General features: G+C 38.1%; 1 pseudogene; it reads right to left on the bottom strand.

Moving 5' to 3' along the window:
• Window positions 1-31053: 31053 nt before the first annotated feature.
• Window positions 31054-48374, bottom strand: LOC110743101 (annotated as a pseudogene).
• Window positions 48375-72089: the final 23715 nt, after the last annotated feature.

Here is a 72089-nt window from a genome sequence, read left to right as displayed (position 1 = left end):
ATCCTGGATACTTTGTATCATTTTTTTAACTTAGTAAGTGTATCATGGAATTAATATTTGCCTATATAATTTAAAGCTTACCATTGAGAAAACTTTAATAAAATTGTATTAAACCTTGAAAACCTCTCTCCCACCCCAAAAAGCCATCATTTAAAAATGGAATGAAAAACACATCTGGTAATGTGTCTTTCAGAGCCTGTTGTTCTTGTACTGACCATTTGTAAAGCCAGTTCATTAAGCCATTATTCTGGGCTATGTTCTAAGCTAATATAGCAAATTTAAGGCATCTAAAACAATAATAATGCAGAGCCAGTGAACTGTGCACTGGGTAGGGGTTCATTGACTATGAGTTATTATGGGTTATCCCCACCACTGGTTTCTCATGCCATTGGATTCTTATGATAGTACCTGGGCAGACAATTTTCATTCTTTGTTTTCTTTTAAACAGCCAAATCAGAGATGCATTTGTGATGTATTTAACAAATGCACACTACAAAATTCATAAACTGATCATTCCTTAGAACCATAATATTAATGAAAGTAAACAAAACAAAAACAAATCCTAACTGCTTTGGTAAAAAGAAAAAGTAGGAATTAGTGATGGATGGGATGGCTTGGCATGAAATTGCTACTCAATAAATACCAATGGGTATTGAAGGAGTAGAGAAATAAATACTTAACTACCAATAACTTAAGCAGCTTTTACAAATGGCCCTATGATTACTACATATTTTAGGCCCAAAGGGGTTAACCAGGCACCCATCCCATGAAAAGCTGTAATATCTACTCTAGGAGATAGTAAAATGGATAAAGCATAATATAAAACATAATAGTAACTGAATTATCAAAATATGTGCATAATTACTAGTGAAAAGTGGAATGAAAATGCTATGAAAGAGATCCAGATAAAGTGTAAAGATAATTGTTAGTTATAATTCATTGTGGCCAATCAATATCTCCCAAAGAATAATTTTTTTTTTTTTTTTTTTTGAGACAGGGTCTTGCTCTGTCACCCAGGCTGGGGTGCAATAGCTCAGTCTCAGCTCACTGCAACCTCCACCTCCCAGGTTCAAGCGATTCTCCCACCTCAGCCTCCTAAGTAACTGGGACCACAGGTGTGCACCACCACACCCAGCTAATTTTTGTATTTATAGTAGAGACAGAGTTTCACCATGTTAGCCAGGCTGGTCTACAACTCCTGACCTCAGGTGATCCACCTGTCTCAGCCCTCCGAAGTGTTGGGATTACAGGCGTGAGCCACCGCGTCCAGCCGAGAATAACTACTAACACACTCTCGTAATAAAACTACTGCTTATTTACTACCACCATGGACTGCCTTCCAGATGCCTGGCATTTTGCTTCTATTACTTTTGATTTATTAATACACAATAAACCAGCAAAGAAAGTATTATTATTCTCATTTTATACATGAGAAAATGGAGGCACAGAAACGTGAAGAAGGTAATTTTCTCAAAATCACATGGCTAATCAGCTCCAGATCCGGGATTTCAAACTGTATCTCTACTGTCTGTGTTCCATTGTCTCACACTCTTGCAAGAGACAAACCTAGTAAGTCCCTGCCTCTGCTTTTCTCTTCTTTTAACAGCCATGGCCCCCTTCATTTGACTCTCAAGAGTTCATTATGCTCTCTCCAATCTCACTCAATCCCCCTCTCTAGAAAGGAGAGATTTTTTTTTTCTTTTCCAACTTTTTAGGTTTGCCAGTACGGTGCACATTTGGTACATGGGTAAATTGCATGTTACTGGGGTTTGGTGTACAAATGATTTCATCACCCAGGTGGTGAGAACAGTACCCAATAGGTAGGTTTTTTTAGCCTTACCCTCCTCCTACTGTCCCCCCTCAAGTAGGCCCTAGTATTTATTGTTTCCTTCTTTGTGTCTATGTGTACTCAGTGTTTAGCTCCCACTTATAAGTGAGAGCAGGCGGTATTTGGTTTTCTGTCCTCTATTCATTCATTTAGGATAATGGCCTCTAGCTCCATGCATGCTGCTACAAAGGACGTAATTTCATTCTTTTTTTATATATGCATAGCATTCTATGGGGTATATGTATGACATTTTCTTTGTTCAGTCCACCATTGATGAGTATCTAGATTGATTCCATGTCTTTGCTATTGTCAATCATGCTGCAATGAACATACAGGTGTATGTGTCTTTTTGGCAAAATTATTTATATTCCTTTGGGAATATACCAAGTAATGGAATTGCTGGGTTGAATGGTAGTTCTATTTTAAGTTTTTTGGGAAATCTCAAACTGCTTTCCACAGTGACTGAACTAATTTACATCCCCCAGCAGTGTATAAGAATTCCCTTTTTTCTGCACCTCACCAACATCTGTCATTTTTTGACTTTTTCATAATAGCCATTCTGACTGGTGTGAGCTGGTATCTCATTGTGGCTTTGATTTGCATTGCTCTGGTGATTAGTGATGTTGAGCTTTTTTATATATGCTTGTTGGTCACGTGTATGTCTTTTGAGAAGTGTCTCTTCACATCCCAGAAAGGAGAGATTTAAGAAACTAGCTTGCCGGGCGCGGTGGCTCACGCCTGTAATCCCAGCACTTTGGGAGGCTGGGGCAGGTGGACCACAAGGTCAGGAGATCAAGACCAGCTTAGCCAAAATGGTGAAACCCCGTCTCCACTAAATATACAAAAATTAGCTGGGCGTGGTGGCAGGCGCCTGTAATCCCAGCTACTCGGGAGGCTGAGACAGGAGAATGGCTTGAACCCAGGAGGCGGAGGTTACAGTGAGCCGATATCATGCCAGTGCACTCCAACTTGGGTGACAGAGTGAGACTCCATCTTAAAAAAAAAAAAAAAGAGAGAAGAAACTAGCTCAGCACTATGAAACTCCAAGTGCTTGTCTGGGAGAAGTGGGTGAGATCTGAGCTTCTTTTTATTCTTCATGGTTTTACTCTCTTGTTCAGAGTGCCCACGTTTCTGCCTGGAAAGCCTAGTAATCTAGGCCTTCTAGGACTGGGTCCCTGACTTGGTCCAGTTATCCCTTTCTCTAGACTGAAATTCTTCTCTTGAATTCCAACCAGGGTTCTGAGGCACTCCAGCTGATGACAGTTCATTCCCTTTGTGGACACCCTGGCATAGCCTGCATCGATCTCTTGTTGCTGCAGATTCTCTAAGATGAGGCTTCTGATGATGGGACTCCTGTACACCTCCCCATCCTCACCTTCATCACTCCCTACCTATGTCATATTGAACTATTTGCAAATCTCTAAATTTGGCCTGCCATGTTTTTCTGAAGAATTTGGCATAAACTGCTCCCTCTTCCTGGATGCTTTTTCTCACTCTTCTTCCCCTGTTTTCTATGTCTGCCCTTATTTAGGGCTCAACTCAGCTTAGATATCACCTCCTCCAGGAAGTTGTCCCATGTTTTCCCAAGGCATTTGGGTTTACATCTCAGTTTCCTTACTAGGCTAAGAGCAACTTGAGATTGTCATTATTGTATCTCCAGAAACTAAGCCAGTGCCTGACACATTATAGATACTTCACAAGTATTTTTTTTTTCATTGATATAAAACTGCTTACAAGGCAACTTACAAGGACCATAAATATCAAACAAGCAATACTTGGATGATACCGATCTCCAGTTCCTTATTCCTTGATACAGTAATTTCCCCCTTGATGCAATATTCTAATAGACTAGCTGACTCACATGAATCTTTTAGGCAACCATGAGTATTTTAGTTCCAGTACATAAGAATTCTAAGACCTGTTGAGAGAATTATTTCGACTTGTAGTTATTGCAAGGACTAGCAGGGTACGTTTGTATGACTTACAGATGAGGAAACTGGGACCTAGACAAGTGTCAGATCTGATGCCTCAGATAATGGGAGATTTGAAATTATGTTCAGGTAATGATTCTACTGAGGTAGAATGTCAACATTTGGGACGTGTTTCTTATTAATATTATTCTTTTTTTTTTTTTTTTTTTTTTTTTTTTTTTTGAGACGGAGTCTCGCTCTGTCACCCAGGCTGGAGTGCAGTGGCCGGATCTCAGCTCACTGCAAGCTCCTCCTCTCGGGTTCACGCCATTCTCCTGCCTCAGCCTCCCGAGTAGCTGGGACTACAGGCAACCGCCACTTCGCCCGGCTAGTTTTTTGTATTTTTTAGTAGAGACGGGGTTTCACCGTGTTAGCCAGGATGGTCTCGATCTCCTGACCTCGTGATCCGCCCGTCTCGGCCTCCCAAAGTGCTGGGATTACAGGCTTGAGCCACCGCGCCCGGCATTAATATTATTCTTTGTCTATGAGTCATATGAAAGACAAAGCATTTCTCCCTGGGAATTTTAAAAATTACTTTGGTAGATATGGTCCCAGTGTGGGGTGAGGGAATCTATCTTCCACATATTGGAATTAATAAACACCACTTAATTACATTATTGAATAATCTGGAAAGTAGCAGATTTATAGTGCCACTGTCTCCAGGTCACCTGCCACCACTCGACGTCCATAGTGTAGGCTCTTGGTTAGCCATATATCTAGCAGTGCTATTCTGAGAAGGGAGAGGATCTTTGTCTGGGAGTGGTGATGACATATCCAGAAGGCATAATGAGTATCTCATGTGGAATGGGGACATTACATAGGCCTAGAGCATGGAGTCTGAAACATGGCAGGAGTTTCCTGGCCACATTCTCAAATGATTAGGAACATAGTGTCCTTTTATACTCTGTGGAAATCTACTGTATAGTTACCATTCTTTAAGCAAAGTTGTCTTCTTTTAATGGAAAGAAAGGATTTCTCTGTGACATTTTGAATTTGTATTCCTTTAGGCTAAACTTGGATATACAAAACATTTTTTAATTAGACAATTTATGATTGTGTTATTGGAATAAAAAAGAAGAGAAAGGTCAAGCTTTCTGGTCCATCTAGTCTGACACTAACGTTTATCTCACGTTCACTCCTTCAGCAAGCTCTTAGAAATCTAGATTACGCCACGCACTGTGCTGGGCACTGAAGTATTAAAGATGACTATAGTTAGCAATGAGCAAGGCACTGTCACTGCTTCCAAAGGGCCTTAGAGCCCTGGGAAGGGGAGTGGAGGGGATTGGTTGCTGTTAACCAGGGTGACTTTTTCTTTTCACCCAGTCTTCCTTTCTGGATTCAGAAAGCAAAAATGGCCCTTCAAGAACAATGAAAGGAACAAAATCCTTTCTTTCACCTAGCTCTCTAATTTTCTTCTTAAATACACTGAAAACTCTCAGCTGGAATCTGCAGCTTCCTAACCATTGGTGAGGGAAGATTAATAAATTGCCACCCTGCCAGGGAAACTTGGGCACGTGTGAGTACTTCCCACTCTGTTTGCATTCTCCGTGAGACCTCGGGGCTTGTATGAATTCATGTATAGAAGAGACAGACATTTTATTCTTGGATGAACTTGGAAAAGGTGAATTAGCCTCCCCATTTTAGGTATTTAAATTATTCCTTAGTCTTCTTTAAACTATGAAGTGAAATACATTTTATCCCATGCAAATACATATCCAACCTTTTTTATTTAATTGAGTTCATGAGTCAGTCTCCTGTTCTATTTTTATTTACTTATTTGGTAGTTTTGAGGAAATTTTCTCTATTTTACTAACCACCTTAAAATCCTTCCTCAGATTAAGATCAACATCTGAGGCTAGAATTTAAACCCCAGAAAAGGTAGTGAGTAAAGAATCTTTAATTTATGAAACTGAACAAGTTGACTTATCCAAACATCTCTAGGGCTTTAATGGAGGATATCTATAATTCTCTGAATTGTATTCCTTTCACAGTGATATTTTGTAATTCCATTCTATTACCCTTGCTTAACATTAATGAGATAAAAAGATCACATTATGGCGATTGATGTTCTTCAAATTGAATGCACGTTTCCATGTACAAAGCTGTCTGCTAATTTAAAAAACATAGCATGTAACATAGAATCATGACCATGGTCATCACTCAGCTGGGACCAGATAGCATTTTTTATCTATTCATTGGATTTAACAAGGCATGAGATGGAAGCAGAATACAAAGTGTGGGTAGATTATCCTGTATCCCTCCTTTTGGCCAATTCTTGGCAATCTCAGCAAGGAAACTGAGGCTTCATGTTTCCATGGAAATAAACCTCAAGGTCAAAGGGGCATATGGAAGGTCAGACAATGACAAAGGAACATCTGAGAGGCCATCTGGATGAGTGACCTGACATAATTAGTCATTAATCCCACTCTGGGGAACAATAGAGCTGGCAGAGAGTGTGTTTGGGCTTTGATCGTGGTCTGGGTGATCTCATGGGGAAGAGGGAAAAAAGCCCCACTTGGTAACTAAGCAGATTACCCCGGCATGCTGTTAACTAAAGACGGGGTGGCCGCGGAGGCCAGTGGGATATGCATTTTACATATTAGACTACATTTCCCTTTACTTACTACAGGCCCCTCTAGGGCCATGTGGCTTTCGGATTAGCTTCTGGGTAGCATTTTTTACAGTTTACAATGGAAAGAGAGCAAGAGTCCCAAAATACATTGCTTAAAATTCTCAGGCAACAGATGGGAAGATTGCTGAAGAGCCAATGGCATTAGCCAGCTTGGTGTACAGGTGTCAATATTTACTAAGCAAAGTTTGCCAGGGTGCCTTTTGGGAAAAAGCAGAGAGAATAGTTAATCAGTAAAACAATAGCAATCAGTCCATTGTCTGTTTTTAGCAGAATGGTTAGAATTATAAGTTGTCTTAAATGGTAAAAAGTACTCATCAGCATCTGTCTTTCTCTTCAGCTCTTCTTTTTCACGTTTATTAGTCTCAGCTGACTTTGATCAGCTACCCCTCACATATAGTTAGAATCCTTCTATTTGAGGGCTGGTGATGTTTTGGGATTGGTTCTGTGCATTTTTGTAGGATGTAAAAATGCTAGCAGTCTTTATAAATGCATGTATTTCAGCAACTGCTGAAATCACCCTCTGCCCCCTGGAGATAACTGATTATACTTGCTGTGTAAAGAATGGTGACCAGATGAGGTAGTAAATATATTGGACCAAAGTCTCTTTATTAGAACAGCTTTCTGAATAATGAAATTTAAAAGTCATTGTGAGCTTTTAAATTTTGAAACCAGAATCTGATTAGTCATTTGGGTGTTATGTTATGGAAAACTACACGTGACACAGTAGAAAGGGTATACTGGGCTGAGAGTCAGGAGATGAGACATGTTCTTGTCTTAACTCTGCAACTAATTTGCTGTGCAGTCATTTTTGAGCATTTCTTTATCTTTAAAATTATAAATTATACTATATCAAGAATAGAAACTATATTTTCTCTTGTAATGCCAATACAACATGATAGGTTAGTGGCTGCCTGGACATCCACTGATAATTGTGAAAGACTCAGAGGGGCATCTAGGCTTAGTGCTAAAGAGTGGTTAGTAATGTCTGCATTGGTGTGGGAAGAGAAGTGCCAGCATGAGCACTTAATATGTATACCTCCAGATTTATTATTTTTATATCACCCCCAGTTCTAATTTTAAGAAACTTGGGGAGAAATTATTTATTTAAATACTTTTAAAAACTTTTTAAAGTTGTGGGACACATCATTATTAGTAGTAGTAGCAATAGAAGCAGCAGCAACGGCATAGGACTCTTGAAGTAGGTAAGATCTGGAAGTTATAATGCATGCAAAAATCAGATTAGCTTGGTTGACAAAATTTAATTATAGTTCCTCAGGCAGAATGTGAGCATCCAAGTCATAGGGACCACTAATGAAATCAAAATGATAAATCAATGCTGAATGTAACCAATGACAGAAAATATCCCTTAAATAGTGTTATAGACTATTTCCACATGGCCTTGCTTTTACTGTCCATTAGAAGGTGGATTTTGGAAGTACATCTCAAACTGGTGATGCAGAATTGTGTCCCTCCTCTTTATCCATTGAATCTGTTATATCAGAGTCTGCTTCTCTTCTGTGACATGTTAATTCACAGGAGTGATTTGTTCAAGCATTCTCATTGATGCAAAAGATCTTTTATTTCTCTTCTACGATAAAAGGTACCTTAAATCAGCATACAATATAACTTGAGTAATCATAATAACTTGAGTTATTTATGGTAATATACTAACACCTTTTGTTTATGGAATGTCTACCTGTGAGAATTTTACAAATGGAGTTTCAAGTGTTTTGAAAATTTTAATACTCAATTTCCACTAAAACCATGAGTCCCCCAACCACATTCACCTTTGAGTCCATGAGTTCTAGGAAACCAAGTTGTCTGAAGACAGCCACTTTTAGGGAAGAGCTGTCTTTTGCTTCTTTGACTTAAACTTCCTCTAGCTGCTTCAGCTCACTAACGTGCCCAGCATTCTTGACACTCAGAGGGGATCATTTATGAACATCCTTTCCTCATTACAACATAATTATTTTCAGAATAATTAAGAAATAAACAGTAACTCATGGCCAGAAAATAAACACAGACAATGAAGAGAATTTTGTTCTCAAAATTTTATTCTCTTTTTTTATGAAATAGTAAATGGAATATTTCACAATTTTTGTGAGCCAATCAAGAAAGGATTTTAAAGCTTGGTTTTCACTGCTCATCGTTCAAGACTAACGTGTGTGTGTGTGTGTGTGTGTGTGTGTGTGAGGTTAACCTCATTTGTAATGAAAAAAATATCAGAGAAGAAAAAATCCACACAGCTATCCCTGTTTAGTTCATATCTAGTATTTAAATGAAAGACTTCATAGTATCTTAGGGGTTGCAGACATAAGTTACACAGGCTCGAATAATTTTAACCTGTTACAAACAACTTTCTAAATGAACATGTACAGATGAGTCTGTGTGTGTGTTTCAGTAAAGCTGTAAAACTGGGAACTCTGTGTTAACTTCCATGTTAAAAATAATGCCTATTAAAAGATAAGTAACAAAAAATATGATCATTTATAGCTTTCACATTAGAACTCAAACAGCAATCACAATAATTGCTTGGAACTTAAAGAACATATTTTGGGAAGAAGTGTTTTATCACTGACACGGGTAAGAATTGTGCACTCATGGTGATAACAAAAAGTGAACTAATTTTTGGCCAGCTTTATTATTTTTTAAAAAATTATCTACAATGCAGCTTCTTCCTGCCTGTGTTAAAGGCTGTTTTGCCTTTTACCCTTGGTACTCCACTTAGTGTGGTAAAACACTGCCTGAATCCATCACAGGGAGTTTTATGCCACCACCTTCTTACACAAGTGTAATCGATCCTGAGCGTTCTTAGCCTGATTTGAGAAGATTATGGGGATTTTAAAATGATGAGATGCAAATTGTTTCCCAAGTTATCAGGATATAATTTGTATCAATATCCCCACATCTTCTATTAACATTTTGTTCTAAAAGCCTCACATGTGATTGAAGAGTAAAGCCAGACATCCCATTTATGTACAGTTCCCACAGTCAACCTTGTCTCTTTCCTAGTACTGTACAGCACAGGTCCTCTTTCCCACCTCATAAAACTTCTTCCCGAGACCACTCCCCTTCAGTTCTTAATTTCTACAGGTCTCTTTAACGTATTTTCTATTCAGTATTTACAATTTATGATCATTCCTTAGTACGTCACCAAAGAAATCCAGATTTCTTCTCTACTTTTCAGAGAAGACTTCTCAGACCCTTAACAGAATTAATTTCTTCCTTCACTGAGATCCTAAACACTTTGCTCAAACCTCTATTCTTATTATACATATCATAATTATTTATTTATATAAATGTTGAACTTCCTCCTTAGAATGTGAACTCTTAAAGAGTAAAAATTTGTTTTTTCTCTCTAGTATCTTCCACAGCTGAGCAATAGTCAATAATCAATAAATTATTGTAAAAATAGTGAATGATTGAATGAAAATTTAAATTGGTGTTCTCTGACACTAACTCACTGCAATCTTCTTGTCCTGTAGATTTTGTCTAAGCATACTTCTATTTTTTTCCTGAAAAAACCATGACTTGAGTTTTATAAGATTTATTTTTATATGCAAGTAATATTTTTATTTAATGATCTGTCTTGCTCTTTGCTGTGCCTCTAGTACCTAATACAGTGTCTAGCACCAAGCACATGCTCAAAAACAATTATTGAATAGTTGCAAATATGGAGACCAAAAAAGCAAAATAATGCAAATTACATATGCTATCAATGTTTCCTTCAGTTAGACAAACATTTCTATGTTTCTTAGGGAAAACAAAAGGCAAAATTGGTGATTGAGGGAAGATTACAGAGTTGGGAATGTGCTGTCAAGCTCCAGTGCCCGTGCCCACTGCTTTTCAGTTCTTGCCTTCTCCAGTGGAAGCAGGACTCCTGGAACGATCTGTGTGAACCCAGGGAGATTCAACATGAAGTTTTTGCTCCAGCTCCACTTGGACAGGCCCCACTCTCCAATTCCTATTACAAACACCCCTTCTGCCAGGCTCCACTGCACTCCCAGGTCCCTTCAGAGCAGAGGGGCTCTGGGAAGCTAACACTTAAGCAGGGCTCACTTTTAAAGGTGATGCTATCTTGCTGTGTATGTGTGTGTGACCCTCTTTTGAGGTTATGTGTTTTTTTGTGCCCCAATGACTAACAGGTTTTTTAAAAAACATCTTATTTAGGACTTGTCTCCTTTCTTCTGATTGGACCATTGATCATTTTTTTCTGTCTCTCTCATCAAACATAATCTTCCACTAAAACCTGATTCTATCTCTTATAGCATATCTTTCACAAGAGTCTCAAAGATTTATTCTTTCTGCTGGTCCTACATATCTTTTGCTACTAATCATGTTTCAGATCTGGGAGTGCAAACCGTGTCATTCATCCAGAATACTTATTTTGTTTGAGTCTGAGGGGCTTAATACCTATGTGATGGATTGATAGGTGCAGCAAACCACCATGGCACGCGTTTACCTACGTAACAAACCTGCACATATATCCCAGAACTTAAAATAAATTTAAAAGAAAACTTTTAATTATTGAGAAAATTCCCAGAAATCTGTAGACTTTCAGTTTCTTCTTAAAATCAGTTGGAAATTCTGAAAAGAACTAGCTGAGGATCTGTCATTACTATCATGCAGGATGGGCACGCTCCACTTCGTCCCCTGCCCCACCTCTCTGCCTCAGCTTGTGTTGATCATTTATTGTCTAAACCAAGGCATTGGAGAAAGAGTCAACTAAGGATGTACAGGTCATCTTCCCGTTCACCTTACTACTAACATCTACTCACTTTTAAAGATCTAGATAAAGAATCTCTTACTCAATGACATTACCCTTCTCTCCTCCAAGCAGAATGTATTCATTCATTCTCAAGCATTTGACCTACTAGGTGCTAGGCAATGGGGATTCAGCCGCAAAAACTTCAGAAGACAAGACAGAACTAGAGATATCACTTTGGTAGTCACTGGCATCAGATGGTGTTTCAGGCACAGGATAGTGTACTGTCACCAAGAAGTAGAGGTACACGGAGAAGAAAAGAGGAGAAAGGTTTATGCCATCTCTGCTTATAATTACTGCCTTTCTCATGCCATTTTCATGGTGTATGGGAATTATTTTTTTTACAATCATTTATTTTTTTCCCCAAGGATTTATTTCAAAATAATTTCAGAAGTGTGGAATGTGACCAAATAGTATGTTGGATATACTCTTCACCTAGATTCACATAGTTTGCTATGTTTGCTTTCTCTTTCCCTCCATCTCCTCTTTTTCTCTCTCCACCATTTGAAAGTTATTTGTAAATATCACTCTATTTCACCCCTAGATACTTCAGAGTGCATCTCTTAATAACAAGGACATTTTCCTTCACAGCCACATTCAGAATATTTAATATTGAAACAAAACTATTATCTAATATACTTGCTCCTATTTAAATATTCCTCCATTGCCCAATACTTTCTTTTAAAACTGTTTTTGGATTCAGGATACAATCAGTAGTCACTTGCTGTATTTTGTTGGTATATATCTTTTGTCTTATTTGATCTAGAACAGTTTCATAGCCTTTTGGGAGGGGTCATAATGGTAGTGTGATATGGTTTGGATATTTCTCCCCTCCAAATCTCATCTTGAAAGGTGATTCCAAATGTTGGAGGTGGGACCTGGTGGGAAGTGTTTGGACCATGGAGGTAGATCCCTCATGAATAGCTTGGTGCCCTCCCCATAGTAATGAGTGAGTTCTCACTTAGTTCACACGAGATTTGTTTGTTTAAAAGAGTCTAGGAGCTTCCCTTTCTCTTTCTTGTTCCCTTTTTGCCTTGTGATATGCCTGCTTCCCTTCGCCTTCTGCCATGATTGTAAGCTTCCTGAGGTCTCACCAGAAGCTGAGCAGATGTTGGTGCCATGCTTTTACAGTCTGCAGAACCTTGAGCCAAAATATATCTCTTTTCTTTATAAACCACTCAGTCTCAGGTATTCCTTTATAGTAATTCAAATGGACTGACACAGAGTAGGTTTTGTGGTGTTGACAGTTTTAAAGAATTCTGGGCAGTTGTTTACAGAATGTGCTTCCATTTGAATTTATCTGACTTGAATGTTTCTTTATGGTTAATTTAGGTTAAACATTTTTGGCAAGAATATACATAGATGATATTTTATACTCTTTATCACATCACATCAAAGGTACATAATGTCAGTTTTTTCCCATTACTGTTGATGTTAAATTTAGTAATTTAATAATGGAGTGTCCTTCAACTCAATTTTTCCATATACTGCTCTCAACATTTTCATCCCATAATTAGAGCATCTAATGATGATTCCTAACTGAATCAATTATTGTTATGATGCTAGATGCTATTAAATGAATTGCTTCCTGTTTCTTTAATTCCCTCTACATTTATTAGTTGACTTTTTACAAGAATAAAGAAAACTTTTCCTTTTCTCCCTCCTTAAAAACAAAGGAAAAGAAAAAACCCTTTATAAGTATCAATGTGGACTCATGGAATATCTTTTTCTTTCTTTCTTTAGACAGGGTTTCACTCTGTCGCCCAGGCTAGAGTACAGTGGCATGCTCTAGATTCACTGCAGCCTTGACTTCCCGGGCTCAGGTGCTCCTCCCGCCTCAGCTTCCTGAATATGTGGGACCACAGGCACGTGCCTCCAAGCCCAACTAATTTTTTGTATTTTTAGTAGAGATGAGGTTTTGCCTTGTTGCCCAGGGTGGTCTCGAACTCTTGGGCTCAAGCGATCAGCCTGCTTCGGCCTCCCAAAGTGCCGGTATTACAGGCATGAGCCACCATGCCCAATGACTCATGGAATTTTTTAAAACATTGATTGTGTTAAAGTTTATTCCTATCACTCTTCATTTTGATGTTCAGAGGAAATTACTTATTTATAGCTGTGTTCCCATTAGCCTATGAGCCTCTTGAATGTGAGTCTTGGAGTATGTCTTGTAGATTTTTTTCCCATTACCTAACACACGTATGGAACCTATATATATTTATCAAATGATTGAGTTAATATAACTACCAAGTTGTCTATCAAATTTGTTCATACTTTTAGCAATTAAAATAATAAGATACTATTTATCATTTTTATTTGACAAATATGAAAATATGCTAATACTCACTCTTTATATTAACTTTTTTAGGTTTAAAAGGCCACTCAGAATAGTCTACTGGAGGATAATTAACATCTACTTAAAGTCTTTAAAATATACATTTTCTTTGACTCAACAATTTCACTTCTAATGATATAAGGGATGCCATTTTTGAGATATCAAACCAATGTGTTTTGTGATAATTCCCTTTTAGAGTTGTTTGGCAGCTGCCCTACCGAATGGATCAGATGAATTCATTGCCATGTGTAAGTGGGTGGAGGACTGCCAAGAATAAGGGAATCATTGCTTGACTTTAAGTTTCAAAACAGAGGTTATTAATCCATAGAGAGTTAGTAACTTAAAAGCAAATACTTTTGATTTTCAAAAGCCATGCTTTAATGAGAAATGGGAAAAATTGCACGTTTCAATGAGTCAGAGCTTAAAGGACTGACCACAGAGTAGATGATAAAGCAGAAAAAAATCCGGAAAATTATGTAAGACTTTCCTGGGGCCAGAGAGGAGGACCCAGAGACGAAGGGAGGGGTGGCAAGGAGTCAAATGTGAATGTCCTTTTTTCTGCCCTTATGGGTTGAACACCACAGAAAGAGCACATTTTTGAATGGGAAGCCAAAACCATGTGCTTTGATTCTCATTTGCTACCCCTTCAGGAGAATTGCAGAGTGTCCTGCACCAGGAGGAGAGTAGAAATGGCAACATGGCTAGCTTAAAGCATAGAGGGGTCAGGGCTGCATAGGCTGTATGTGGTTGACAAAGAGTCAGAGATTGTCACAGGCCCAGGGAAGAACAGTGGGCACAACTGAGAATTAAAGTCTTAATTTTAAAGACTTTGTGTCTTCAAAGGAGTAGAGGTGATACCAGGCAAACAGGCAGCCCAAAGCTGGACTCAGAGGGAAGCATCAGTGTGCCAAGGGTAGGGCATCATCAAGCCACAAGAGCTACCCCTGGGAGTGGCCCATGCCAGAAAATAGATCAAGGGTTTATCATCTGCAGACTTGGCAAGTGAGGATGCATGACTTCAAACTTGTACAAGAGACCAGAGAGATGGTCTCTATGGATTGTAGAACTATCTGAATACATTAGCTACCCCTGTACTCAGACACCATCTTATAAAGAAGGGAAAGTTTAATATTTGTTGACAGGCTATGGACTGAAGGAAAAAAATTAAATTACAAAAATGTTTATAGTGGCATCTTATTTTTGTTAAGAAAAACTACATTTATAAGTGTGAGTGGAAAAAAGTCTTTATGCACATATATATACATATATACGTATATGTGTATATATACACACATATGTATAAACACACACATACATATACACATGTTAATAGTTACTACAGGATGGTGGAAATACAGGTGATCTGAATTTATTTCTTTAAATTTATTTGTATCTCCTAATTTTCTACAATGAATAGGAATTTGTTATGTAATACTTTTTGAAAATAGTATTTTTAGGTTTCTAGTGAATTGCAAATACTTTGAGCATGAATAGTAAACAATTTGGTTTTAAAAATGTGTTTTTGTATACATTATTTTAAAAATATGGGACATTTAGTGTTAAGTTTTACATATATCCTTTACCAAAAACATATTCAATGATTCGATTCTAAACGTGGAGTCTTTAAATATTTGGCAATCATATTCTTTATTTTTTAAAAAGATTCAACTTTCTTGCTGAATCTTTGTCCCCGTATTTGTTTCTTTGCCCAAGTTCACTTACAGGCCAAACTATAAGATGATTTTTCTATTGGCAAGCTGGTCACAAGAAGATTATTAAATTTTAGGGTTGCTTAGGACAATCTACTCTGAAGTTCCATACGGAGTGAAATAAATACTTCCTTCCTACTTTGTTCCTACATGGAACAAAGTAAAAAAAAAAAAAAAAAAAAAAAAAAAGTATAGTTAAAAAAAAAAGAACTCTGCTTTTATTACATATGTGGGAAAATTTCAATTTGTCTCCCTGTCAAAAATTTCTTAGTCTTATTGTTAATGGTCCAAGATCAAGGCAAGGTCTGAGAGTAGGCGTTCTGGAGTTGTTTGGGGTTAGGTCAGTTGTAGCAGCTGTTTGCATTTAAAGTTAAGTTTCTGTTCCATGTCCTACCCATCCAATCATAAAAGGGTAAATGAGATGAGATTGGCCAGCAATTTATATCTGGGTCAAAACTTAGAGGATTGTCAATGTGCATGGCTCTGGAGCCAGAATATTGTCTCCTTTTGAGGTACAGTGCATTTTCATCATGCTATTGAATGGCTTTTGTTTTTGTTGATTTTTGTTTGTTTGGTTGGTTATTTGTTTTTTAGGCTTTGATGCTGTTGTTGTTGTTAAAGTAGATGTGCCTTTAAGCTTTGTTTACTCTTGACAATAATAGATCTTTTTGCTTGAAGGAAACAAAGCTTATAAAAAAATTTTACAAGGCATTTTGGACATCAAATGGCTCTTACAAATGATTTAATTATAAGTCAATCAGGAACATGTGGATTATATTTCTCTTCCTAAATACTCATTGGTTTAACATTGCAAGCAAGCTCCTAGAGTGCTTCAGAATATTTGTTGTTACTCGGCTTTCCAAATAGTAATGAAGTGATGGAGAAAATAAAAATTCGGGCCAGGCACTGTGGCTCACACCTGTAATCCCAGCACTTTGGGAGGCCGAGGCGGGAGGATCACTGAGGTCAGTAGATCAAGACCATCCTGGCCAACATGGTGAAACCCCGGCTCTACTAAAAATACAAAAATTAGCTGGACGTGGTGGTGTATGCCTGTAATCCTAGCTACTTGGGAGGCTGAGGCAGGAGAATCACTTGAACCAGGGAGTCAGAGGTTGCAGTGATCCGGGATCACACCACTGCACTCCAGCCTGGCAACAGAGACAGACTCCGTCTTAAAAAAAAAAAAAAAAAAAAATTCAAAATTTGGATCCCTTTCCCCAATCACCAAACTGTTGGAAGAGCAGCTTTTGTATAAGCAGTCATTCATAGGCAGAAGTAGTAGTTAATGGAACAAAATTTGCCCAATGACATGCTCTATTTAAAAACATTCTTTTTGTTAGAGTAGTCAAAACTGTGACTTATTCCTTTGTGAAGATAGCTTAACCTAGGGCTTTCTTGGTTAGGGTACATCATGGCATTGCACATTGGCACATGTTTTTCAGTGATACTGACATGCATTGCGTAAATGAATGAAAATTTTTACTGTATGTGACACATTTTGTAGAAACTATACTTTCTTATACCAATTCATAGACTGATGCATGTAACCTTGCTCTTGAAAAATGAAATTATATTATCTTTTGGCCCTATGTATTGAAAAAGGATATAATTTTATTTCTATTTTTTCTTGCTCTTTTTTTTTTTTAATAGGAACATCAGCTGACCTGTGCCTGAAACTCTTTCTATATACATTTTATAAGAAATGCTAAGGTGTGGCAATTGCTAAGGTGGACAATTGCTTAGATGTGGGATTAGCTCCATCCATGCATTGATATGTAAACCTATTGGCAAATTCTGTTTTCAGATTACTTAGTCATATAATCATATTGATTCAGCGGATATGGTTATTCTTTCACACTACTGCTAACCAGAAATCAAATTTCCTGCTATGGCCTCCTAAGCCCTGGTCTGGACTGCTTTGACCTCCTTTTGCACCCTTCTCTGCCTCACTGTTTTCCAGCCACACTAACCTACCTTCTGCTTCTCAAAGGAAAGCAGCAAGCATGCTGCCACCTGCCCTTCCCCAGGCCTCAGCACCAGTGGGCCTCAGAGATGCTTTCCCTGTCCACCTATTCGAAGACACTGCACGTCTACTCCCTTGAAAGTTCTCCTTCCATACTTAATTTCCTACATTGGATATATCACTATTTGGATCACTTTAATACATTTATTTTTTTTCCTACCAGCTTCCCTTCATTAGAAAATAAGCTTTTGGGGAGCTTATTGTCTTGATCAATGATGTGAGAAGGAGTTAGGGACAGAGTAGGTTCTAAATCAACGTTGTATAATGAAGAAATAACGAACAAATCAATGTTACTTTCATATAGCCCTTGCAGAAGACTATATATTTTTTAGGGAGATGGGTTGGCTATTAAAAAAAAGGAAATAATGACTCAAAAAAAGGACTTTAATGCTGGGGCTTTTGCTGGAGACTGGGACCCCTAAGTCAGCTCCATGTTTTCCTCTGGTGCAGAGAATTTCACCTCTGGTTAAAGAAAGAATCTTATCCGCACCAAAGGATAGTGCCCAATGGAGAAGAAGCATCTCTAGAACCATTCCTGGAAAGATGGATTAGCAACGGGAACAATTGGCTATGTGACAGCATAAAGAGAACACTGCTGAAGAGGTGGTGGCCAGGAAAGCCACACTGCATGTTCCTGAAGCTTCTAAGAGATGGAGAGTTGATAATGGGTGAGTGATCTTCATGATCAAATCTACTCAGAAGAAAGGGAAAATAAGAACCGTCTGGAGTTTTGGTGATTTGTCTTGCAGGTCTTGTCAAGAGAGACACTATTATAATTTTAAAAATCAATATTATTATTATGCTACCTCTTAATTGTAGTCCCCAGGCTGTTGTATTCTGGCAAACTTCATTACATATTTTCAAATAAAACCTGCCCCCACGCTGCTTCAAAAAACCAGCACCCCTTGGGTGCCACAGCTATACTCATCTTCATTTGAGCTCAATATCCTGTTTTTATAATATAGTCTCCTTTCTCTCATCATTTGAAAACATTTCAAAAGTAAATTGACTTTTTTGTGCGTGACCTCTTCCTTTCATGTCCCTAGAAGAATTAAAGCTGGGCAGCAAAAATAATATTGCTTACATTTTTACAAAAATCATTTACAAAAATTATTATTTGAAAATAGAAGATTTTCGGTCTATGAATTATAAAGTTTTATTTTGTTCCTAATAATTTTAGTTTGAGAGATTGAATGTATTTGTATAATATGATTTAAGGTTTTCAGCTGGGAACAATAAAGTTAATAATAAACTAATAAATTTCTTGCCCCTCAAATAATGAGCAGAGTAGTGTGTGTGTGTGTTGTCTTTCTTTTGGTTATAGATGAAATAACTTACAGATGGTGACAATAAGTAAAGAACCAGACCTCTCATTCCTCATTCAGTTCAGTTTAATATCAAACAGATAAAATTTAGCCAAATTAAGATTTGGGCATTTGAGAGCCTGCCTATGAAAACAAGTGTTGTGATTTTCACAACCATAGGGCATAATTTGGTGATTAAATATGACGTTATTTGGTGGGCAGGAGGTTTCAGTCCAACATACATCAAGGGAAGAATCTAATTTCAGAATAAAGCCAACTGATAAAAATCAAGATGCCATTTTGACTAATCTAAATTTTTTCAATCACTTTTCTTTGGATTAGAGTGTTCTAATAGGTAGCATTGCACAAAGAGCAAAGTTTTATGGAAGTGAGGAAATAAAAAAATCAGGAAACAACAGGTGCTGGAGAAGATGTGGAGAAATAGGAACACTTTTACACTGTTGGTGGGACGGTAAACTAGTTCAACCATTGTGGAAAACAGTATGGCGATTCCTCAAGGATCTAGAACTAGAAATATCATTTGACCTAGCCATCCCATTACTGGGTATATACTCAAAGGATGTTAAGTCTTGCTGCTATAAAGACACATGCACACGTATGTTTATTGTGGCACTATTCACAATAGCAAAGACTTGGAATCAACCCAAATGTCCATCAGTGACAGACTGGATTAAGAAAATGTGGCACATATACACCATGGAATACTATGCAGCCATAAAAAAGGATGAGTTCGTGTCCTTTGTGGGGACATGGATGCAGCTGGAAACCATCATTCTCGGCAAACTATCACAAGAACAGAAAACCAAACCGCATGTTCTCACTCATTGGTGGGAAATGAACAATGAGATTACTTGGACACAGGAAGGGGAACATCACACACCAGGGCCTATTGCTGGGAGGGCGGAGCGGGGAGGGATAGCATTAGGAGATATACCTAATGTAAATGACACGGCACATATATACATATGTAACAAACCTGCACGTTGTGCACATGTACCCTAGAACTTAAAGTATAATAATAATAATAATAATAATAATAATAATAATAATTTCTTAGGTTGGAGGGCCATGTAAATGAGGGCCAAAAAGAATCATTAGGGTCAATGCTGGCAGTGGGGGAGTGGTGGTCACAGAAATGAATCGTTTAAAGAAAGGGAAGATCTCAAGCCTGCATAGACTAAGGGAATAGCTATTATGTGAGCCAAGCCTCCTTTTTCTGATCTCCAGCTTTCCCTGTTCCATCTTCTTTCCAATTCAAAAATGCTAGAAGAGGCAGCACATGCAGCAGCAGCTCCAACAGATCACAAGCCTGGCACTGCCAGAATCTAGGCCAGTCACAGCTGCAAATCTTCCTTCAGCTTTGGGGTCCCCGGCATTAACTGGCAGCTTTTCTAGGCTCATGGAGCAGCTAATCAACAGCACAATTCACACAGTGGGAAGAGGGAAGAGGGAAGAGGGAAGAGGCTCTCTTCAGGCCACCTCTGTAGGTCTGCAAGTCACACAATGCATTTTTAAACAATAGTATAAACCTGGCATATAGACACTATCTAATTCTGAGATGTGTGATGAGTTAAGTGTATTTAGCTATGACTTTAAACATATTGTTTTGCAGCATCAAATTGTTTTGCAGCAACATCTATTATTTCGAAGTAGATTTCTGAGCTCCAGAAAATGGCATCCTTGTTTCAAATAATGTTTCCCATTATATCTCCCTAGAAAGGCTCCAGAGAGTTTGCTGCAATGAAATTCAAATTACTGACAAGTTTACTACACAGTTCATATGAAAATTCTAGTGAGGAGCATTGTTATGGATGGGGTAGCAAAAGTAACATTATTTATGCATCTAATTTTTAGAAAAATAGTTCTCTTGATCTAATTAGAAAGTCTAATCATTAGAGTAGGACCAAAAGTTACATGTGAATTGGCAAGGCAAGACCGTTTGTAATACATGAAAAGTCCATTGTTATCTTTTATGAGGGAGGGATATATGTAGGCAATGAGAAATAGTCCTCATGTACTCAGTTTGAGACCTGCTTTGGCATATTCACTCTAACTTTCTTCTCTATTTTAAGGTAAATAAAGGATCCTGAAGGTATTGAAGCAAGTACAGAGGAAAAATAAAAAGAAGGAAAAAAATAACTTTCTAGATGATAATGGAGAAATTTGTCCTTATTTATTTATTTATTTATTTATTTAATCTGGAATGGATTCAAGAGTAACAATTTCTGTCTTCGAGTCACGACATTTCTAAAAAGAGTAGCATAAATAAAAGGAGACTCTTTAAATGCAAGGAAAGTTTGGTCAAGGAACACAGAGGGCTCCTCAGGCATTTCTGCCCCATAAGTATGACGGAAGATTGGCTCAGACCCCAATGTTCTCACGAAAATACTTGCTGATTCCAGCAGGGCTCAATCACTCAGGGTCATCTATGGCATTTATGTCCTGCCCATACTGCTTTCTGTTCTCCCACCATACCCTGTCCTTCCTTTACTCTCACCCTTGGCATGGCCCAAACACAATGCAATCTGTTTCATTATTTACACACATACACACAGACACACACACACACACACACACACACACGCCATTAATGAAAGACCCTTTTGGAAGCAGCAGACTTTATAGAAGGTTTGGGGGAGATAATGGTTTATATCAGAAAAACTCAAGCCATGTAAACTTAGCAATTAGATGTCATAAACCCTTTGCCATGCCTCCCAATTCACCCAACTGTTCCTTATTTATACTCTTCTGTTTCTCCCCCACTGTATTTGTTTGTCTTTTCATCACTCCAAATTGCAATTGCATAGCAACTTAATCCCTTTTTTGCTCGCCTTCTGCCAAACCTTGCTGTCATGATTTCACTTTTCACCACAACCAGTTTATCAGGTATTTTTCCAAACAAAAGACAGTTATTTTCTTCAAAGGAATGCTAACACCAACTATTTCAAGGTATTATTATTTTTTTACTTTGCTACAGTTTGAAATAAGATGAACATATTTATATATTAAGACGATTAAGTGTAAAACAGACTGTCAGATGAGGTGATGTACATATCAGTTCTAGTAGAACCCTAGATGAATAGAAATGTATTTATTCATTCAAGAATATTTATGTGCTCAGTTATTTAAAAACTAAAAAGAAGAGAAATTCCTTGCTGTCAGGGAGTTTACATTCCAGTGGAAGAAGACAAGCAAAAATCACATAAATAAATCAATATAGAGAATATGTCAGGTGGTGATATGTGCTATGAAAAAAAAATACGATGGTGCCTACAGAGTAAACAGGATATAGGTATGATATTTTACATAGCGTTCAGCAAAGTCTTGAAGAAAGTAAATCTGTAAGCCATGCCAATATCTGGGGAGAGATTCCAGGAAGTGGAAATAACAGATACAAAGGCTCTGAGTCAGAAGAGTGTGAGGCTGTTTTCAAAGAATAGCCATATCCAAGTGACCAAAGCAGAGTAGGTGAGAGATAAAATCAAACACTGTCCAATGTGATGGAGGGTCCTTTAGGAAATAACTTTAGAGTTTATTCCATGTGAAATAAATAATAAAAAAAAAACCATTGAAAGACTTTGTGCAGAGGAGTGCTGTGACATGACTTAAAAAAAATTGCTGCTATGAAGATACTGAAAGGGATGAAAGTAAGAACAGAAACAGGAGCACCAGTTAAAAGGTTATTGCAATAGTGTAGACAAGATAGATGATATTGGCTTAGACAAGGTCAATAGTAGTGAAATCATGAGATATGATCAAGAGTGATGCCGAGATTTTGGGGTGGATCAATTCAAAGGATGGAGTTACCATTTACTGCAGGAGAAGCAGGTTTAAGGAAGAAAATTAAGAGTTCAGTTTTAGACACGTTATGTTTCAGAAGCCTGGAGCAACAAAGAAGAGGCATAAACTGAATACACACTTCCAGAGTTAAGGAGAGTGGTTGATGATCATATAGATCATCATGTAGATGGTATTTAAAGCCATGGGACTGGATGCAATCACATCAAAGTGTGGTTCCAAGGATCAAACACACAAGAAACTCAGAAGATGTGGCTAGTACTGAGCTAATCACCCTCATCATCCCACTGAATATTACTGAGAGGTAGACTCTTTGAAAGCCCTTTCAGCTTTAACTCTGAATTGCCTTATTTTACAACTGAAGAAATTTATAGCTGAGCCTGAGAAGAACCTCTTAAAGCAGGTGCAGAGTTCATGATTTCTGAAGGCTTCATTTCCTAGGTCACTTGGAAGCATATACGTGATGGGAAAATGGTGACCATGAGTGTGGAGCACCTTCAGTAAGGTTGGCTAAGAAAGGTTAGGGGGGTAGGGCATAGCTAGAGGAGGCTCTTGGGCAGAGGGGCTATTTTTAGGATAATAGGACTTGAAATGCCAAAGAAAAAATCCATTTTAGAGGAAGTGGGCAATTTAAGGAGAAAGGGTATAATTGGTAATGCATGACTTCTGAGAGAGGAGAAAGGGCCAAATCTAAAGCACAAGTGAAGGAACTGGCTTCAGGAGGAAGAACAACTCCTCTACGGCTAGATTTAAATGACAGAATAATATTCCATTGGATAGATACACTACCATTTCTCTATTATTAAATGAATCTTCTTTCCTTCCCTCCCTTTGTTCCTCCCTCCCTCCCTCCCTGCCTCCTTTCCTTCCTTCCTTCCTTCCTTCCTTCTCTCTCTTTCTTTCTCTCTCTCTCTCTCTTTCCCAGTCTCCCTTATTTCTTTCACTATTACAGGTAATTCTTGTATGAATATATCTAGTTATAAGTAGAAAATGAGCATTTAAATCCTATTCCCTAAACACTGATAATAGTTGGGTTTTTACCAATATCATATCACTGTAGTTACGAGTTCTTTTTGTTTAAGATGCTTTTATTTTGACCTTTCTTATAGTAGTATCCTAACTGATAAATCCTAACTAATTTATACCTAACTTTACTGCAGCATTTTCACAATATATTATATTATGTACTACCCTATACAAACTTGTATCCCTACCCCACTGAGAACTGAGTTCCTATCACCCTCTTAGAAATATTATTCTTAGATAACTACTAAATTTTGTCAAAATTAAAATTAGTGAAATAGGGAAATATAATATGAAACAGTTGACTGGGCTTCAAGAAGCATCAAACTGTAGCATTATTATGAAAATTAAATGGCAGAAAATGAACAGCATTGAAGTCCTGAAATGTTTTAATTACTATTTTAACTAAATGCAAAGTTGTAGATTTCCTTCAAAAGCCTTATTTGTTCATTCCTATTTTTTTAAAAAATGATTTTTAATTCATTTAAATGTTATAGAGTCTATTCTGAGTTGGATGTTGTTCTCAGTGCTGGGCACACAAGAATGGATGGTCCCTGCTCTCAGAGTTCAGCTAAAGGAGACTTAACAAGTAAGCTAAGAAGATAACAGTAAAATAATATACAGTGATGAGTACTACAGTACAGATAGATAAAATTAATTGGAACACATCCATTAAGACATTTTTATAATAAAGACCAAAATACAGTAGCTTAAACAAATAGAAGTTTATTCTCTCACTGAACAAGACACCCTGAGGCTGTTAATAACCACTCCACAGTGTGGGTGACTCAGGTTCTTTGAGTCCTACTGCTTTGCCAGCCTCATCTGTTGCTTCTATTTTTGTGGTGTGAGATGGCTGTTTAGCTCCCTCTACAATGACTATAAGCCAGTGAGCAAGAGGGGAGGTGAGGAAGGGGAGGACTAGAGTCATCCTTTAAATGACCTGAAAGTGGTGTACAGCACCTGTGATCACGTACCACTGGCAAGAACTTCGTTACACAGCCATACTGGAGAGGCTGAGCAGTGTCATCTTCAGTGGAGTGGTGACGTGCCCAGCTCAGGATGGTGCTACTAAAGGAGAGGTGAACCTCTACCACCCTGGGCAAAAGAGAGGTCCACGAAGGATTTGCAAGAAAAGTGAGGTTTGGCTTGAGAACTTGTTTTAAGAACAGGGCCTTGGATTTAAATAGTATTTTATTAATAATGAGTGATTTTTCCACAGGTTATTTGATACGATACTAACAATAGCCCCGATGGGTAATCAGAGCCAATGTGACTAATTTTATATCACAAATGAGAAACAGAGACTTAGGTTAAAGTGATTGTTCAAGGTCACTTGTCTAATAAGGGATCCTAAAATAAAACCAATGTTTTCTGACTTCTCTAATCCAATGATCTTGCAGGGAAGACAGCAAAATTTGACTAGTATTGAATTAAATTGGTATTTATTAACTTATACCTTATTTCAAAGGCATTTTCTGTTTAGGGACTCTTTGTTGCTTCAGTAATGTATCATCCAATTTAAGAGTCTGTAAGAGTAAGTGGAATGATGCTAGGAGAAATATAAATTAAGTGCTTATTTTCATAGTTTATCATACTCAGAAAACATCTAGACTTTTCCAAATGGTTTACCTCAGGAGAGGAAGGAAGGAGACCGAGGTCCCTGAGATACTGATGAAGAGTCACAGCCCTTCCTGCCCTGGCTGACTGTTTCTACTCAGTGTGAGTCACTTCATTTGCAAAAGTGACTCGATGCCAACTGCTGCCCTTCAGGGAGACTGTGGCTGAGGGAACTAAAGTCTTAGTTTCGCTTTCACACCTTTCACAAGTAGAGACTCAGTGGCAGCTGCTAGGCCCAGTATAACACTGGCTGTGACTGCGTTCCTTAAACTCTTCGTCTTAGTTGTATCTCGGATCTTAAAACCTTTGCAGCCATCAAGTATGCTCTTATATAGGAAGCTTGAATTGTGGGGTCCTCATTCCCTATTATGCATCCGTGCATGACTGGCTTCCTGTTACTCACACTTAGCGTGCTTTATGGGTATTATTGTTTGTAAAATAAGAGAAAAAAATTTTACCCAGTTTCATAATTAATTTCTTTGCAATAACCAAAAAATAAAAATAAATAAAGCCCTATCGCCGAGTCTATCTTGAGGTGTGCACAGCTCAGCCTCTTCTGGAAAAAATCCACAATAATAGCATTAGTCCTGGAACACAAATTCTCCATGTACCTTTCTTCTTGTGCTTAAGGTTTTACATTTTGGGGTGTTTATAAGATGATGTATATCAGAGACATTTATTCAAATAAACAGATGGATCTATGAAAATTGATTCAAAACATGATAAAATTAGTCAATGCTGTTATTAATTTATGATGGAGAAGTGATGGGGAAGATGACGAGGAGAGAAAGAGAGAGTAGGAGATTGAGTAACAGCCAAAACATCTGCTTCCTCTGACACCTTGTACAGTTAAGGGAGAGAATATTTCTGAAGTGGCTTTTTCTTTTCCTCAGAATAATTTTGGCGTTATGATAATTACCTCTACCACAACTTTCTTCTCCCTGCTTTCTTTTTATTGAGAGGGATATAGTATATTTTCATGGGGGAAGTGAAGAGCTGCCAATGCATCTGTACCTCCCATCCCCAGTACAAAGAATCGTCACAAAAACCCCATGGACATTCCCTAACTTTTGCTCTCTCCAAAGGATGTGATGAGAAGAGAGACAATTCATTGTGGAATAAGTACAGGTCTCCTGTTAAAAGAGCTTGAAATCAAATGAAGGCTTTCCGTCTGCTGCACAGTGCGCCTCATTTCCGTGTGAGTGTTTGTCCTCCCCTTCACTTTGGTGTCACACTCTAGGGACTGCTGTGGTCATTATCACCATCATCATCATTGTGGGACATGCTAGACTTCACAGATCTCTTGATCTTTATACCTTGTCCCCAAGGGAGGATATGGTTTTCCTCCTTTTCCATCACTGGCCAACTCTCCTCCCCATGTAATAAATAAGGTCATGAGGCTGGTCAGCAGCTGCTCTCCCTCTATTTGTCACAACTAGTTGGGCTCTTTCTTCTGCCCCATTTGGCTTGAGACCTTTGCTCACCCCTCACTTCCTTTCTTATCCTAGTTCTCTGCTTCAAACCCTTTTGGCTGATATTAAAATTTCCCCAACTCCTATAGTCTTTTAAAATTTTCCCTAACTCAAAGCTTAGGAAAAAAAAGATTTTTAAATCAAATTTGCTAAAAATAGTGATAATGGAAGTATTTTTCAGAAAAATGAAAAACTTTTGGAACCACATTTTTTTTCATTATCTATTTTCTAATGATTTTAAAAAAATAAACCATAAGGCCAAAATTTTTAAGGCAATTAACCAGTTAGTTACGTCTTGCATCTGGAAATGGGAATATTTAATTTGATTGCCAGATGTCCCCATGCGGACATGTGGATCCACTGAGTGATCATTTACAATGGGGAATTATAAATTGCTAATTTATGAATTTGTTTTATTATCCAGATATAGCTCTTAAGAGTTCTCCTTAGTTAATAGAATGAACTTTGATAGCTTATAGGCTTTTATGCACTTACAGAAACATATCAAATAATTGTAAATGAAACATTTTTCTTTTTATTTAAGGTAGAAATAAAATGTTAATCAAATAAGGTTATTTTACCTCTGTTACTCCCTCAAATCTTATTCTCCTCTATATTTGTCTTAAATTTAACTTATATATTGACTTCTCAGATGAATTGTTTCTCATAGATTTACACACATACACACACACACACTGAGAGAGAGAGAGAGGGAGGGATGAAGAAGGAGAGGGAAAGACAGAGAGAGAGGGAGAGGCAGAGGGAGAGGGAAGGAGAGCAACTGCAAAATTCTCTGCAGGTAAAATAGATTGCTATTTGTGGGGAAGCAGATGTCTGAAGAAGGCAGGTGCTTGATGTTCTCTGCAGCCTGTTTCTCATGCTCTCAGAGAAAATCTTCTCATGGTTGCTTTGTCTTATCGTCTAGGACTCAGCTCAGATAATCACATGTTCGAGAGGCCTTCCCTCTTTTAGATGCACCCATCTAAAAGAGTCCCATCTTCCCCTGCCCTCAAATGCTCTTTGAAATCATTCTGATTCATTTTCTTCCTGATCCTGGTTTCATTCTGACATTATCTTGCTTATTGTTCAATTACTTATTTATGGACTGTTTCCCCCAACTATGATGTAAGCTTCCCTTAATTATCTATTTTGTCACCACTGTGTCCTGAGTGCCTTATCTGACACCCAGGAAAGTTAAGAGGTATTGAATGAATATGTGAAGAATTGTTGTCAAGGTCACAGAGAAAAAATACAGAGCTGGTGCAAAATTGGAGGGGACAGGGCACCTCCTGGGCAAATGACACTGGAAAATTCTTTACAAGCCATGCTGTTTTGTATCATAAGAGCAAAAATTTCGGCTTCTTTATCTGCAATCACTGCTTTTAAAGGAAAACTTTAAGATCGTTATTCCTGAAAAGACAGAGAGAAAAATTATCTTAAAAATTAAATTAAATGGGAAAGAATAAGAACATGAAGGAAAGAAAAGATGATATTGCTGAAATAGTTAAAGAGTTAAAAGACATACTTTAGGAGACCTTAAGAAAATATTTAATAAATAAAAATTGCATATATTCAAGGTATACAATGGGATGAATTAATTACATATACATTGTATAATTATGACCACAACAAAATTAATTAACACATGTATCACTACCAATAGTTACCACTGTGTGTGTGTGGTAGGGGGGCAGTGTGTGTGTGTGTGTGTGTGTGTGTGTGTGTGTATGTGACTTTTCTAGTAAAGATTACTTTTATCCTTTGAAGTGAGATCAGTGATTTTCAATATGGGGGACTTTATTTTGAAGCAGATTCTCAGAGATCATAATTGAAGTCCTGCACCAAGAATGACCTTTGCATCTCCTCATCAAGTCTGTACATCTCTTTGGAGGGCCAGGGAGGCCTTCACACTTGGGCAGAGATGGTCACTGTTGCCCCTTCCCTGTTGCTTTCTCAATATCCCTGCCCTCTTCTTAGACCAGCACGTGCACGTGGGGGCTGGACAGTAGCAACTCAGGAACCAGCTGAACTGCAATTGCTACACGTGGACAGGAAGTAGAAGAAGCCTGGGGTCAAATCTGAAGGAGGCCTAGAAATCAGAGAAAGTTGGTGAGAGAATACAGCTTCCTTTCAATTCCCCTGTTCACAGGTTTTGGTATTAAGTCTAGAGCTGAAGCTAGGAGTCAGCCAGGGGATTACATACAGAACGAGACAAGAGACCAGGTTCATTATGAGGGAAGAGAAGAGAAAGGGTAAAGGTTCCTGGACTCAGGGCCAAAAAAAATAAAAATAAAAGAGGAGGCAAATTTACTTTCAAATCAGCCTTATTTTTAAGCTCTGAAGTCCATCAGACAAGGGAGAACCCTGTCCGGAGCTGCACGCCCCGGCCATAGCGAGTAATAGTTGACGATTAAAAACGCCTGAGCTTTATTCATTTCCACCTTACACCTCCTCCCTATCTTTGCCTTTTCCCCTGTATTAATACCTCATAAAAGATGGCGCTCTTCCTGCTTCTTCTTCACCCATTTTTCCCGCGCCGGCGAAAATTGCTACCTGACAGCGCAGGCGCCACATGACGTTCGACCAGAGAAACCAATACCTATCTGGCCACACCCTCCGCGATGAGATCATTTTCGCCTTGGCCCAACCCCTTCCCCTCCAAGTGTATATAAGGCACTGCATTACCGCCATTAAAAGAGACTTGATCAGAGCACTGCCTTGTCTCCATTTCTCGTATCTCTTGTTCCCCAAATTCCCACCCCCTCTTCCAGGGCCTGCAGTGAGGATCCCGCGGGCCGGGATAGAACCCATCTTCTCAGAGAGAATAACTCTCTCTATTCTATTCAAGAAAAAAAAATACAAATCAACCTGTTAAAAACCCGCAATCTTTAATACAGAAACAGTTATATAATACTTGACTATAAAATTCAAGACACTCGTTAGATGATAGAACTGAGACAGACTTGGCCTTCATGCTCCTGGGGTGCTTGTTCTGAAGGACAGTGAGAAGAAAGACCCAGAAACTCACAAATTAATACTTTTGATAGGTCCAGAAATTACAGATCTCATAAACTTCTCTCCAGAAGTGCTGTTTTGGGTGAGGAATAAAGAGATGGGGAGGGAATTGGGGGACGATATCTCTGCTAATTTCTCTCTGCTTTTCTCTTTTGCTGATTTGTTAAATTATAGGCTGGATAATATTTAAGCAAAGCAAATATAAATGAAGAATACTGCACCTGAAATCTTGGAACTGCCCAAGGAATCACGGAGTTTAGTTGCTAGTTTTAAGAGATAATCAGTGGGGCTTGGTTTTTTATCTATATAACTACCCTGCTTCAGAAGGAATAGGCCCATCAGGTCTCCTCACTTTACAAATCATTCTGAAAGTGGCAAAACTATGGAGACAACAAAAGATCAGTGATTGCCAAGGGTTGAAGGTAGCAGAAAAGGATGCGTAAGCAAAACACAGAGGAGTTTTAGGGCAGTGAAACCACTCTGAATAGTCATTATACATTTGCCCAAAGCTATAGAATGCACAACACTAATGTAACTTATGGACTGTGGGCAATTATGATGTGCAGGATCATCAATTTTAACAAATGTATGACCCTGGTGGAGGATGTTGATACGGGGAAGGCTATGCATGTGGGAGGAGGACAAGAAGTGTATGGGAAATCTCCATACCTTCCTCTTAATTTTGCTGTGAATCTGAAACTGTTCTAATAAAACAATACCTTTTTAAAAATCTAATAAAGCACTACGGTTGCATAGGATTTTTTATATGGGAGCAGCTGGGTGAAGGGTACACAGAATCTCTCTGTACTATTTTAGCTACTGCTTGTCAGTCTATAGATACTTCAAAATAAAAGTTTAGAGACCCTAAATATCTGTTTTCTAAGACAGAGACTCCACAACAATAAACTTATTTGTATTCCACACAGATATAAACACACTTTCAATAGCAATCTCATGTGCTCATTTAGGTTAAACACAGTAGAGAAACTCCAGCCCCAGGTACCTATTAAGAGATGTTTATACTAGACAGTATTGGCGCACTAAGCCGCGGTGCTGGAACACGGCACCCCAAGTACTCTGTTTAAATGATGGATATATGATAGCCATTTTCACTGCTTCATTTCTCCAACATGAAATTGCCACTTAGCTTTCATAAAGATTTTAATGAAAAAAATGAAGAACATAATGAAATAGTCTGCAAACAAACCATCAGACTAGTTGGAATAATGGTCTATGACACGTCCACTGTGTTAGCCTTATGTAAGAAGGGCTAAAAGCAAATAACTAAAATTATTTTTAAACTCCCATGAGATGTTGATTGGACAGCAAAATGTAACCAAATTATTAATCCACTCCCTTTAGCTTCTAAATTGTCCCGAATTTTAGTTCTTTAGACTCAACTTTTTAAATAAAAATTAGATTTTAAAAATGTGAAAACAGAAAGCAAACACTTATCAATTTGAGTTGTTTCAACTACAATTGAGAATGAAATAATGTAGATTTTGCAATTAGGTTTCAACCTGACCAACATACCAGAGAGGTTTCTTTTTATAAGCTGGGGAAGAAAATTTTAAAAAACTTCCAAGAAATTAATTATGGTTTACTTACCTTTGACACATTAGTTTTTCTTCAGAAAATGTCTGCTACAATTTTCTTTATAGCACTCATTGACTTTCTGGAGACATCCTTTTTTTTCAACAGATACTTGTCTTGAGTGAGGAATGGCCAAAATCAAGCAAACAAAACGTGAGTGATTAAGCAAATACTTTGCTGTAGATAACACCTCATTAAGAAAATGATAATATACCAGATATCAAGATTGTTTGGTGGATTAGTGTTATGAATATTATAAAACATATGTGAATTTATACATAGGATAAAGTGGAGCAGCAGAAAGCGAAATATTCCCACCGGGTAAATAATACATGTGAAGTTGGATAATGCAAACAAATTCTAAATATGCATAAAACATAACCAACTAAATACATATTTACTTAAGAGGCCCTGTAGAAATTTATACTAGATGATTCACTAATATTCATATAATATTAGTATGGAACCTATTAAAGGGCATTTGGTCACACATACCAAACATGCAAAGACTATGAATGACTATTATATATGAACTAATGTTAGTTTTTCACAATGGAATGTGAGAGCCCAAGAGAGATAATTAGACATTATAGTAGGAGGAGGTGAATGCAGCATTATCTTACCAAATAACTGATATTTATGGCAACATGATAAAGTTATGAGCACACTTGTGCTCACAGCCAAGTAATTAGAATTTCAATCAATGTAGCAATCTTGAAGCTACCAATTAAAAAATTATTTGGGAGTAAGGCCGAAAGAACCATAGTATGCACATAATGATACCTTCATTAAAGGAAACTTGCTTTTCTTTCTTTCAAACACTGCATATGTAATTAAGTTTAAAATTCATTCACTCATTCATTTATTCATTCATTGAATGACAGTGAGCAAAATGATAGAAACCTCTGAACTTATAAGGAAAATAGTAAGACATATAATATGTATCAAATGTCAGGTAAAGAAAAATAAGGCAGGAGGAAAAGTGAAAAGCAGATAGTTTACAATTAAAATAGGGCATCAAGAAGGCTGACATTCGGTAGACAAAGAAGGACTAAGCCATGCAGACTTCTAGGGGAACAGAGTTCTGGGGACAGTGAGTTCAAAGGCTTTTGGTGTGAAGCGGCCTGACATGCTTCAGGAAAGGCACACTGGCCACTGGTGCTGTGGGAGAATTGAGGAGACCCAGAGGTACGCGGGGCGAAGGGAGGCCATGAGGTCTAGTGACCGACGGACTACTTTAAAGACTTTACCTTTCATCATGAGATGCGGGAGCACATTATCTTTATGAAAAGTAGCAGATGAGAAGCAAGTTAGCTGGAGGGAAGGATTGCTGTGAGGACTGCAGAACATGGCTGGTTACTCTGTTTTTCTTCTGTTGGAAAGCTTGAGCAGAATTATTCTTATTGATCCCAAGCCCATTTTCATGTGAGTGAGTGAAAAAAGGAAAGCAGGTCCAGGGGAGAGGCTTGAGTTCTCTTCCCAGCCAGGACGCTGATATGCGTCTCCTCCTTCCCTGCAGGCCCAGCATCCTCTGGCTCCTCCTTTATCTTTAGACAGCAGAATAGTAGGTGTGGGTGGACTTAATCTCCTTCCTCTTGTTACTTTTTTTTCCAATTAATTAATTTTTAAGTTGACAAATAAAAATTGTATATATCAGGCACAACATATTGTTTTGAAATATGTACACATTGTGGAATGGCTAAATCAAGCCAATTACCATATGCATGACCTCACATAATTATCATTTTTTTGTGGTGAAAATACTTGAAAATCTCCTCTCTTAGCATTTTTTGATATATCAAGGTAGCAAATGCTGCTGTGCATCTTTAAATTTACACAACACTACAATGCATTAATACCCAGTGAAGTGCAAAATATGTATATGTGTGTGTGTGCGTGTGTATATATATACACACACACACATTTACAGTAGTATTATTAGTCACCAGAATGGAGAGGGGAAACTTTACAATTGTGAGAATGTGCAAATGTTTCCATTAAGGCAATATTAACCCAGATAACCACTTAATACCTGTCCTCTCAAATGCCTTACAGTTCTGGAATGTCCATTGTGAAACAAAACGGTGCACAGTCTTTCCTAAATTCTCACACACGCTTCATTTTCTGACTTGACCGGGAAACTGAAAATCTGGCCATAGGCAATGTCTGACCCAAACGTAAAGCAGTTACATCTTGTCTGACCCAAACGTAAAGCAGTTACATCTACTGGCAGGCTAGCTGTGGCCTTTGCCCCTTCCTCTGAAGTGCCCAGTTGAGGATTGACTTCAACAAGATCCAGCGCTGACAGCAACCCTGTACTATGTATTTCCTCAGTAATATAGATGCTTTCTTGAAAGGTCAGTCCCCCTACAATAGGGATTCCTGTGACTGGAGCCAGTGTAGAGTCAAATACATCAACATCAAAACTCAGATGGACAGACCTTTGTCTTTCCCAATCAGCAGATCAAATTTCTGTTGCATGACCTTCTGGGTACCAAATGGATCAGTGTCTCTCATGGAAAAATACTAGATATCATCGTTCTTTTAAAAAAATATCCCAGAGGGTCCACATCTCCTAGACCAGAATACACTACACTTCGGGAAGAGATACAAGGTTTGTCCAGGGAAATCCTAGAAGTTCTGGTACCTTTCCCTGTAGTTCTCTGAGGAGAAATGAAACTGATAGTCCATGGAGATTTCCTGATGAAATGGTAAGGGGTGTACTAATGTCTGCTGGGCATCAACCCAAGTGGCACAAAGGCCTGGGCAGTTCCAGGCATGACCACTAATGGTACTAATTGCCAGGCTAACCAGCAGAGCCAGTTGCTGGTTGGCTGGGCCACTGAGCACAGATTCACTGTTGGGTTGTTGAAGAGCTCCTCTGTGGGGACTGGAGTAAAACTACAATTTCCAAAGTCTTTTAGGCAGCAGCCCAAATTGGAGACCCTTTTTATCAATCCAACTTTTCTTCTGGCAGATGGACCACATTCCACTCCTTTTCTTTTCTGTCCCTACAAGAACAGGGCTCCTATCAAAGCCAGACTTCTTCAGGACAGAATGCACTTGAGTCTGGAGGAGACAAGTTCCTTAGGGACTTGATTGGCAGTGTGAAGAATCACTGGGGCAGACGCAGAGCTCAGTACAGCTGGAAGCTTCCAGTCTCAGCAATTTTCAAGACAATATATTGTTATTAACTATAGTGGCCATAATTTTTAAATTCTGACTTCCCACGCACAAACACTAACAGACAGCAGGCAAATATACCGGGCATGTCAAATTTCTCAACCCAGACACATTTAGCAGATTTTATTTTAATGAAATAGAATTTTAAAAAAGATTTTATACTTCATTAAAGTTTACTTACTGTGCACTTTCGCTCCCTCTGCTGGTTGTGAAGACTGTGGAAAACCACAATACATTGCCCTGCCAGGACTTAGACAGCAACCTGACATCATTTATGGTTAATCTAGAGAAGGAATGAAGGCAAGCAAGCAGTGAGCACTAGCCGTACCACTGACACAGGGGCATCTCACTCTCTGCCCTGACTATGATGAAGCTGTGAGGGATCATGCACTGCAGCCCCTATTGTGCAGATAAGGAGGGTGAATTCCAGAGATTCAAGGCCTTCCTTAGCTCCAGATCCACGTGTAACTTAGGGTTCGGGGCCGGAACTCTCATGTGCAACTTGGAGAAATGTTCCTAGTGCTTGTAAACTTCATGGGCAGAACTTCATGGATAAATCAGATTGAGCTGTTAATGAAGAGTTAACCTAGCTTTAGATGCAGCATCCTTTTCTTGTGAGCTGATTGCAAGTGTCAGGTATCAACTGGTGGAAGGCGCTTATCTCAAACCCTTAACAGACAGAAAATGTTCATTTCTTCATGTGATAAAAGAACAGTAAAATTCCAGCTTAAAGTTGTTACAGCTTACTCTCTGAACTCATTAAATGACTACTCTGCTTGGATTTTTAAAATGTGGTTTCATAAATTAAACACTGAGTCTTAAAACCTTCCTTGAGTTGTAATGGCTTTCCTTTGTGAAACCATGAGGGAATCCACCACCAACAAAGCGTTGTTTCCCATGCTCCTGTGCGTGCCTGGTGTCACCTGGGGTCTATGCCAAGTCAAACAAAAGAACTTTGGAAATCGTTTGTGAAGAAATTAACTCGTATACTTAAGTATATTTAAGTAGGTCAAACATCTCCTACTCCCCCACATTCCATGACTAATGCCCCAAATAAAAGTATATTCACTTTACATGCACCACATTTCCCAGAAAAAAAGCAGCAAATACAAGACATTTATCTGTCAGGGTGAATGCACAAGGTTCTGCTCATTTTTGCAGGAGGCAGGGAGCTGGAGGAGCTGCTGTCACCATCCTCTGACTCACAGATCACATAGGAGTCATTTGGTGCAGATGTTAGAGGAGAACAACATGCCTGGAACTTGTCTCTTGATAATGCTGTGGCTGTAGGACTGAAGAAGTTGGACTTGTAGTTTGTCCTTCCGCTTTGTATAACAGTTATTTATGCACTATTCTTTTTGCCTTTTTTGATTATAAGATCATTAAAGGCTGATACAATGTCTTACTGCTTACAGTATCTAGCGTGTACTAGTTGCTAAAAAGAGGTTTGTTAAATAAAGATTTATATACTAGGTTCTGAATACATGTTTGTTAAGTGAAAAACTTTTAAAAGGTAATTCATTTGTGACTTTTCCAAAGCATTTCCAAACTATTTCCTGGACACCATTCTCACCTAACATGATGAATTAGAAAAGCATCCAAATTGTTTACCCCTTTAAAAATATTTTATAACAGTGAGTTGCAAAACTATTTCGTAAAACATATTTCTAGGTAAGTAGTTTCTGAAAGGCTCCAACCATTAAGATTTAGTGTGTGATCATTATTAGTATAAATTTTTGAAAAGAAAAATCTATTTGCTACACATTTAACACACTAAAGAACTAATATACATGTGTGAATAGCTGTATGAAATTTTGAAGCAATTGTTAGATCTAATTCCCCTTAATAAAAAGAAAGAATCATGTTTAATTGATAGAATACAGCATTTCCATGGTTCTCTAGCAAGTCAAAGGGCTTGTCCATTTTCTTGACATTGTATTTACTTAAATGAGTTTATCTAAAGGGAGAGAGCAAGGTTGCAGGCAGCTTAGAACAATGTAGTAATTGTCACTAATTAAGTGCCCTCAGCTGTGTCTATACTGGGCCACTGTTTACTTGCTTTATACATACTCAGCTGCAGGTAGCCACACTAAAAATTCCTCCACTTGTTATCGCCCCTTGCTGTTTTAATTTTTCCGGTGAAATATTGACAAACATGTCATGCTTGACTCTCACACTTTTCCTATGAATGGGTAAATTGAGGATAGAACTATTCTCTCTTATTTTGAATTTTCTGTCTAGAAGGTAGTTCAGGGTAGGTGGATGTTGGCACTCGCTCATGAACTGGCCTGATTAAATGATTCTGAAAAATCGAAATTCAGAATGATTGTTCTTGGAATGGTGCTGCACTAGTATTCATTCATCAACATACTCTCAAACATGTTCTTTATAAGCATTACAAGCAATTCCCAAAGCTTGCTGGGAGTTCAGCAGAGTTAACCTTTGTAGACCTGACCCTTGACTGGGATCTACATAGCACCACGCTTGAACCACCATAGCTTTCAGCCATAGATAAGAGTTAATTTTTGCCACCTTGAACAGCGTTCTCAAGGTTTCTTTGCCTTAGTTGCCATGTGTATATAAAGATAATGAAAGACTAAACAAGTGCTTCTCAAACTCTAACATGCACATGAATTTCCTGGGCATCATACTAAATTTAGATTTGGATTCAAAGGTCTGTGGTGAAGCCAGAGAGTCCACAGTGGTTCCCAGGTGCTCATCCAAGACTGCACATTGAGTGCCAAGGGGCTAGTTGATCTCTTTTGAGCCCTCAGCCCTGATATTCTCTCCTAAGGCCTTTGCTTGTGAAATATACTTTATCCTAAATTATGTGATAATTCACTGATTTTTGGTTATCATGCTATGAGGGTCTTATAACGTCACTGAACAAGGATAATGAATGAAGGTATAAATTGAACCATTGCACTATTTTAGAGGTTTTAAAATTCCTAAGCGTACAATAATAATAACTGCAGGAATTAGATGCCAAGGCTGTGTGTTCATGATTTTATCATGAAATACTAAACAGCAAAAGTAGATGGCATGTTCTGCCCATTATTATTATCAGCACCACTTCAAAACTTTATAGGACCACATGAAATATCCATTAGTGCTAGCTATTTCATTTCTTCAGTGTATATAAATACACAGCCTGGGAAAAGAATGAACTTTCAAATATTTATTTGCAAAATATTACCTACATTTTATTTTGATGCATTGCTTTTCTTCAAGATATCTCAGAATTATTGGCACCCCCTTAAAATTATCTTTGCTTTTGCCTTCTGGCCACATTTCTGCCATCTACCACAATACCACTCCACCCCGAGGTAAAAATATCTACTTCTGGTGTCTTTTTTATTTAAATCAATTGTGCAGGTAGGTTTTTTTAAACAGCAGAAATACATTAAGAATGTAAAAGGCTCTATGTTCTCTTGTTTCTTGGGATGTTATTTTAGCATCTGCACTCAATTTCAAAATCAGCTTGACTATTTCACATTTCTAGGGTTTTATAAATCTTGAACAGCATACCTCTTCATCACTTGGTTTCCTTGCGCCAATTACTAAGCAATAATATGCAAGATTTTAACAAAAATATTCATTTCACATTTTTCTTTAAGAGATTAAATGTAGTACAAGCAAGTATTTAAAAAACAGTGATTGTTTCAAATGTTGTTCAAAGCAAAATGTGAAGGGCCAGAGTAAGGGTTTATGCAGATAATGCATTCATGATTGAACTATTTGTATATTAAATATGATGTTAGGTTATAAATTAACTTAAGCTCTTGAAATTTATAGACGAATTCAAAAATGTAAATCTGCTCAGAAAAGGCTATTTATCTCATTCGTTTGTATGGTAATTGAAGGTTCATAATGAAATAATCTGATGCACAGAACCCAGCTAAATTAGCCTGCCCATAATGTACTATCTTGAAGTGACTTCACATTTTCATTAGAGCCTTTCTAATTTCTAAAGCAAAATTAATGCAATTAGTGATCAAATCAATACATATTGATCATGAGTTTCTTCAATATGGCATGAACATATTAGGTCAAAAAGAAAGGGCTTTTTAAGATAATAGAATAAATATAAGAAATTTAAGTTGTAAATAAGACAGCTTTGTGCTACTTTCTATTGTAGCTACTATTTATAAGGAAGTGGCAATATTATTTTTATCATTGTTTGGATGAAATTCAACACAATGTGCTACATCCCTGTCCCTTCCCCCCAATGCATTAATAGGGTATTCATTGTCCATATGGATTTTTCTCTCTATAAATATCCAAAAGCAATTTTTTTTCCTCATGGTGCAGAATTTCAGATGACTAATTACTCAAAAGCATTTCTTTCTTTTCACATGCAAATGTAAGCAAGATTCCAGGGAGGAGCCCACCCCCCAAACCCTCAGCCCAGTAAATGTACCTTTGACGGAGTAGGCTGCGGTTAAACGTATGCAGGAAAGGCTTGAAGCCCAGAATAAAAAATCAAAACGCATTTGTGGAAATCAAGGGACTGTTGCTTTTCTACATACTAATCAGCTTATTTCACAATGAAATAAAATGATACTTCTAAGAGAGAGAGAAAAAAAGACCCAGTCCTAGAAGCACCCCTCCTCACCCCCAGCTAAATGGATTCTGAGATGTGGTTCAACTGGTGTCTATTCCTGAGGTGTGAGGGGAAACTATGATAAACTGTCTTAACTGGCCAGCTTCTTGTTTTAAGAGCAGATCATGTAGATTCTGGGGAAAATTTTTGAGTAAACCCAAAAGAAAAGATCATATTGTTGAGTCAAGTCTGCCTTTGAGATCCTGCAACATCTAAGCCGCGGAGAGAGACGAAAACCACAAGACTGTGGTTTGCAGTTACGGCCCGCTAATTTGCTTTTCCATCTTGAGGACATGTGAGGGCATGAGCTACTTTTTCTAACTCATATTTCATGACTGTATTTTCAGAAGCTTTATGGCATGTAAATAAATTCCCTTACTGTCTGTGATAAATTTCAATTGCTTTCTTTTAAAAAAGGTAATTAATTTAAAGTTTTCCTTGCAATTTTCACACCATATGAACATAAATAAAGCTTTTCATGGTGTATAAATTTATAAACTGTAATGACTCGAAAGAATGGCCGTGACAGGTGTACATTTTATTTTGTTTAGAGACTGGTCCCCTTTACTTGAAAGTGATGTCACAGATTTTGAGTTCATACATTTATTCACGAATATGAAACTCTTTAGTGCTGGTGAAGCAACCTGGTAGAACTGACTTAATATGACTAATCTCATAATTTCTGAAATTAGAGCATCATTGATGAAAATAATAGATTTATATTTGCTAAACTATTTAAAAATTCTCCTGAGGGAGTTATTATATGTGTTTACAGGTGTTTCTAGATTACTACTTAGAACAGTGTTGCCAAGCAATACAGCATTCACTTGTCACTGGTCCCATGTGATGCTTTGGCAAAAATGAATTCCATGGATAAATATAAAGTTGGAAAGACTGTTATTTTGTGGGAAATATACAATATACATTAGCATAACGAGGCTCTCAGAAGTCCTGCAAGAAAGATGACTATTTAACACTAGTTAACTCAACATTTCCCAAATTGATTGAGTTACCCAATCTTTTGGTTTTTCTTCTTCTAACATATCTACTTTGGGATACTCTGATTTTGATTTGGTGAGTGACAGGGAAGTCATAAAGTCTGAATTCTGAGGATATGCTAAATGGCAATAACCACTTCACATTTTATTTTAGTCATTAGGAAAGAGCTGACAAATCCAGTTCATCAACATACTTCTCTCCCTGTGATTAAAGTCTTATTCCTTAGCCTGAGCTATTTCAATCAAATCAAACCACTAAGACTGATAATAACTGATACTACAGCCACCTATTTAAGAATCTCCCCCTTCCTGGCTGGGTGCAGTGGCTCACACCTGAAATCGCATCACTTTCAGAGGCCAAGATGGGAGGATTGCTTGAGGCCAGGAGTTTGAGACCAGCCTAGTCAACATAACGAGACCCTGTCCCTACAAAAAGAAAAAAAGAAAACTAGCCAGGCATGGTGGTGCACACCTATGATTCCGGTGTGCACCTATAGTCCCAGTGTGCACCTGTGGTCCCAGTGCGCACTTATGGTCCCTTTTACTTGGGAGACAGAGGTGGGAGGGTTGCTTGAGGCCAGGAGGTCAGGGTTATAGTGAGCTGTGTTCAGAAAACTGCACTTCATCCTGGGAGATGGAGTGAGACTACATCTCCAAAAAATAAAAAATAAGAAAAAAAATCTCCCTCTTCCTGCGGAAAAGATAAAATAGCTCTTTCAAAAAAGTAAATAAAAAAATAAATAATACATTGTCTTCATAAAGAAGACAGATAGCACAAGGAAAAAAAATACTTGTAATAATCCCTTCATTGTAAACATCCAGATGCATATTTTTCCAGTCTTTTTATATGTATAGAACCATTTACAAAATTGGATTTGGTATTTATTTCTCATAACCTATTTATTTTCACTCAGTGATACATAGTGAACATGTTTCCATGTCAATAAATCTATAACATCATTGCTTTTCATTGTATGCATGTACCATATATTTTAAAAGGTTAAAAAGATGGCAGTCTTTTAGTCAGTAAAGATTGGTATGTTTAATGGCTTTGCTGTATTCTTGATAGGTGTATGGCAGGGACAGGCCCTGTGCAGGCATCACTGCTGTGCTGAAGGGGTGGAGGGGGAAGGGAGGTCTGTTCTTCCTGGAGGTCCGTCTCCTCCACGGAGATAAATCAAGGACCAAGCAGAAGCTGAGGATGCTGCCTGCATCTGCCACTCCCTTCTCCCTTCCTCTTCCTACAATTCATCTTCCCCAAACACCGTCTCCCCACTGAGTTGTCTACCTGTAAGTGGGGTCTTTCTGCAAGGTTGGGAGCTCTGATTTGGAGGTGATGTTTGCTGTAGAGATGGTCCCTGCAGGGTAGAACAACTGCTGCCCTCCCCTCATGCTTAATCTGGGAAGGATAGTCAGAACCTCTGCCCATCAGGACCTCTGTGGTGATTGGAGAGTCAGCCAAACTCACCAGACAGCTAAAGCTGCTCTAGAGATGCCCCATGGCCAGCATGTTTTCAGAGGGGCAGCGGAGTACCCTGGATTAGCCCCTGGTTTCTGGTCAAGCTATGGCAGCCTGAGTTTTGCTACTATGGACCCTGATCTTACAATAGACCTAACAGAAGCTAAGGGTGGTGCTAATTTTTTTTTTCATATTATATTTGAAATTATTCCTGTGAACATGCTGTGCATACTTAGGCCAAAGGTTGCAAGAATACCTGCCAAAAAATAGGGGCACATATAACTAGATTTTCTAGGGAAATGGAAACCACAATTCATTATCTTCTTCTAAGATTTCTTTGAAGACCCTAGTCTGAGCTAAATGCTCCCTTATTTACATTTCCTGACTATTCTGCACATTCCTGCGACTTCTATCACCCTATAGTTTTTTGTCTGTCATTGCACAGGCATGTGAGGACCTGAAAGATAAGCTGCCATGTCTTACCATATTTATTTATTTTTTAATTTTTAAAATCAAGCAGAGACCCTAGACACTAAGTGTGGAACTAAAAACTTGGGCTCTTTTTCCAGGTTGAGAAGTGGAAAAGCATGGACTCTGGAGTCCAACTGCCAAGGTTCAAGTCTCAGTTCTCTGTGACCTTGGGCAAGTTATTCAATCGTTCTAGGTTTCTTTATCTTAAAATGTGGATAACAGTAGTACTTGCTTTGCAGGGTTATTCTGAGTAATAATGGGTTGATTTTTCTATAATGCATTTAGAATAATTCATGACATTTAGTGTTCTATGGCTATTAATTTAATTATAATTTGGTCATATCAAATTGCTCCCCAAGCCTCTTTTCCTCACAGGTATAAGTGAGATATATTGGCGGTGATTAGCACAGTACCTGGGACATACTACAGGCTCAGTGGATACTTCCTGGGTCAGATTGATAATCCATTGTGTGAGCCTGTGAAAGTTCTAAATGGGGCAAGCATGAAGTACACTAAGGGTGGGCACTGTAGCCACTTCTTGGGCTTGCTATGCTCCCTGTTAATGGCACATCTGTGGCGGCCATACAGTTAGCTAAGTTAAGTTATACTACTTCTGGTTGTTTGTTGTTGTTGTTGTTTTTGACATGAAGGTAGATAAGAGTATGTAAGTTCGTAATATTCATATTAAAATAGCAGGGAATGCCCAATCCTGTATTTCCTCAATGCTTCCACTCATGAGCATAACACTGTATAGTGTAAATGAGAAAAAAAGAATCATAGCTGAGTCTTCAGATTGGAGATTGGAAGGAGGTCCATTTTTAATGGCATTGAAATAAGAAGTGAACCTAAACTCACCATTGCTTATTTATGGCTGTAGTTATTTCTCTCTGGTACACCCCAGAGGGTTACTTTCTGTTGTTAATTGGAACTTCTAAGCCATTTTTATTTACAAAGTGTTTTACAGTCATTGGTATTGATGACTTATAATTCCCCCGTGAGTTAGGTGTCAGGATGAGGCATTGACACAGGCTCCACTCTCAGGAAGCTGAGACGTGAGGGCGGATAAATCTGCCCCCTCCCACATGGCAGCCATGGGGTCCTGGTTTGCTTTGTTTTGGCTTGTCGGATTCATATTACCTTCTCCATGTGCACTGATAGCAGTTACAATTGGATTCCTGAATACAGGGTCTTTTGAGGAAGGACTGAAAGAGAGTGACACCAAAACCACTTAGCAATTTTTTTGTCACTCTGTTCGCCATTAAAATGAGTTTTCCTTGCAACTGTATGTCTTTCGGCACACTTATTTTGTTTTTTAAAGAAGTAAGACAAATAACTGCCTGTTTATTGTTAAATTTGTAGTGCCAGTCATGACAAGCATAAGGATAGTAACACTTTTGCCAGCAGGGTGCTTATCTGTTTTACTAGTTCAGAAGGACTTGATTGATGCGAAAGACCAAGGTCTCAGTAAAGACAATTTAGCCATTTCCATACAGTTTATGCTTGTGTTAGTTGTATCCTGCAGGGGAGTCCCCAGGGGTGGCTTCTTTGACCTTCCCTCTAAAAGGTAACACATAGAGATTCCTAAAGGAACCATCGTCTAACAAGACTAATGATGACTCCCATGCCTATTATCATTCAGAGACAGAGAAGGAGGCTTTAGAAATGCAGTACCACATTCCTCCCTTGATGTTTCACATGATCTATTAAAGCGTTATGTGGCAGATAAATTAATCATTAAAAACTTACAGTTAAGTCTTTACAAATAATAACCAGGTGTACCTTGATTATCTTTGATCTCAATATATATATTTTCTGTCACTAAACAGATGATACATAGCAGTTTGTTTTACTGACGAGTTTGAGAGACTCAAGGAAAAAAAAAAAGCTATTTTCCTCCAGTATTCTTTCTTTTTCTTTTCATTTCTTTCTTTCTTTTTTTCCATTTTTCAAGTTAGAAGAGCTGAAACGAAGTTCTTCATTCAGTAATAGCTCATGACAGCCACGATCATTTTTTCATCTTGCTTTGCTGGAGTGTGAGTACGAAGCATCTTCACTGTTTATTATTCTAGCTATCCTTCCATTTGATTTATTCCTCCCATTCATTGCTACTTAGTATTTAAAAGTTCTGACCAGGGGACATGCTCCACATCTTGTGTGCATTAGGTGCTCCAGGATACACTGGATTCCACTTAATGCCATCACTTTGGATGGAGGTGGATTTTTTTTTTTTTTCTAATGTGCTTTTCGTCACATTAACCACTTCCAGGGTTAACATTTTCTACATTCCAAAAAGAAAAGAAAAAAGATGATAACATGAAATAATGCAGTTGCAACAATTAGATATATGCCAGACAACTGAAAATTCATGACAACACAAAGCAGTATTTGTACCATAAATGATTTCTTCATTCTCTATTAAGAAAAATACTTCAACGTTTTAATATACTGCTGGTGAAGCTCAGGTTAATAACAATGGTTTGGGTACGTGATAAATTCAGAAGCAGCACCAGGAATGTGGTGGTGGAGATAAGTGCAACCAGAGAGGGAAAAGTACTCCTCAGCAAACAGTAGACTTCTTAAAGAAGTTGAAAGAAGAAAAGAATGAAGTGTGGTTGAAATCTTTGTTTATGTCATAGATATTTACAATCTATCTACAATCTACTCCATTAAGTAATGATCTGTTTTTATTATGTCAGTCTAGGAAAGAAACAACTTTAATTTGTCGTTTCAAAATTTAATTTAAAATTAAATGTGTGGGCCAGGTGCGGTGGCTCATGCCGATAATACCAGCACTTTGGGAGGCCGAGGCGGGCAGATCACGAGGTCAGGAGATCCAGACCATCCTGGCTAACACGGTGAAACCCCGTCTCTACTTAAAATACAAAAAATTAGCCAAGTGTGGTGGCGGGCACTTGTAGTTCCAGCTACTTAAGAGGCTGAGGCAGGGAAATGGCATGAACCCGGGAGGTGGAGCTTGCAGTGAGCCAAGATCACGCCACTGCACTCCAGCCTGGGCAACACAGCAGGACTCCATCTCAAAAAAACAAAAAAAAAAATTAAAGGTGTGATTTTCCTTTGTATATTGCTCAATAGTATAAGGACTGTGTTATGGCTAGGTATTAAAATATGGGAATTACTTGGGAGCAGAAATTAAGATTATTTTTTCTGGTTTGTTGAATTCCTTATATTTAAAAAAAAGTATTTGTCCTGAGCGGTTAGTGATGATAATATGAATTTTTACTTTTTAAAAATTCTTATTAAAACAAAAGTTGTTATTGAAAATTATTAATTGGAAACAAAGATAACTACATCTTCTTGAAATGCCAGTTAAAACTAACTCACTCTAGAGATGACAATATCTCAGGGTTGTTGATATAACTAATTTTTTTCTTTGAAAGAAAAATAATTCTTGGAGAAAGTAATAGCTATTATTAGTTATGATAATAGCTAAAATGTATTAAGCATCTTTTATATATCAACTGATTTAACTCCTTTTATTATCATGACATCATAGTCTAGTAGGCATTATTTTTCCCTGTTTTTACAGATAAAACAAGACAAAAACAGAGGCAAAGAGAGATGAAGTAAATCTCCCCAGAACATATGGCTAGTAAGGGGTCAAGCAATGGTGGGGTGAGATAATATATCTCCTCTGCTGAACCAATTACAAGATTTCAAGTATGTAAGTTTTTCTCTTCCCTTTCTTGGTAAGACTGACAGACGATCTAATGACATTTCATCATTGTACGATGCTGAAACCAAGGTCCAGAGATGTTAAGCAATTTGCATGGAGTCACCCAGCATGTTGGTGGTGAATAGGGAAAGTTCTTTTGAACCCTACTATGTTATCTGAGTTGGGCCAGTTTGGCAGCCTACACTGGACAAGAGTAAGGCCAGGAGTGAATGAATTGTACTCAGAGAGCGGGACTAAAAGAGAATGGTTAAATAAAAATGATTGTCTCTTCAACTAAAAACGTAACACATTTGGGAGTGGAATAAAGAGCATGAGTCAGGACCACTGCAGGCACATTTATGGGGCAACTGATGTTTTTCTTGGGTATGATCCTCACCTCCTACCATTACCTTCCCTTCTTTTTTTTTTGCACTATCTAGTGACCTGAATTAAAATTAATTATGTTTATGCTGTCTGAACTCCAGTCTCCCTATAAAATCATTCATTTAAAAGTATTAGTGCTATAATAATCCCTTCCTAGAGATTCAAAGAAACTGATAAAATTAATATTGGATGCTGATCTTTTAAGCAGTGTAGTATTTAGGGAGAGGAAACACTTTGACCTAAGAGGAGTTTCCCAGCATTCTTCAATTCAGATTATGTAAAAACTAACTTTTACACCTGTTTATAAATATGCCTGACCCTTAAAAGGTAATACTTTTTTTTAAAGAGCATTTACAATATGAATAATGTAATACATTTGCTTAAAGACTACCCACTTTTGAGATGCCCCACCATGGTCTGATTTTTTAAAAACCCAACTCCATCTTAGACTGTTATCCAGTATGGTGGCCTTTCCCTTATTCAAATCCCTGGAGATAAAATGGAAGCATGGAGAAGTTATTTTCCAACAGTGAAATCAAAGCTAATGTGGAACCTTTCTAATTCCCATTTGCATGACCCATTATGCTGATTTATTTAATGTTAGATTTTATGGATGAGAGTAGAGATGCTGAGAATATGTAACTCTCAGATTTCAGACTATACAATCACTTTGAGTTCTTAGACTTCTGGACAAGTTTGACTAAACTCTATTTTTCTAAGTTCTTTTTCCTCTGAATAATTGGGTCTCCAAGTGGAGAACACAGACCTGTGAGCAAAATTTTTATAGCCCTTCCTGTCTTCCCTTAACTCAGCAAAGAGAAAAATGGAGGATTTCTATCCAAAAAGGGAAGTAATTTCTCCCTACCACAGGAATAAGATTGTCAGATTTAGCAAAGAAAAATATAGGACACCCATTTACATTTGAATTTTAGATAAAGAATGAATAATTTTTTAGTATAAGAATGTCCTATGAAATATTTGGATACCCTATATTTTAGCTGGCAATTCTACCTGAGAAGGACTCGATCCACTTCCCTTAGAAAAGAGGTGTCAGCATTGTTCCAGCAACCTGTGGTCCCTGTGGAAACTGTTGCCTCATCAGGATAGTAGAACATCACTTTTGCCAGCAGCTCTTTGTATGTGTGGTAATAGCCGCACTGTCCCAGTGTTTGTCCTGTTGTCTTGAGCTTCGCTGGAGACATGGCCTTTGGGTCTTTTTTTGTTTATGGTGTCAAATTGGTGTAGGAAATGTGGCCATGCCTTCTGGAACTGGACCACTGAGGAAGAGGTAATCCTTTTATATTATGTTGATGGAAGCCACTCATATTTTAAGCATGGCATTGATGACTACATTCAAACTGCTGCATTGTAATCCGGTTACATTAGCTGGATTATATTTAAGGCCTGCTGGCTTCGTCTAATTTAAGGCATAGTTCACTGACCAAATAAATAAGTTTTATAACAAAGAGGCATTTGTTTTAGGGTCCCCTGCATAGTATCCCAAAAGGGATTTCCTAGGTATCCTTCTATGGCAATCAAGGTAAAATTATTTGTCCTTTCTCAGTCTTGGCTTTCTTGCCACCATTAGGTGTAGTGATGCCTGTTGGAGGAGTGAGATTTCATTGAATGATATTACACTAGAGCTATAATGATAGTATAAACTGTAATTGTTTAGCAAGTAGTCAAATTAAAATTGGTGCTGATGTTTTAAAAATGGTAAAGCAGTTCCCAGAACAATAACTTTATTCCCATCCCTGGCTATCTATGATTATTTTAAAATGTAATCTAGAAAAAGGCACAAGCCATTTGTAATGATTTGAAATGTGAAAGGTGAAAAAAAATAACCCAAAACATTGCCTTCATTTATTATTTTAAAAATATTAGCCAAGAAGAAATGGACACAGATTGTGATGAACATGCTTAACCTGTAGTTTGAATAAGAAAATCAGTACATTAAATGACATGTTAGAAGCATTAAACAAAGGAGAAAAATTAAACAAAGGAGAAAAGCCAAAGTACTATATTGAAAGGCATGTTTTCCAGCATAGCTGTTTTCAATTGCTAAACGTTTTTCTCCTGTAGCATATGAAGGGCGCCTAGTGACCCCTAGCTGAGGAATCCATATAGCTCTGCACCCTTCCCCCACCTGACAGACAGCTGATGTCCTAGGCGCGCCTCTGCCCCTGTACTCTATTAACTCTTGGGATAGAGCAGCTCTCCATGCAGCAAAGCACAACTCCAGCAGTCTGTCTTTCGTGTGTTTTAGCAATCAAAACTCACATCTGCTTCTCTCTTTCTCTAATGATTTGTTTCTCTCCAGTACTTACATCCAAAAGGAAGATGCTCACAGTCATAAAGTGGTCCATAGCCTCTAACAACACAGTGATGAGGCATGCATTGCTCCCTGGAAATCAAGTGCAGTGTAAGTCATGGCCTGGAAAAGTGGCCCAGTGTGTACCTGCAGCTTTTCCACCAGTGGCTTCCCACACAGCCATTGTTCTCTTAATTCGTTAGAAATTAAGACAAGTATCTATATGGGAAAGACTTTTTTTTTTAACCTTGCAAGAAAATGCATGAAGATGGATATTTTTAGATGAGGCATTATAGTTGATTATTTTAATTGTATTTGCTATAATTTTAAAAATATGTTCTAGTAAAGAAATATAACTTCTGTAGGTAAAATAATTGAGTAAACTTTATCTAACAAAGAAAAAGGAATGCTGATGTTTTTATAATTTGAGTCCTTGCCTTTCAGTAGGTTTCAGGATCTCAGTAAAATCTGAGTTTATGTCTTAAGCTTATTACCAAAGTCTAAGGAAAACAGGACTCAGGCCCATCACTGAGAAAAGCTAAAGCTGAAATGTCCTGAAGATATCTCATTGTTACCTTTGTGAGCTTTCATGGTAAAATCAAGTCAGTCATATTACTGTATAGCAGTGGTTTCTATACTTCAGAGAACTAAAGAAGGAGTATACAACTTAAGTTGTAGACGCCCTCCATCCTTGAAGCTATGAATGTAGGATGCAAATGGGCATGCCTCTTGAATTAAGAGAATAGTGTTTGGCTCTAACCTACCTGGACTGAGCTGGCTTGTAGCAAATCATGCAGTAGCTGAAAGCTAATGTAAAAGTTACTTCAGAGCCTACAAAAACGGATTGTATAAACGAAATGTAAAATGATGCACGGTGATGGATTGTCTGAATATGTATATATCCATTCTCCTTTTCTTCTTCAGTACAGTGGAATCTCTCTGGTGAGGTCAGGGACCACATGTATTTTGTGTAATTTCCCCTAGAAGTGCCTGGCACATAGCAGACACTCACTCAATTTCCCTTGAATGAATGAGCTGTGAGGCTGACTCAAAATTAAAGCATCAGATCTGATCAGAAGCCAATTAAATGAGCAAGCACACACTATGACCTCTAGCACAATGGCCAGGACAAGAGCAGGTGGGCACACAGCAAGTGCTAGATGATGTCTTTCCTATAGACCTTGGTATTTTCTGCTTTCTATAAAGTTGTGTACTTTACTGTACAGTGATAATTTACCAATTGGTAACATTTCTGCCTTTGTAGATGTTAATAAGTAATTGTTTTAAGAAATACATTTTTTAAAGATTCTAGAATCAAGTAAGATTGGTGAATGCTGATTACACTATTCCACCCTTAGAATTTTTCTACTTAACTAAGTATTTGAGAAGTACAACAGTAAAGCAACTTGCTTAACCTTTTTGAAAACATGTTTTTATCTTTATGAAGGTTTTGTATACACAATAGTTCTACATTATGTGTTATGAAAAATAGCAATCCTTTACCCCAGCTTCTCATTTCCTTCTTCCCCAAGGCACTGATTGATTCTGTTGTCATTTATTTCAATGCCTCTAAATAGCTGTAAACAATTGCTTATACTCCCACTTTTTTTTTGTTTTCGGCACTATATATTGACTTCTATTTGGAGAAGGGTTCAGGCAATGTCACAAGCATCAAACACTGCAGGCTGGAACTCACAGGCAAAAGAACTGGCAGAATACATGGAGACCTCAGTCTGCAGACCCTTGGCATCACGTGGAGAGGTATACTTGGGCCAGGTTTGTACTCTAGGAGAGGAATGCCTCTGTAAGCTCTGTTGCTTTCTTTGCATATGGGGTTGGGGAAGGCAGGCAATGTGACAATAGGGCTTTTACATACATAAGAGTGCTGTTGCCAGTGGAGACCAACACCTTGCAGCTTGATACCAGCTGCCTAGGGGAGTGGCAAACCAGTTCTGATAGATCCTGTAGGGAGAGGAGCACTGGTCCCATTGGCATGTTACCAAGTAACCAGAGAAGAGAAGTGCTGGCTCACCAGTGGGCAATCCTCTAGGACTCTTTAACTCCACTACCCCCACTTCCAATGCCCTATCCTCCAAGTAGAGTTGGTTTTTTGTTTTTTGTTTTTTTTGTTTTTGTTTTTGTTTTTGGTACGTTTGATTAGATTAGTATTCAGTTGCTCAGTATTATGACCACTTGAAATGCTATTCATGGTTGAACCATATAGTATCCTTGATTAATTTATCCTTCAGTACTACTTTTTATTTTCCCTGGAATTATTTTATTGTTTTATGTTTGCAAAGTTCTCTATGTACCTGTCACTAATTTATACACAAACTCTCTATCAATTATACAGACCTCTTCTTAATATGTTCAAACACATTAAGCATTCCCACAGTTTTATTTTCCTGAAATACCTTTTCCAGAGTCCTCAGAACTGCTCTGAGTATCTTGCCCTCAATGGCTGTTGCGCACTTGCACTCTGCTTTCTCACTGTTGAAGTGGTTTCTCTTGGTAACCTACCTAGATCCCCTTATAGGGTTGGGGCACATGCCTTCCCACTGATGTGAATGCTAATGCCTCAAAGATGCCTTCTTCTTCAGGAATGACTTTCAGCCCAATGAGAGTAACCTTAACCAGAAGGTTACACCTTTCCCGCTGGGACCTCTCCACAGTCGATGGTGGATTGACACAAAAATACAAAAGTTGGGTCTCTTTGCCTCTAGGTGGTACCACCTCTGTGGTGCAATTTATGCCCCCAAAGCTGCCCTTGGGACCAGGCTGAGATATCCTCCAGCTGAGTTGACATCTTTGCTTGCTTCCTGCCCCTTTCCTATTCTGCTCCCCATTGTCTCTCTCTCTGCTGAAAGTGATCCCTCTGTAAATTACAAGCACATGAATTCCTGTTTCAGTCTCCGCTTCTAGGATGCCTGACCTAAGACAACCATGACCCTAAGGTTTATTTTCACATCTTTTGAGTTGATTCTCTATTTTTCTGGATCTAGGTCTTCCTCTTTCTTGGTGTATTTTCCTGGGTAAAAGACACCTTTTGTAACTTCCTGAGCAGGTGGGAAATTAAAATTTTAGTTAGTAAATGACATAAAGCATTTTTATTCTACCCTCACACAGGATAAATCATTTTGCTTTGTGTAGAATTTTATATTGGAAATAATTTTGCATCAGAATTTTGGAGATAGGACTTCATTACTTCAAGTATTCATTGCTGTTGTTGAGAAGTCTAGTGAATTTCTGACTCCTGAACTTTGTGTTATCCTTTTTTTCCCCTCACTATACATTCTTAGGGTCTGTTTTCTTCTCTAGTGTTCTGAAATTTATCAGTGATATGGATTGATATGAGCCTATTTTGATGTATTGCATTGAGCACAAAATGGGCTTGAATCTGGAAACTTATGTACTTCAATTCTGGGAAATTTTAAGAAATTATTTCTTTGAAGACTTTCCACCCTTAGTTTTGTCTGTTCTCTCTTTTTACAATCCCTATTATTTGGATGTTGGAATTCTTGAATTAATTATTTTTAAAAATATTTTTCTCTGATTTATCACTTCTTTGTGTTTTCCTCTACTTTCTGGAAGATATTTTTCCATTTTATTCTCTAATCCTCACTAAATTTTTCATTTCTGTAAGCATATTTTTAACCTGTAACAACTCACAAAAATTAATATATATATTTTTTGAGATGGCGTTTTGCTCTTGTTGTTCAGGCTGGAGTGCAATGGCACTATGTCAGCTCACTGCAATCTCCGCCTCCCAGGTTCAAGCGATTCTCCTACCTCAACCTCCTGAGTAGCTGGGATTACATGCACCCGCCACCATGCCCAGATAATTTTTGTATTTTTAGCATAGACAGGGTTTCACCATGTTGGCCAGACTGGTTTTGAACTCCTGACCTCATGATCCACCCACTTTGGCCTCCCAAAGTGCTGGGATTAGAGGCATGATCCTCTCCACAAAAATTTATAGAAACTTTTCAAAACCAATAATTATCTCAGTTCCATTTTTATGGTATCTTTATCTTGTTTCATGGACCCAATATTTTATCTTATTTATTTAAAGATTGAATAATTCTTGGATTTTTTTCTTGCATAGTTTCTATTTTCTCCAAGTTGCTTTCTTGTTGTTATCTTTTTTATAAAAGATATTCTCTTCTGTTGTTATCATTACAGTTGTTGTGGTCTCTGTCCTTATGATAGTTCAAGAATCCCTCAGGTTTTTGGGAATCCTTGGTTGACTTCTTAACTTTAAGAGTGAGGCACTGAAAAGCTATTTGTTAACTCCATGTGCTTGGCCAGAGGTCTTCAACTGTATGCTTCTTTGTACGGTTATTAGGCTATGCTGTTTCATGTGGAAAACATCTTACATTATTGTACTGGTTAAAATGTGTGTTCAGTTTTGGGTAACAGAGAATTAAAAGAAGAGAAGCTTAAACAAGAAAGACGCTTATTTCCATTCAATGTAAATCTGGGCTAGTAGAGTGCTATAGAGTGTCCAGGATTCAGACATCTTTTGTCTTGCTGCTCCACCGTCTCTAGGATGTTTCTGTGCATTCTGTGTTCCAAGACGCCTTTGCATCGTGTCTACACTCTAGCTAATAAGAAGAAGGAAGGAAGGATATATATCCCACCTTTTGAAGTTATACATACAGCATTTGCTTACATCCCATTGGCCAGAAATACTGGCCACAGGTCATGGCAAGGGAGGTTGGGAAATGTGTCAATTTTTTAAAAAATATTCATATAGCCATATGCTTAATAAAAAATTATATGATTGTAGAAGAAGGGAAAAATAGATATTCGGAGACACCTAGAAAACTCTGAGTCACACCTTTAGGGGATTTCTCTCAGTCTGGTTACATCCCCCAGAAAATATTCTTCCAAAACCCTGCCTGGAAAGCTATAAGTCTGAATGCCAGAATTCTGGGAATTAAATGGGACAAAAAAGCTGAATTAGTGGTAGTGCTAATAGTGGGGACTGTGTTTCATTGTTTACTTGAATACTTTTACTTTATCATGCCACGTGTTCTCTAGTCCAAAGACTAGCTCTCCAGAAATAACTCAGTTTTTTTTTTTCTTTTTTTCTTTCTTTTTTTTTTGAGATGGAGTCTTGCTCTGTTGCCCAGGCTGGAGTGCAATGGCTCACAGTCTCTGCTCACCGCAAGTTCCGCCTCCCGGGTTCACACTATTCTCCTGCCTCAGCCTTCTGAGTAGCTGGGACTACAGGCGCCCCCCCACCACGCCCAGCTAATTTTTTGTATTGTTTTTTAGTAGAGACGGGGTTTCACCGTGTTAGCCAGGATGGTCTCGATCTCCTGACTTCGTGATCCACCTGCCTCAGCCTCCCAAAGTGCTGGGATTACAGGTGTGAGCCACCATGCCCGGCCGTAACTCGGTTTTCTGTTGGGAGTGGAGAGCAAGTTGATTGAAATGTTGAACAGTGATGTTTCTGGAGTGGGGAGGAGGTCTGAGAATCTAACATTCAACCAGTCCTTGTGTATTCAGTCCATCCTAGTTCCAGAAGTAGTTGCTCCTAATTCCTAAGGACAGTAGAAATTGGATTGCTTCTCAGAGTTTCCCACTCCTTGACTTGGGATTCCAATTTTTTAAGTCTCCTAAGTGATTAACCATTCATTCATCTGCTTTATAGCTTCCAAGATTTTGTTTTTGTTGGCTCCTCACCAGTTCTATTAGTCCTGATGAGTTCTGATTTTTTAAAAATCCTCTTGCATTTGTTTTAGTGAGAAGCGATAGAGAGAAATGAATAGGTCAACCCATCATCTTTAATTCAAACTCTGAATTGTTTTTTAATACTTTTTGCTTCAGCACCTCACTTCTTTTATTGTTGGAACACATTTCCAATGGCAAACACAATATTGATGTAATGATCATGATGGTGATGATCATAATAGTCAAATGCACTTAGTTCTTACTTTGTTGTTGTTTTGTATGAACTTAAGGGGTATGAATGCAATTGTTACATGCATATAATGGTGAAGTCTTGGCTTTTAGTGTATGCATTACCCAAATAACATACACTATATCTGTTAATTACTCATCACTATCCTCTCTTCCACCCTTCTAGTTCTCCAATGTCTATTATTCCACACTCTATGTCTATATGTACCTCTTGTTTCACTCCCACTTATAAGTGAGAATATGTAGTATTTGACTTTCTGTTTCTGAATTGTTTCACTTAAAATAATGGACTCCAGTTTCAGCCACATTGCTGCAAAAGACATGATATAATTCTTTTTTATGGCTAAATAGTAGTCCATTGTGTATATATACTACATTTTCTTTATCCAATCATTTAGTGATTGACACTTAGACTGATTCCATATCTTTGTTATTATGATAGTGCTGCAATAGGTATACTGTTTTTTGTTTTTTTTAAAAAATTTTCAGGGCACACCATTTATATGTGCTTTTAGATCCAGGCACATGAGACTCTCACACAAAGTCCCAAGCTCAAGGGGTCTTGCACTTTGGGAATGCCTACTTGAACCATTTCTATGGTGGTTACTTTTTATGTGTCAACTTGACTGGGTTAAGGGATGCCCAGTAAAACACAGTTTCTGGGCATGTCTATGAGAGTGTTTCTGGAAGACATTAGCATTTGAATCAGAAGACTGAGTAAAGAAAATCCACCTGCACCAATGTGGGCAGGCAGTATCCAATCCATTGAGGGCCCAAGTAGAACAAAATGGTGGAGGAATAGCAAATTAATTCCCTCTTCTGGAGCTGAGATATCCATCTTCTTCTGCTTTTTTGGACATCGGCTTTCCCCCAGTTCAGGGTACTTTAACTTCAGGCAGAAGTGCCATTGGAACCTCTGGTTTCGGGACGCGAGGCAAAGGCAAAATCATGCTTTCCTGGTTCTTTGGCTTGCAGGAGGCACATCATGGAACGTCGTGGCCTCAATAATCAGGTGAGCCAATTGCCATAGTAAACTATCTTATCATCTATCTATCTATCTATCTATCTATCTATCTGTCTGTCTATCTATCTATCTATCTATCTATCTATCTATCTATCTATCTATCTATCTATCTATCCTATTGGTTCTGTTTCTCTAGAGAACCCTGGCTAACATAATTTCTTTTCCTTTTTTTTTTTTTTTTTTCTTGAGATGGAGTCTTGCTCTGTCTCCCAGGCTGGAGTGCAGTGGCATGATCTTGGCTCACTGCAACCTCTGCCTCCCAGGTTCAAGCGATTCTCCCGCCTCAGCCTCCTGAGTAGCTGGGACTACAGGCAAGTGTCACCATACCTGGCTAAGGCTAATGTAGTGTATAAGTCCTTCTGTGGGGCTTAGAATCAACCAGGGCTGGCAATGCCACCCGGACAGAGTACTCCAAGCCCTAATTAGAATCATGTAGGCCCTGGTTCTTGTTTCTTTTATTTAGGGTACTCTCTGACCTCTACCCTTTGTGTGGTATTGACCATATGCCTTGGGAAGCTCTGGAACTCATATCAGTCATCCCAAGGGCTGGTAGCCACCCTGGTTCCAGTGGTCCGCCCTGATAAACTGAGTCCTCCCGCTGGCTGAGCAGAATTCTTTCATAAAAGGATATGAGACTGGGTTATAAGAATGAGGCTTACATGCTTATTGTGGCTGACTCTCACTCAGTCAGAGAAAGGTTGAAGTCTTTTATACTGCTTGGGCAATACACAAATACGTAAGTTCCTTTTCTCTACCATAATTAAATCTTCATTGACAAATCACTGGATCTCACTTGGCCCTATGAAGATTCTTCATCCTGTGTCTAATTGAACAAGTCTTACCTAGGATATACCAGAAAATGTGAAGACATTCACTTTATGGCTATGTTATATTTACCATTTGGAAATTGATAGTGCCAAAGTAGACTAACATAGCTTTCAACTATGTCTCCTCTCAAATGCTTTAGGCTGCAACCACTGCATTCCTAGAAAGTAATCTATCTCAGTATCAGCTGCACCTCTGACTTTACACACTGCTATCAGCAGTAGGAGAGGGTCTGTGGGCAGTGAGCAAAGTGGTTCCTATATACATATATAGGGCTATTCTGGTGATTTTGGCTGGTTCTGATCATTGGATGCCTTATTCTGCACCAGTCTTCATACATTTTGAATATCAACACTGCTACTGCATTTAATTTTGTTTTATTGTGCTTATTGCAGTGATATCAAACTGAAAGTTAAATACATAAAGTACTTTGCCTAAATTTGCAAACTGAGAGTAAATGGCAAAGCAAGGATGTTGCCCAAAGACTATCTCATTCTATAATTTGTTTCCCAGACTATCGCATCTCAGAGTGGAAAACTCTCATGCAGAGTTTAGGTATTCCTCCCTATGCCCCAAGAATCCATTGCACTTTTTGGTACTCTCTACCCCAATTAAAGTAGTTATATTATTGTATTATATTTGTATTATAAATATTCTGGTAACTTCATGTAGCTGCGGTGTCTAAAAGAGAGAATAAAATGAAATGGTAAAAGGCTTAGGGTGTGGAGCAGTAAAAAAGTTCTTAGGCTTTTATTCACACCAAACTGAACACAAACTTCAGGAAATTACTTCAGCTTTCTAAATGTCAATTTCCTCATCTGTAAAAGGAGAATACTTATAGCTATCTCAGTAATTCGTTGAGGGTATTAAATACGATTACATAGGTAAACCATAGTGACTATACATAGAAGGCACTAAATGAATGTATCTTGTTTTTCCCCAGCTCCCAACACACACATTTAAGGGTATGGATAATTCTGGTGGACAGATTTCTCTAGGGAGAACAAACTCTGTCAACATATTTCCTTGAGTCTGATCAGAGATATAAAAGAAAGAATCAGACACATAATAAATGTATGTTGTAGATTCTCATCTTTGATTACTTCATTTTGCAAAATAGTTTAATCTCATGATAGACAATTTTATAGAAAAATTTGTTTAGTATAACCTAGGCTTGAGTAACTATTTTTTAGTTTTCAGGGCTTGGAACAAGCCAGAAATACATACCACAAAATACTTGTTAAAATGAGCTCAACGCTTTACAAAAAGGAAAGCAAAAGCAAAAAGGATGAATTTTTAAAATGCATATGATTTTGTAGATCCAATTTGGGAATCTTTTGAACATGAGAAACATAGTTAGGGCAAAAGTTATTTTTTATGGTAAGTTGGTGAGTTTGCAAAAGCGAAGTTGGAGAGTTTTTTGACATCCAAGAGCCAAGATTTGTAGACAGCAGCTGGCTAGTATTATGCTCACATTTCCAAGCACAATAGATATGTAGAAATGAGGTAGTTTCTGAATACTAATCTTGGGAGAAAACCAACCAGAAATTCTGCTGCTCATCATTGTTATCTGAATTGTCTTTTGCCCTTTCCTGCCACTGCTTTCCATTTGCAGGACATACTATCCTGGTCACTAGGCCTATGGGAGAGCTTTTGCACATTCATGCCCCACCTGCTTTCCACATTGGATGTGAAGGTCAATTCTTCATGGAGCTCTTTGCCATGTGTGGAGAGGACAGAGTGATAGCTGTGTGATCCCATCTGGGAAAACTGTTGCTGAATGTTTACTTTATGAAAAATAGCCTTGTAGTGTTGGACGGTAAAAACTGGCAGAGACCATTTTTGGCTATTCAGGGAACTAAATTACATGAACTCTCAGCCCTTTTCCATGGGGAAAAAAAAAAAAACTGCACATTTATATTTTTTAATAACACTTCTCCATTCTTAGAATGGAAGCCTTCACAGAAGTCATGGCCACCCTACTCCACCCCAGAGGTAAAAGTATTCACATATTCATATTCATGATGATTAAAGCCCAACTTTTATACATTTTCTCATTAATCGTTTCATAAAGCAAATATAAAATTGAACATTAAAATCTTACCAACAAGATGCTGGTTACTAGCTGTGCATCCCTTGAAAAACAATAGAAATTAAATTATAAATCAGGTCAACTTTTAAAGTCACAATGGAATCATGCATGTTTGAAATGTGTGCACAAGCTCAATAGACTGCCCATAATATGATCTAGCAAAGATAAGAGTCAGAGAAAAAACTGAAAACTGTTTATTGTGTGCAGTCGCTGAACACATATATACCTCCAAACAGGATGGCAGATGTGGAACAGCTGCTCATTATCCATATCAGAAGAGGGAATCTACCTTTGAAATTATTTATAACCTACTTCATGATTAGGTCTAATATTTTTCTTTGGGGTAAATAAAATTAAGCATTCATGAACATAATTTTAAAATATATGTTATTTGCAACAAAAACACTCACTTATATCAGATTATCAAAATGTTTCACACTTTAATCATAGCCATATTCATGAAGATCCTATTACACACAGTAATGATAGCAAACACTTACCAAATGCTTACCTTATGTATCAGGCTTCACTCTAAATGTTTTAAACTCATTTGATCCTCACAACTACTTTAAGAGGAGGTGCTATTCTCACTTTTACAAATTTTAGAAAGGTCATTAACTTGCCCAACATCACACAGCTAATAAATGGTGTTACCAAGATTCAAATACCAGCATTCTGACTCCAGAATCTGCATTTGACTAAACTGTCACATTGTATACTATTGTTCATAAAACAAATGTAGACTATTTCAGGTTTTTATGTTATGTAGTATGAGAAAACTGTCACCTTGGAAGAGAAACTTTCCAAGCAACAGTATTACCAGTCAGGATAGGCTTGGCTAAGCTGTGGAAATAAAATGGCACAATAACATTACATGTCCAAGGTGGGTCTGTGCCTCAGGGTTTTTTTTTTTTTTTTTTTTTTTTTTGGCAGAAGAGAGGACGTGGAAGTGGCACATCAACTCTTAAAAAATGCCTTAGCACAGAAGTCTCATAGTTCACTTCCACTCATGTTTCGTTGGATGAAAATAGTCAATTGGCCTTGCCTAACCACAAGGCTCTTGGGAAATGTGAGCAAAGAGTAGACAGATTAGAAAAAGGCAGTTGAGGCCAAAGAAGAATAAAAAGGTTGTAAGGAAGCATTTAGCTGCTCTAAATGTATATGTCACAAACTCTTAGATTACAAGAATTTAGGAGATATGATATGTCCAAACTTCAAGAAAACATTTGCCAACAATGTCAAGTAGACTGATAGAGAGACAATGATTGGAAAGTGTTGTAGTTAAAGAACAAGGATAGCCTTTGGGGAGGTTAGCTGGACACTTAGCAGCCCCTTACAGGGGCCTTGGCCTGATCCTCAGCTCTTATGTCCAGAAACATCAGATGGCTGGCACATCTGAAAGTACAGTTCTCTCAAAGACAGACTAAATATAATCCTACTGACAAGTGTAATGTTTAGATCAGATTACCAATATTATTAATTTATAATGAGAATGATAAAGGTGGAGCAGTCTTCTTATATTGACTGACATAAATTTTGTATGTGTGGAATAAATTTACAGGAAGTCAAAATACATATGACAAAAGCAAAAGGAGTGAGCTAGATTATTTGAATTATCATTGGCTTGACGTATGAGAGCCCTTCACTATGCCAGACTACAAAAGTAGGTCCATGTGTAAGCACTGGTGAGAATGACATCTCGAACTCAGGCAAGTCTATTTTCACTTGATCTGCTTGTCGCTTCAGCTAGCAAGCAGAGCAAAGGTCTTGTGGGCTGAAATGGATCAGCTGAATCTAACACTGAGAGATCTATTGATTGTATATTCCAGATCCTTTACCTGGACTTCAGACTTCAACTACATAAAGGCAGAGCAGGGATATATGGAGACTGTACATGCTCACTGGTAAGTCTTTCTTCTTTTATACTTTCCAGGCTCCCTTGCAGTTAAGTTCGCACTGGTTCTAACAGTGGAATGTGAGTGGAAGTGACATGTGTCACTTCTGAGATGAAGTGGTTAAAGATCAGGTATGCCTTTCTCCATGTTCCTCTTCCTCCTTTCTGCCAGCAGGATGATGCCAGGAGACTGTGAAGTGGCGAGATGGTGGAGTCACTAGTTTAAAGCAGCGTGATTCCTCAGTCACCTCTTTGAAGTGAGCAACCTAAATCTCATCAGGCTGGGATGTGAGCAAGAATAAGTCGTGATTCTATCAAGCCATTAAGATTTTGAGGTTTTTTGTTTATTTCTGAAATACGTTTAAGGATTTTAGTTGGCAGTAAATTTATATGAATCAACTAGAAAGACGCTTTCTATCCTTGACTTCTCAGCAATATTTAACTGCCAGCCCCCTTTCCTAATAGAAACATTCAATTCCTTTTGCTTCTGTGGCCCAGCATCCTCCAGGTTTTCCTCCTATCCTGCTACCTGCTCCTTTATCTGCCTTTCTTTGTATCCTCTTCCAAAGGGCTATTAATTGTTGAGTTTCTTTCAGTTCAGTCTTCTGGACTTTCCTCTTTCCTTTTTATTCCCACATGATTTGGATTACCATCTATATGCAGAAGAAGACTCGGAAATTTATATCACTACCTTAAATGTTCTTCTGCATTCCACACACATAATCCAACTTCCTACTGATATTTTCTCATGGACTTTTCAGTGACTCTTCATACAAATCTGCACTCATAATTTTTCCTTCCAAATCTGGCACTCTTCAATGTTTCCCACCTCAGTGAATAGCACACCACCTATCCAGTCACATGAGACAGAAACCAAAAGTCCAGGAATCCTTCCTCACCCCTGTCCACTCTTCTCCCATCTTAGATGATCCATTACCAAGTCTTATCAACTTCCCTCCTAAATATTTATCAAATGCATTCTCTCCCTGCTGGCTCCACCAATGACCCTGCCATTATCTCTTACCCAGGCTCCTACAATAACCTTTTGTACTAATCTATGTGTATATGCTCTGGTGTCTCTTCAATTGTGATCCCCTCTTCATAGTAATATTTAAAAATTAAAAACTTGTCTCTTTCCTATTTAAAGTTCCTCAGTAGTTTTTCCATTTGTTGTGTTAGGCTAAAGATAAAACATGGTTTTGACGATCCTGCACATTCTGGCGCCTTCTATGTCTCTGGCACACCTCACCTCCTTCAGACTCCAGGGTTCTTTGCTCCATTCATACTGGACTTCCTTCTATCCCTCAGACTTTCATCAGGTTTTCTCCTGCGACTCCCACTGCACATGTCCTGAGACATTTCTTTCTCTTCTTAACCTATCAAGTCTACCTCTCCTTCAGCTTCTGCTCAAAAAAGAAGCCATTTTTGATCTCCTGATTAGTTCAAATCTTCCTATAACAGGTTTTCATAAGATTGTATACTTTTTATTAGGACTTGTCACAGGTGCAATTTTACATCTATTTGTGTGATTATTTGATACCTCTCTGTATCCTCCACTAAACAATAAGCTCTAAGGACGTAGGGACATGTTGTCTTTTGTTCGTTTTTATCTCCAGCCTATAATACAGTGCCAGACATGATGAGGCTCTCTCAGTATTTGCCAAAGGAAGAATGGTAGGAAGATGAGAAAGAAGGGAGGAAATAAAATAGAAAGTAGATGAGTCCATATCTTCTCTACATTTGCCAATTTGCACCTGGAGCATTGGATTATGTTCTGGGTGCCATATTTTGAGATAAAAACAAACTGGAATATATTCAGAAGAAAGGAATCAGAAAGATCAGGAGAGGCAAAGTTGGGACTGATGCATCAAATAGGTAATTGGATGCTTTTTTCAATTTCTTCCAACCAAAAGATTCTATTTCAAAGAAACATATTATGTACTACTTCATGTTGTAAAATAATTTACATAATTCCTCTTTCACAAATTAAGGCATTTAAAAGGAAAACACTTTCAAGTTTGTAAACAATCTTCAAAATAGTTTACTAAGAAAAAATTCATGAAAAATTTCTGCAGAGTCTCTGGGCACTTATTTTGATTGATTGGTGCAGGCACTTTTAGCCCCCTTTTTCCTGCTTTCTATTTCTATTCTAATACAATGGAATTATCCTTTTGCAATAAATTTCATGAGTAGTCTACTGTAAACATATACGTTCTAATCGAAGAAGATATAGCTTATAATGATTGTCAAAATCATTCTTTTATATTATGTAGAATTACTGCCTGATTACTTCTAAGTGTGATTTTTTGGCTTTTGAGACTATTGTATAGGTACATGAAATTTAGAGTTATGGATTAAAGAATATATAACCAGATTAGTTGCAAACTATGAACATTAATAAAAGATACTAATAAAATTATAAAACTATCTACTATGACTTTATTGAAAATTACAAATTTCCTAAAAGTTGCTATTTACTATGCATCGTAAGCAGTAGTTTTGACTTCCACAATTTTTTTCATTTGTACTTCCCTTTTGTAAAAATACAAATTTTGTTTATTAATATCTTTCTTTAACCAAAACAAATCATTCAGTGAAGGAGGAATTGATGTCAGTTTCTGGAAAAAGTATGAAGATTAATCCCTTCATTAGTCAAGGAGGAATTATAACTGATTTCTTCATTTTCTTCTGCATTATTTCAAGCACTTCTCTTTTTATACTTCAGAATTCTATGATGCCAAATATATACTTCTTACAAATCATAAACCTTTGAATTACATCCCCAAGGAGTTTTCTTTTTGTTTGTTTCAACACCAATAAAAACAGAGAATTAAATTACATATTTCTGAATTAGGGAAGGATATTAACAGTTTCAAAAGAAGGCATTGCATTCCGCAGCATTTAGTTAGCCACAGTGGAACAATGTTAAACTGGATCTGCCTCATTCAGTAACCAAGGACTCAGTCAGTGACCACCTTTAGGGAGCCAAGCTCTACGGTAGAGGCTATTGGAGTCTTGTGGCCATGATGTTGGAAGGACAGGAAGACACCCGCTCTGTTTGGGAAAGAGGCCTGGGTTGGAGCAACACTCACAAGGACATAGTCAAGGAACAATTCTTAGAAATCACATAGGATTGACCCCCAGCTCCAGACCCCAAGTAGATAAAGGCCAAGGATAAGTCAAATGGAAAAACTGAACCTTAGTCACTGGTAAAATCTCATGGGATTGCTTTGAACAGAATCCAGATAAACTCCACTGCTGAGGCAGACAAAAAGTTAGATAGAGCTAGCACCACAGAGTGGAGAACAAAATTGCTTCAAATGAACCCTAAATAAATGGAAGGAACTTACAGAGTTTTCAGGTCACATTGACAGTATGGTCATATGTGTATTATGAAAGTTAATGATTAAAAAAAACACACACACTCTTTGCCTCAGTTACATTCATGTATCTTGTAAAAGCATTCTGCAAAATAACGATGATAGTAAAAAATTATTTGGCTAACTATGTCAGACTCTTCCCCATTTTTGCATATCTAGCCATTGGCAGCATCTATGCAGAACAGGGAATGAAGATTTCAGATTGCTAAAAAGCATTTCTAAAATCTCTTCTGAGAAATATTTTTTAAATGCACTTTGTCATCTTATCTGAGTAAATACATTTATAAACATCGTTACCAGGTAGCAAGAGGTGATCCTGTCCAATGTTTGCAGAGATTTTATGGTTGGCAAATATAGTGTGAAATTTGCAAAGATATTGGGTTATGAGTGTGTTTACATTGGATAAGTGAAAAAGCCCAGCTTACCCAGTGAGCTTCATTAATGTAGACAGTCAATTTGAATAATACAGGCCCCAAAGTTTGCTTTTCCTTATCAAAACTTTTAGGTCAAAACGATTGAGAGAATGTTTCATCTCACACCTCTCTTTCATTTTTATGGGAAGAGGTTTCAAACTTATGAAACACCAAATATTCACTACTTGACAAGATTAAAAGAAATTCCATTTGAAAATATTTGCTGGCAGCATACTGTATGATTTTTTAAAAAATGTACTAATGAGGCTTTAAAAAATAACCTTGGATCTTATAGACTTGAAGCAGTTATATTCTATTTGTAGTAACTCTTGGGAAGTCGCATATGTAATTAAACCCTGAGTCTAAATCTCTAATCACTTGGTTTTGACAACTTCTGTTTAGTGTGTTCTGCCAACAACATATTAATTAGATGTAACCCAGTGGTTTCAGGCCATTTCAGGAAAACAAACAGAGCTCCAGAGATTACATGCTAAAATTCAACTATCTTCTTGGCCATTTTGTAAAATAAAGAAAGTGGAGACCTACAGTAATTCTCATAAAGACCAGCTATATGGGGAAAAAGAAGAGGTTTTGGACACATGTATTACCAAGATTATATATCTCTATTAATTGTTTACTTTGCCAGCATAGACCTATTCAGAGTAATCTGCTGAGTTCCAAAGGAAAACATAAAGGACTAAATAAACAACTTAAATCTTATGAAATAGTTTATATGGAGAGTACACTGCTAAATAATAGAAGCAAGTGTAGAAAACATTTGTGCACCACACCAAGGATTTGTACCTAAGTCACTTAGTGGGGAATTATCATATCATCTGTCCTAGTCATATCAGTGTTTAGTTGAGAGTAGTTGTCCTCCCAAAAGATTGATAATAAAATAATATGTTTCATCTTTATTATTATAGTAATAACAATAAAAATCACTGGACAAAAATCAGTATTCATCTACAACGTTGACTTGAATCATAACATTAAATTTATTGTAGTTAAAATGCTAACATATGTCAAAATAAAGTCATACCAACGGGCTTTATATGATTATAATATTGATTTAAAAATCACTAGGGAAAATGAATTTCTTTAGTGTATTTTAGTTTTTTTTTTTAATTTATTTATTATTATTATACTTTAAGTTGTAGGGTACATGTGCATAACGTGCAGGTTTGTTACATATGTATACTTGTGCCATGTTGCTGTGCTGCACCCATCAACTCGTCATTTACATCAGGTATAATTCCCAATGCAATCCCTCCCCCCTCCCCCCTCCCCATGATAGGCCCCGGTGTGTGATGTTCCCCTTCCCGAGTCCAAGTGATCTCATTGTTCAGTTCCCACCTATGAGTGAGAACATGCGGTGTTTGGTTTTCTGTTCTTGTGATAGTTTGCTAAGAATGATGGTTTCCAGCTGCATCCATGTCCCTGCAAAGGACACAAACTCATCCTTTTTTATGGCTGCATAGTATTCCATGGTGTATATGTGCCACATTTTCTTAATCCAATCTGTCACTGATGGACATTTGGGTTGATTCCAAGTCTTTGCTATTGTGAAGAGTGCTGCAATAAACATACGTATGCATGTGTCTTTATAGCAGCATAATTTATAATCCTCTGGGTATATACCCAGTAATGGGATGGCTGGGTCATATGGTACATCTAGTTCTAGATCCTTGAGGAATCGCCATACTGTTTTCCATAATGGTTGAACTAGTTTACAATCCCACCAACAGTGTAAAAGCGTTCCTATTTCTCCACATCCTCTCCAGCACCTGTTGTTTCCTGACTTTTTAATGATCACCATTCTAACTGGTGTGAGATGGTATCTCATTGTGGTTTTGATTTGCACTTCTCTGATGGCCAGTGATGATGAGCATTTTTTCATGTGTCTGTTGGCTGTATGAATGTCATCTTTTGAGAAATGTCTGTTCATATCCTTTGCCCACTTTTTGATGGGGTTGTTTGTTTTTTTCTTGTAAATTTGTTTGAGTTCTTTGTAGGTTCTGGATATTAGCCCTTCATCAGATGAGTAGATTGCAAAAATTTTCTCCCATTCTGTAGGTTGCCTGTTCACTCTGATGGTAGTTTATTTTGCTGTGCAGAAGCTCTTTAGTTTAATTAGATCCCATTTGTCAATTTTGGCTTTTGCTGCTGTTGCTTTTGGTGTTTTAGACATGAAGTCTTTGCCCATGCCTATGTCCTGAATGGTACTACCTAGGTTTTCCTCTAGGATTTTTATGGTATTAGATCTAACATTTAAGTCTCTAATCCATCTTGAATTAATTTTCGTATAAGGAGTAAGGAAAGGATCCAGTTTCAGCTTTCTACTTATGGCTAGCCAATTTTCCCAGCACCATTTATTAAATAGGGAATCCTTTCCCCATTTCTTGTTTTTCTCAGGTTTATCAAAGATCAGATGGCTGTAGATGTGTGGTATTATTTCTGAGGACTCTGTTCTGTTCCATTGGTCTATATCTCTGTTTTGGTACCAGTACCATGCTGTTTTGGTTACTGTAGCCTTGTAGTATAGTTTGAAGTCAGGTAGCGTGATGCCTCCAGCTTTGTTCTTTTGACTTAGGATTGTCTTGGAGATGCGGGCTCTTTTTCGGTTCCATTTGAACTTTAAAGCAGTTTTTTCCAATTCTGTGAAGAAACTCATTGGTAGCTTGATGGGGATGGCATTGAATCTATAAATTACCTTGGGCAGTATGGCCATTTTCACGATATTGATTCTTCCTATCCATGAGCATGGTATGTTCTTCCATTTGTTTGTGTCCTCTTTTATTTCAGTGAGCAGTGGTTTGTAGTTCTCCTTGAAGAGGTCCTTTACATCCCTTGTCAGTTGGATTCCTAGGTATTTGATTCTCTTTGAAGCAATTGTGAATGGAAGTTCATTCCTGATTTGGCTCTCTGTTTGTCTGTTACTGGTGTATAAGAATGCTTGTGATTTTTGCACATTAATTTTGTATCCTGATACTTTGCTGAAGTTGCTTATCAGCTTAAGGAGATTTTGGGCTGAGACAATGGGGTTTTCTAAATATACAATCATGTCATCTGCAAAGAGGGACAATTTGACTTCTTCTTTTCCTAACTGAATACCCTTGATTTCTTTCTCTTGCCTAATTGCCCTAGTCAGAACTTCCAACACTATGTTGAATAGGAGTGGTGAGAGAGGGCATCCCTGTCTTGTGTCAGTTTTCAAAGGGAATTTTTCCAGTTTTTGCCCATTCAGTATGATATTGGCTGTGGTTTGTCATAAATAGCTCTTATTATTTTGAGATATGTTCCATCAATACCGAATTTATTGAGCGTTTTTAGCATGAAGGGCTGTTGAATTTTGTCAAAAGCCTTTTCTGCATCTATTGAGATAATCATGTGGTTCTTGTCTTTGGTTCTGTTTATATGCTGGATTATGTTTATTGATTTGCAAATGTTGAACCAGCCTTGCATCCCAGGGATGAAGCCCACTTGATCATGGTGGATAAGCTTTTTGATGTGTTGCTGAATCCGGTTTGCCAGTATTTTATTGAGGATTTTTGCATCGATGTTCATCAGGGATATTGGTCTAAAATTCTCTTTTTTTGTTGTGTCTCTGCCAGGCTTTGGTATCAGGATGATGTTGGCCTCATAAAATGAGTTAGGGAGGATTCCCTCTTTTTCTATTGATTGGAATAGTTTCAGAAGCAATGGTACCAACTCCTCCTTGTACCTCTGGTAGAATTCAGCTGTGAATCCATCTGGTCCTGGACTTTTTTTGGTTGGTAGGCTATTAATTGTTGCCTCAATTTCAGAGCCTGCTATTGGTCTATTCAGGGATTCAACTTCTTCCTGGTTTAGTCTTGGAAGAGTGTAAGTGTCCAGGAAATTATCCATTTCTTCTAGATTTTCCAGTTTATTTGCGTAGAGGTGTTTATAGTATTCTCTGATGGTAGTTTGTATTTCTGTGGGGTCGGTGGTGATATCCCCTTTATCATTTTTAATTGCGTCGATTTGATTCTTCTCTCTTTTCTTCTTTATTAGTCTTGCTAGTGGTCTGTCAATTTTGTTGATCTTTTCAAAAAACCAACTCCTGGATTCATTGATTTTTTGGAGAGTTTTTTGTGTCTCTATCTCCTTCAGTTCTGCTCTGATCTTAGTTATTTCTTGCCTTCTGCTAGCTTTCGAATGTGTTTGCTCTTGCTTCTCTAGTTCTTTTAATTGTGATGTTAAGAGTGTCAATTTTAGATCTTTCCTGCTTTCTCTTGTGGGCATTTAGTGCTATAAATTTCCCTCTACACACTGCTTTAAATGTGTCCCAGAGATTCTGGTATGTTGTATCTTTGTTCTCATTGGTTTCAAAGAACATCTTTATTTCTGCCTTCATTTCGTTATGTACCCAGTAGTCATTCAGGAGCAGGTTGTTCAGTTTCCATGTAGTTGAGCGGTTTTGATTGAGTTTCTTAGTCCTGAGTTCTAGTTTGATTGCACTGTGGTCTGAGAGACAGTTTGTTATAATTTCTGTTCTTTTACATTTGCTGAGGAGTGCTTTACTTCCAATTACGTGGTCAATTTTGGAGTAAGTACGATGTGGTGCTGAGAATGTATATTCTGTTGATTTGGGGTGGAGAGTTCTATAGATGTCTATTAGGTCTGCTTGCTGCAGAGATGAGTTCAATTCCTGGATATCCTTGTTAACTTTCTGTCTCGTTGATCTGTCTAATGTTGACAGTGGAGTGTTGAAGTCTCCCATTATTATTGTATGGGAGTCTAAGTCTCTTTGTAAGTCTCTAAGGACTTGCTTTATGAATCTGGATGCTCCTGTATTGGGTGCATATATATTTAGGATAGTTAGCTCTTCCTGTTGAATTGATCCCTTTACCATTATGTAATGGCCTTCTTTGTCTCTGTTGATCTTTGATGGTTTAAAGTCTGTTTTATCAGAGACTAGTATTGCAACCCCCGCTTTTTTTTGTTCTCCAATTGCTTGGTGAATCTTCCTCCATCCCTTTATTTTGAGCCTATGTATGTCTCTGCGTGTGAGATGGGTCTCCTGAATACAGCAGACTGATGGGTCTTGACTCTTTATCCAGTTTGCCAGTCTGTGTCTTTTAATTGGAGCATTTAGTCCATTTACATTTAAGGTTAAGATTGTTATGTATGAACTTGATCCTGCCATTATGATATTAACTGGTTATTTTGCTCGTTAGTCGATGCAGTTTCTTCCTAGCCTCGATGGTCTTTACATTTTGGCATGTTTTTGAGATGGCTGGTACCGGTTGTTCCTTTCCATGTTGAGTGCTTCCTTCAGGGTCTCTTGTAAGGCAGGCCTAGTGGTGACAAAATCTCTAAGCATTTGCTTATCTGTAAAGGATTTTATTTCTCCTTCACTTATGAAACTTAGTTTGGCTGGATATGAAATTCTGGGTTTAAAATTCTTTTCTTTAAGAATGTTGAATATTGGCCCCCACTCTCTTCTGGCTTGGAGAGTTTCTGCCGAGAGATCTGCTGTGAGTCTGATGGGCTTCCCTTTGTGGGTAACCCGACCTTTCTCTCTGGCTGCCCTTAAGATTTTTTCCTTCATTTCAACTTTGGTGAATCTGGCAATTATGTGTCTTGGAGTTGCTCTTCTCGAGGAGTATCTTTGTGGCGTTCTCTGTATTTCCTGGATTTGAATGTTGGCCTGCCCTACTAGGTTGGGGAAGTTCTCCTGGATGATATCCTGAAGAGTGTTTTCCAACTTGGTTCCATTTTCCCCCTCACTTTCAGGCACCCCAATCAGACATAGATTTGGTCTTTTTACATAATCCCATACTTCTTGCAGGCTTTGTTCATTTCTTTTTCTTCTTTTTTCTTTTGGTTTCTCTTCTCGCTTCATTTCATTCATTTGATCCTCAATCGCTGATACTCTTTCTTCCAGATGATCGAGTCGGTTACTGAAGCTTGTGCATTTGTCACGTATTTCTCGTGTCATGGTTTTCATCTCTTTCATTTCGTTTATGACCTTCTCTGCATTAATTACTCTAGCCATCAATTCTTCCACTTTTTTTTCAAGATTTTGAGTTTCTTTGTGCTGGGTACGTAATTCCTCCTTTAGCTCTGAGAAATTTGATGGACTGAAGCCTTCTTCTCTCATCTCGTCAAAGTCATTCTCCGTCCAGTTTTGATCCGTTGCTGGCGATGAGCTGCGCTCCTTTGCAGGGGGAGACGCACTCTTATTTTTTGAATTTCCAGCTTTTCTGCCCTGCTTTTTCCCCATCTTTGTGGTTTTATCTGCCTCTGGTCTTTGATGATGGTGATGTACTGATGGGGTTTTGGTGTAGGTGTCCTTCCTGTTTGATAGTTTTCCTTCTAACAGTCAGGACCCTCAGCTGTAGGTCTGCTGGAGATCGCTTGAGGTCCACTCCAGACCCTGTTTGCCTGGGTATCAGCAGCAGAGGCTGCAGAAGATAGAATATTTCTGAACAGCAAGTGTACCTGTCTGATTCTTGCTTTGGAAGCTTCCTCTCAGGGGTGTACTCCACCCTGTGAGGTGTGGGGTGTCAGACTGCCCCTAGTGGGGGATGTCTCCCAGTTAGGCTACTCAGGGGTCAGGGACCCGCTTGAGCAGGGAGTCTGTCCCTTCTCAGATCTCAACCTCCGTGTTGGGAGATCCACTGCTCTCTTCAAAGCTGTCAGACAGAGTCGTTTGCGTCTGTAGAGGTTTCTGCTGCGTTTGTTATTGTTTACTGTGCCCTGTCCCCAGAGGTGGAGTCTACAGAGACAGGCAGGTTTCCTTGAGCTGCTGTGAGCTCCACCCAGTTCGAGCTTCCCAGCAGCTTTGTTTACCTACTTAAGCCTCAGCAATGGCGGGCGCCCCTCCCCCAGCCTCGCTGCTGCCTTGCCGGTAGATCACAGACTGCTGTGCTAGCAATGAGGGAGGCTCCGTGGGTGTGGGACCCACCAGGCCAGGTGTGGGATATGATCTCCTGGTGTGCCTGTTTGCTTAAAGCACAGTATTGGGGTGGGAGTTACCCGATTTTCCAGGTGTTGTGTGTCTCAGTTCCCCTGGCTAGGAAAAGGGATTCCCTTCCCCCTTGCGCTTCCCAGGTGAGGCGATGCCTCGCCCTGCTTCAGCTCTCGCTGGTCGGGCTGCAGCAGCTGACCAGCACCGATCGTCCAGCACTCCCTAGTGAGATGAACCCAGTACCTCAGTTGAAAATGCAGAAATCACCGGTCTTCTGTGTCGCTTGCGCTGGGAGTTGGAGACTGGAGCTGTTCCTATTTGGCCATCTTGCTCCACCCCCTATTTTAGTTTTTTGTTCTTAGAATTTTAGAGAAAAATGTTCCTTGACCTTTCAAATAATTTCCCTGTCAGAAATACTAATTTCCTTCTATATCCAGTGCTGGGCCAGGAAATGGATGCTTTTGCTTTTCCCAACATGTGGTATTGCCTTTGGAGTAAAATTTAAATGGGACCAAGGTATTTCTGCTCCTGGCCCTCCAGCTCCTGCCTCCAGGTCTGCAGACTCTGGGTTTTCCTTGGATCAGCCCTGACTCATAACTCAGCACCTTTTGCAGTTCCTTAAAAGAAGCTTTCCTCTCAAAAGCATTATTAAGATAGACTTTACTGAAGACCTTGAGAAGAGAGAAAGGAGGTTTGCTTTGCAAACTTCATAGAAAACAACTTAAAAATTATATATATATATATAAAATATCTCCCAAGTTCTCTTCTCAGACACCCCAAAACTCTTCTCTCTTTCTGATCATTCTGGCTAGTTTTTACTCTTCTTTCCTTTGGATCTTCTCCTGGAAACTTCAAATCACTCCCCCATCTTTTGTGCAGAGCCATTCAATTCTGCCCATCTTCCACGCCAACATGGTACACTCAAACCCAGCATATAGGGCTCTGAGCCATAGGGCTTTCTAGGGACAAGACCCACAAGCTTTGTAGGATGATTAATTAACCCATAGGGATTTCATCTTCCATACTAAGAAGTTTGTACAAATGGTTTCTTTTTCTAAAAATATATGATGTTCTCCCTAGGAGAAATTTTGTAGAATAAAATATTCTCCATTTCTTTTAATAATACAATCACTTTTCTAATTGAGCAATCCCAATATCCTTTAACTACGCAGTAAGAAATGCCAAGGAATAGGAAAATCCACAAAGATATCCATCAACTCTCTGGAGAATTCTCTCCTAAAATAAACTCCAAGCAATTATAATATCAGAGTATACATTGCCACATATGTTTTGATCAATCTAGAAGACCTGATTCTAAATAGATATTTTTGTTTGAGAATGACCTTTAATTATTCATCATCACTTCTCCACTACACCCCCTAAGAGTAAATCCAGCTTTTAGATTT

This window comes from Papio anubis, chromosome 6 (genome assembly GCF_008728515.1).
Source record: "Papio anubis isolate 15944 chromosome 6, Panubis1.0, whole genome shotgun sequence".
Taxonomy (NCBI): domain Eukaryota; kingdom Metazoa; phylum Chordata; class Mammalia; order Primates; family Cercopithecidae; genus Papio; species Papio anubis.
The sequence above is the reverse complement of the archived record's forward strand: the minus strand, read 5'-3'. Positions and strand labels throughout refer to the sequence as shown.